Source organism: Oryx dammah, unplaced genomic scaffold, assembly GCF_014754425.2.
Source record: "Oryx dammah isolate SB20612 unplaced genomic scaffold, SCBI_Odam_1.1 HiC_scaffold_5, whole genome shotgun sequence".
Classification (NCBI taxonomy): domain Eukaryota; kingdom Metazoa; phylum Chordata; class Mammalia; order Artiodactyla; family Bovidae; genus Oryx; species Oryx dammah.
In genome coordinates, this window is record NW_024070189.1 from 13,881,868 (window position 1) to 13,946,820 (window position 64,953).

General features: G+C 40.9%; 1 protein-coding gene across 1 annotated transcript; it reads left to right on the forward strand.

Moving 5' to 3' along the window:
- The first annotated feature begins 2,521 nt into the window (after positions 1-2,521).
- LIX1 (limb and CNS expressed 1) lies at positions 2,522-58,404 on the forward strand. Its single transcript, XM_040239366.1, has 6 exons — positions 2,522-2,849; positions 25,881-26,044; positions 42,286-42,426; positions 45,484-45,579; positions 54,109-54,186; positions 56,529-58,404. Exons 1-6 carry the CDS (start codon positions 2,768-2,770, stop codon positions 56,814-56,816), a joined length of 849 nt encoding a protein of 282 aa, XP_040095300.1. The 5' UTR covers positions 2,522-2,767; the 3' UTR covers positions 56,817-58,404.
- Positions 58,405-64,953: the final 6,549 nt, after the last annotated feature.

Genomic DNA, 64,953 nt, shown 5'->3' on the forward strand with positions numbered 1-64,953 from the left:
ATGTGAGAGTTGGACTGTGAAGAAGGCTGAACGCCTAAGAATTGATGCTTTTGAAATGTGGTGTTGGAGAAGACTCTTGAGAGTCCCTTGGACTGCAAGGAGACCCAACCAGTCCATTCTGAAGGAGTTCAGCCCTGGGATTTCTTTGGAAGGAATGATGCTAAAGCTGAAACTCCAGTACTTTGGCCACCTGATGCAAAGAGTTGACTCATTGGAAAAGACTCTGATGCTGGGAGGGATTGGGGGCAGGAGGAGAAGGGGACAACAGAAAATGAGATGGCTGGATGGCGTCACTGACTCGATGGAAGTGAATCTGAGTGAACTCCGGGAGTTGGTGATGGACAGGGAGGCCTGGCGTGTTGCAATTCATGGGGTCGCAAAGAGTCGGACACGACTGAGTGACTGAACTGAACTGAACTGAACTGAACTGAAGCAGATGTTCGGGCTTCTCAGGTGGCTCAGTGGTAAAGAATCCATGGATCCCTGGGTCAGGAAGATCCTCTGAAGAGGGGAGTGGCCACCCACTCCGGTATTTTTGCTGGGAAATCCCATAAGCAGAGGAGCCTGGCAGCCTACACTCACTGGGTGGCAAAGCCTCAGACACACTTAGCAACTGAAAAACAGCAGCAAACAGATTCTCATAGTTTACCTTTTTAGAAAAATCTTTGGAGGTTGAGACAGGTTTTAATAAAGGCTTACCCTTCCTTCTAGTTAGCATTAATGGTACCTTTGATTTCACCCTATGAATATGTGTCCCTTTTTATTGATGAAGGGATACAAAGTTGACTATGGAAACAAAAGTGATCTTTATGAAAACAATCTAGCTTTTAGGAAATAAATCTATGACTTTCCAGAAGTTTAGAAAATGTATGTTAATATTTGTGCTCATTTGCAATGTAACCATAGAGTCACAGATGTTGGGTCTAAAAGAGAGCGTCTGGCACAAACCCCTAATTTTTTAGATGAGGATTCCAAGTCCCAAGCAGATGAGTGACTTTCTGAAAGTTACACAGATAACAAAAATCAAATCCCAGATCATACTAATGCCAAATTCAGTGTTCCTTCCTCCACCTTACACATCTAAAGTACTACTGGAATTAAATTTAATCCCATAAAAAGTCCATTATTGATTAAAATCCCAGCATTAATCGTTTCTAATTTTTCTGCTTTTAGATTATCAGTCTTCTTTGAGAATGCTGTACTTTTTGTTGTTGTTGTTGTTGTTTTTCTTCCAATGGGAATGTTTCCAATTCAGTTATCATACTGAAAATATTATGCATTCATTTATACTTCATGTCCAATCAGTATATAATAGTTTTTAATCTACAAGCCATCCAGTTTCTCTTAAATTATAAACTAGATGGCAAGGACATTGATGATTTCATATTACAGCGCATGTAAAGTACACCTGTGTCTTAACGTGAAGTGTGATTCTTTCAACTGATTTTCTTTATACTATCTTTGCACTCTGGGGCAGCCCTTGTGGGATATACATATTCCTGTGGGCATTTACTAAGTGACAGTCCTTATAATAGGCATTACTATTCTAGCCTCATTCCTTCTGTTTCCTTTTATTAAGCCCACCCCTTCTACCAACTAGCTGAAGAAACTGATCACATTGAAAACATTTTATATAGTCTTTAAAGGACTGCATTCAGTTAATCATATGGTACAACATGATTATGGAATCTGGAAATTGGAAAACAATTTCTTGTGCCTACCCTGGAATAATACTTTAAATAAAAGTAAAGAAGTCCTCAATAATCCTTCAACTAACGTGGGTTACAGCCACTGAAATCAATTCTTTTATATCTGGTGTAAAACCTTGTTACTGCAGTGGAATTCTATGACATGTCTCCTGTGAAAAGACTATTTAATATTGTTGTGAGCAGTGTAGGACCTCAATAGAAAAAGCAGCTTTGTTTTCTTCAGATGTTTTTGTAACCACCTATATTCTTTGAAACATATATTTTTACTTCTCCTGGAATTTTTAGTATAAAAAGTTATCATGAAGAGAAGTGAATGATATCAGAATTCATTAAAATCAATCTTGGGAATGATTTGCCTTGAAGGATAAAGAGGGAAACAATGTTCCCAGGCAAAGCCAAAAGACAGACTATGAAATTTTACTTGTCACTGCCCATCAAAAGTGACTATAATTTGGGTGGATGAAAAAATTAAACACTTGGCTCCCAAAGAGATGCTTCTGAATTCAAACTGAAAGCATGATCTAGAGCCTGGCTACATCCACAGTCTTTATAGCACTTTTACCAAAGAAGAGTTTAGATTATATGGATTCTAAGCTGGAAATTCCTTTGCTACTAAGGAAACTTTCTTGAGAAATCATCTTCCTGATTCTATGTACCCGAAGACAGCACATCAGAAGATGAATGACCAAAAGAAATACCGAAGTCAGAAAACTGCACACCATTCAGGCAAAATCTGGTTGGAGAGGAAGGCTGTTCGCATGATTAGTGAGCTTCCCCAGCTAGCCTGTAGGTGGGTGTGTTTAACAGAAGGAAGCAATGGGAACCCGCCTGTCAGCCAGCCTTTAGAGCTAATTAGCTCAGCATACAACAAAGATAAGTGAGCCTGGGAGGAGGGCCCCCTGAGGGGTCTTTAGATTCTGGGAAATGTCTGATTGGCAGATGTTAAAAGAGATTCTTTGGTAATCCTGTGCATCAATGAGCTGCACAAATTCAGACCAGGACTACAAGAATCCAGGCATGAGGGCACTGTGCAGCAGGCTCGCACAGGCAGACACAAGATGGACAGAACCTTGGAATCCCTGAGACACATCATTGCCCAAGTCTTGCCTCACAGAGACCCGGCTCTGGTCTTCAAAGACTGTAAGTACTGCAGGGGAAAAAAGTTTTTTTAGACTGTTTTAGAAAATAATCCTAAATGTCTAGTCACATCTTATTTAAGTATGTTTTCTCCTAAATCTCTGTAGTCGTGTGCTGTGGTCTAAGTGGTATTTAACTTGTTCCTGACTTCAGTCAGGAGAATGATTTCATTTCACCTACGAGTATCAGTCGCTGGGTTACTTTTTTCAATGATACATCTTGCTAACAGTTTAGAAGTCTGTCCTAAAGTCTAAGACTCGCCTCAGACTTGATGAACTTTTCCAGATGCTCTTTAAAATAAATTAAAGCTGATTGGTACTAGGATTAAAACAAAAAATAACTTGAAGACGATAATAAGATATATCCCCTTTTAAACCTGTTTAGTCCTCTGTGCCATGTATTAGTTTTGTTAAAAATGTACTGTGTTTGAACTGTTTTGTTGCAAACAAAAGTTAACAATAAATCACCGCTGAGCTCTTAAATTTTGATAACAAATGATAACACTTTAGTTAAAAGGCCAATAAAATGTCTTCCCACCTCTACAGCAACATGTTCCCCCTACACACACACACACACACACACACACACACACACACACACACAAAACAAACAACTATGCAGGGCAGAGTTATTTCAAAATCTTTTTTTAATGATTATGAAAAGTAATTCAATCAAGATTTCCAATTCTGGCAATACTATTAAACCATTTGTCATGTAACTGTTTCTGGAACCAATTTGACTTCCTGCTGCTGCAAGACAGACTATCTTCGCCTTGTATCTTATCTACAGTGGGGTTCATATTACAAAGGGCTTCTGAAACAGAACTTTGCTATGGAGCTGCCCAAAAGGTAAAATACATATGGAATTTTTTTTTTTTTAACTTCAATAAGTTACAGCTTTCTTCTTTGGGAATCTCATATGTTTGTCTCCATCAAAACATCAATGGTTTGGATTTTTGCTTTCTGATTGCTGAATAATGTTCGTTTCCAGATGTCCTTTTAGTTTATATTTCTCATATGTGTGATGCAGAAATGTTAGGCAATTTTATTCTATAAAATATTCTTCCTAGAAATTAAATTGTAACCAATTTGCCCTCTAAGGCATAAAGTGAGAAATCTGCTCTTTTTTCTTTCTTCCTTTATTTCTCTCTTGTTCTCTTGGTTTCTAATTTTCTTGCTTTCTTTTAAATACTGTTTTCAAGCATGTGTCAATAGCTGTGTTAGAACTGACAAAAATCTCTCCCCAACCCCTCCCGTCTAGCCTGGAATCTATTCAGGTTTGGCATGTTTTTTAAGTGAAGAGGCAAGGAAAGACTGCATATCTCCAACCATAGCACTGAATTCACTAGTGAAGGGTGAAAGGGCTCTCGACTTAAGACTTTGGATAAATTGTAGAGGACCAGGGATCTTGCGCTGAGGGTTTGGATAGTGGAAACAGTAAAAAGAAATAGAGGTAAAATGTTTCACTGAGTTCATTGTGAATTTAAGAAACTTCATCTGAAATTATATGGACCACTTTCTGAATCCAACTAAATCCCAGCAGCTGTTTACGGTTTACCAGAGAAAGTAAGATAGAAAAGGGTTAAAATAAAAAGTAACTTATGCCCTGTCATCTAGGCCTTTGTGGAAACTCTTTTATGCGGCAAAGAAAAGAAGTGTCACACATTTTGTTTATTAACACGGAACTTAAATTTAATCAGAGAGTATTGCCTGCTTACCCTAGAATGGGCTTACACTCTGCGACTGCTTGCAAGGCTTAATAGGCGTGAATTTTAACTACTGAGCCTCTCCCTTCAGGTGTTTCTAATCTGAAAAATGACTAAATGAAAGTAAGCCAAATGGCAGATTTCTGTGCCAGGGATTTTTTTATGTTATCGAAACATCCAACCACTCACCATCCTCGTGGAATAAATGGGAACAGGTTCACGTACTTGCTGAGGCAGACTTCACAAGGGCCTATGCCGTGCCTTGGCAACCTACCATGCATATGCCAGGGTTTAGCACATGGACTCATTTTCTTTGGCACAGCCGTAAGTTGCTACCACCGCACGCCTGCTTTACCCGGCCTGTAAAAAGTCACCATCAACCTTGACCAGCAGGTTCTAAGCAGCCTCCTCTCCTCTAGTCACTCCTGGCTCCTTATCCCCCGACCCCAGACCAGCCGTTTTTTTTGCCAAAAGGGAAGAACTGAGCACCTCAGCACATCACTGCCAACTCCATAAGAAAAATTACTACCTTGCTTTCCTGCAAGATGAAAGGCCAGTTCAATGATGTTTGAAACCATACACAGTTGAACAAAGGAACATAGGAAAATAATAACATTCTGTATTTTTCTAAATTTCTCTTCTGTAAATGCAAAGGTAGTTTTTTTTTTTTTTATCCTTTTATTCTTCTGAAACGTAGAATATAAGAGAGGTACATTTGATTAATTTGTTTCCCTCACTTGGCTTTCAATTTGTGTAAAAACAAGCAATAGTAAATTGAATTTTCTCTTCAAGTTGGTCAGGAAAAGTACCCAGAGAGTTTTCTGGTCTGAGACCAATGCACATGGGGATAGTTATATTCATTTAAAGAAATAAAATATGAATGCTTTTCTCAGCCAACGAGGTCTTCCACGTGGCATTTTGTATTGCATTAAATCTCTAGTTTATTTTAGGCAAGGTGTTCATCTGACAAAACTTGTAATTTGTTTATTTTCTTTCCTGAAAGGAAATGAATTTCATGACATTTTCCCCTTTTTCTCTATTTCGAGTTTCAAATGAAAAATAATGGAAAGAAATTTTAAATGAGGTGGGCTCTAGGTTTGTAATTTGTTCATCTAAGCTGACATGGGACTGTTCTCCACTGCCTGAATGTCTCCACTTTGTAACAGGTATCTCTAGGAGTCTGTACTGCCCAACAGAATCTCTTTGCAGAGGAAGTAAGCCATATGTCCATGTTGCCTTCCATTCTTGGCTTTGTGCAGCATCCAATTTCTTTTCTTGTGTCATGCGTCACAACCTAAGATGAACTATCCTAAAAGCAGCCTTTGTCAGCTTTCTTGAGTTTGTGTGTAAGCTTACTATCTGTTGGCCATAGTTTAACAGATTCTCACATGATTGCCCAAAGGAAGTCACCACCCCCTGATTTCAAGATGTCTTCATTTTCAGATCCTATCCTGTTAACTCTTCCAATTGCAAGAGCATCATAAGCTTATCTGCCATCTTTGGGATCTTTCTTCATGCATCATTAGTAATGCGGGGATGTCAAGTCTTCATCCTATGATTAAGACACTATGCTAAGAATGTTTATTCTTCACAGCATGTCAATAATGTAGGTACTATTGTGATTTATAGTGAGAGAAGTGAAGTTGCTGGAGCTTAAGGTGACCTGCTCAAGGCCACACCTAATGAAATGATACAGCCAGGATTCAAATTCTATATTCCAACTTCTCACCTTTAACTGAAACAAGACATTGGCTCTCGCAAGAGTTATGTTGCTACACCATTTGTGCGGTCATGGCAGTGTCTGTCGGGAAAACAGAGGTGGGACTGAAATGGACCTTTCTGGGTATTTGGAGAGAGTCCATTAAATAAGCTTATCTGAGTGGCAGTGTAATAGGGGAGTGAGAGGGGAAGGGAATTTTTTGAAGAGAGAGAACAGTTTGCCGAAAGGCAGATCAGGCAATACAAGAACGACGCATCAGGGCAGGTGGCGACAAGGCTGAAAAGGCAGGTGGAATCACACTCCAGCGTAGGCAACAGGGAGCTGTTGGAGTTAACAGTGATCCTAGATTAGTTCTGAAAGCATGGGGCATTATGTTGTATTGGGGAAAAGATTGTATTGACATCTGTTGAAGGTACATTTCCTGATATTAAGTTGGGAAGAATTGCAGCTTTTTTACAGCAAGAATCCTTTTGCCCATTCAGGCAAGAGACAAGAGTTATAAATGTAAACATGCCTATAGGGAGAAACCACTTTCACTAAATAAAGCCAAAATTATGACAAACTTTCTCAAACAGATAGTTACAAACTATCTTAGTTGTCACCGAAACCCTGAGAATGTGTTGGTTTCTAGCACTGATTTATAAAGTAATGTGTTAGATTTCACTAATGTTCCCCAAAATTTTGCAATGAAAACAAATTAGGTGGAACCTTTACTAAACATTGCACAATGAGAAGAAAAATTTGTCACATATTTGAAGTCTGTTAACTCTTCCATTTGAGGAGACAACTTTTCTGTATGAAAGCTTATATTTATCCCAGTTAGGTGAATACTTCAAAAAGTACATTTTTACCCTTTGGAAAAATTGGACCAGACTGTAGACCTATTAAAAATGTCTTAGTAATCGTGATTCTGGCTGTATAGAATGCAAGAGAGGAAAAATTCTCAAGAGTCAAGTATTTTCCCCGCCCCATGCTTTTTAGCATAGTTATCGGAAATCTATAAATTTGATGATACATTTATGGTTTCTGCATTTCACGTAAAGGAATGGAGTAGGAAGTGAGAGATGAAGGCCCTTGTGCAGTAAAATCCCTCCACGTATTGCGTTGCATTCCACCACAGAAAGTGTGCTGGAAAGAGCATGGTTAAAACACAAAAAACAAAAACCTCTACTTCTTGCTAGCTCATTTTGGATTAATGACTACATCTTAATTACAATAATTTGAACTCTGATAATTTTAGCATCTAAACTGTGAATGCCTGTTCTACTAGAGAAGCCTATTCAAATGTTAGTTTTACTTTATTGTAGGATACAACTGTTTTTATTTTGACTTATTTCAAGAGAAAAATGCAGATTTCGGTTCAGCTATCTGTGGCATAAGCACTGTTCTCTTCTCCTCTTTTCAGTAAAGATACATTTGGCAGAGTTTAACTACTAATAGTGCCAGAGGAAAATTTTTCAAAATGGAAAAAAAGGAAGAGGCTTCTTGATCACTTAATGGCAACATCTGTCTTAATACATTTATTTCTTAATATATAAATAAGATTTAACAAATCAAAAAGAATATTGATTGACACCAATCCTGGGATCAAGTCTGGTGCTTCTCCATGGTCTGCCGTCTCATCCCACCATAGGCTTCTTTTTTTTACCAGTTAAGATTTGTTAGCCTGAGCTCAACTTTAACAACTTCTGAAACTCATGTGTTAAGTTACAGCCCATAATACGATACAGCTGCACAAGGGTGAGTTTCTAAGTTATGATTTTTCTGTTTAAATGATACGGTTTTACTGATTATGTGCTACAGATTGATTTAAGAAATGTAAGACAACTTTAGAAGCCTTTCATAAAAGAATCTTCTTTATTGAATACATTTCATGTTGACATTTTAACCCCAAAGGCTCTTATTCCTTTTCTTCCATGTTCAAATGCTCACATCAGTTTAATCTGTCAAGGTAGGTAAAACTCCTATTTTAAAAGAAAAAGAGGGTAAAAACAGTCCTACTGAAAGTTTAATAATGACAAAATAGGCAATTCTTACAGCCCCTGTCGTTTTCTGCATTCTCTCTCTGGTGTCCTTGGAATCCTGTTTGCATTATGGTTTCGCTTTGTTTTTCCCTTCCTCTGCAATGATAATCAGTTGATCCCTATTTTGATCCCTTCCCATTACACAGCTGTGGGAACCCATCATTTAGTCACCGCTCCTTTGGCACTTATGGGCTGCATAGTGTAGTTTACATTTTTCGCACAGGGCTCTGCCCCATGAGTTATAGTTTTGCTGGCATGTTTTTTTCCACATCTCAGTTGCAAGGCCCAGGAGGGCAAAGCCATAGCTTGACCTCTATGTAGCCACCAGAGGCATCCCTCACAGGGCCAAGCACCTAGCAGGTGTATAGCAGACTTTTTTAGTCGCTGATTCGCTGGTTTTCTCCCTCTCAAAAAGGAGGAAGACTTTTTCTGTTGTCAAGTGAAATATGCCGAGATAAATGGTACTGGGACTTACTAAGCCATCATCCATTGACACCTTAATCACAGCCTAATTGCACACAGCGTTCAGTGGACAGCTCTGTGAGACAGGAGGGCGCATCTTCTTCTTCAGAAGAAGGGGTTCTGAAAATAAACACAGCCACCTCAGACGACTTCCCCAGAGCGCTGCCTCAGGTTGACCTTGGTATTCTGATATCACTCAGTCAGGTCCAACTCTTTGTGACCCCATGGACTGTAGCACGCCAGGGTCCTCTTTCCATGAGATTCTCCAGCCAAGAGTACTGGAGTGGGTAGCCATTTCCTTCTCCAGCGGATCTTCCCAACCCAGGAATCAAACCCAGGTCTCCTGCATTACAGGCAGATTCTTTACCATCTGAGCCACCCGGGAAGCCCCTGGCCTTGGTAGAGCAGCCCAAATTATCCCATACACCACACTGGCAAAGTGACTCAGATCGCCAGTTCTTATTTTCCTTCTCTCAGTCTACTCTCAACTCTGAATCACCAGAGGCTGTGTACATCAAGCCCTTTAGGGCTGAACTCTGTCTGTGCCTTGTACAAAAACCCAGTTAAATAGCTGTGGCAGGGTCACGGATAGCTTTCTTATAATGACTATACCGGGGGAAAGTTCGTGACATACCTAAAGCCGCGTTTGCACAGATTTGACCATTTTAACTAAACAGAACTGGTCAGCAAAGCAACAGTGTTTGCTCTTTTGTTTGTTTTTTGTTTTCTTGGATCTTTGGTTGTTATCTAAAGTCAATAGTCCTACAAAGTCTCTTCTCTTTTTTAAAAAGATTGGCATATCATTGCTTTACAGTGTTGTGTTAGGTGCTGCTGTGCAACCAAGCGAATCAGCTATGAGTATTCACATAGCCCCACGCACCCCCACCTATCTGGGTCACCGCAGAGCACCCAGCTGAGCTCCCTGTGCTGTACTGCAGATCTCCAGCAGCTAGCTGTTTCACACATGGTCGTCTGTTTATGTCAAGCCTGATCTACCAATCCATCCATCCTCCGCTCCCTTTCCTTCTCCTGCTGTGTCCACAGACCTGTTCTCTACGGCCGTGTCTCTGTTCCTGCCCCGGAACGAGGTCCCTCTGTTCTGTTTTCCTAGATCCCACATACATGCGTTAATATAGGATATTTGTTTTTCTCTTTCTGACTTACAGTGCAAATGCAATGCCCAGTGGTACGTGGGAAAGATATATATTTCCTAGTTGCTTAAGCAGATTACATCAGGTTTTTAGTCTGTGTAGCTTTTGTGATTGGATGACATCATCTGAACCATAATATACATGAAAACCACACTTGGGAGTTCAAGTGCTGCCTTTTAATGGTGGTATATTTAATGACCTTTTATTTTGTCTTTGTGATTCCATCTTGTTCCTTGATATTCTCTCTCTTAAAAAGTTACCTTGTACTTCCAAAGTTTTTTTTTTTTTTTTTTTTTTTTAAGTTTCATTTAACACAAGGAGCCTGGCCTGGTGCTCTGGAGCTCTGGAGCTCCTAGAGCTAGGAGGCAGAAGGGAGGGGATATAGATATAATTATGACTGATTCATGTTGTTGTATGTCAGAAACCAACACAACATTGTAAAGCACTTATCCTCCAATAAAAAAGTATTATTTAAATTTCTCCCCCAAATGATTTCTAGCTCGTCAATTTTAAATTCTAAAGGTGAAAATTAAAGCAAAAACAATGTAATTGGTTTTTTTTTTTTTTTGGAGAGTCTTCCAAGATGTTAATTTTGTAAAGCAACCCAAAGGACTTAATTCCCTCAGAAAACGTGTTCAGGATGGAGAACAGGGACCCGATCAGAAGAAAAGAAAAAGGAAACAAAAGAAGAAATATGATCAGCTGCCCAACTGCTGCAGGAGCTAGGCACTGACTCTGGAGAATAACTAAAAGAAAGCTACTAATGCTGGGAACAAAGCAAGACTCTAGGCTATCTCATATCTGTGTGTGGTTGTGGCTACCTTTGCAAGAGTGTCTACAGAAAAGAAGACGTGGCCCAAGTTTCTTACATGTTGTACACAACACATAAGCGGTGTCAGCAAGATTCCGTTAGCCTGATCAGAACTTGTCAGAGCCTGAGAATGGTTATAAATGTTTAGACAGCTGGCTCTGTTCGTTACTGTCCTGGTGTTTGCCAAGCCAAGCACAAGACCTAAAGGAACCCAATTTTGCATGAATGTCAAATTGGTAAGATGCCTTGAGCTTGCTCCTTAAATTATTTGGGAATCCTTTTCCTGTTTCTCCTCAACAAAACTAGGGGATCACATTTACAAAAGCAAGGTATATGTGATTGAATTGCTAGAACAGAAAATGCTGTTCATTTTATTTAAAAATATCACCTGCTAAGAGTAATTTATAGTTAAAGATTATATTAAATCATTACATATCATAAATCCATCTGTTTGGAGGCAGAGAATCAATTTGAAACTATGTTTCTCATCTTGAAAGCCTCTAACTGGTTTATCCTAAAATGGTAGCCTTTCCAATTTGTCTTAGTTTTTGGCAAAGGAAATTTTTACCCAGCTAGAATTTTTGCTCATGTAAGGCATAAAGAAATAGGCTCCTTTTTTCTGATAGATTTATGACAAGCTTTTAAGATCCCTTATTGCTGACAAATGACTGTCTTTCCAGTCAGGACTTACCTCATATTAGGTAATTGAACTGGGCAATGAACTATAATGTTTCTACTTTCCCGAAGCATAAGAGTTATTAACATTAATTTGAAATAAGTGTTAGTCCCTTTCTGTAGTTTTTCCTAAGAGCAGGTCTGTTACCATTAGCATTCATTAGAAAGTGAAAAATTGGACAAACATCCGTGTTTCCAGATTTTGAGACATGTAGTATTTCTTCCCTTTATTTTTTGGCTATTATGAAGCTTTGACTTTACCAGTGAATGATATTAAAAGAGTTTTCTCATTTCCATCTCTGAATTCTTCACGTATCTTAGACACAAATTAAATAGCCCAACGTGTACAATTAGAGAATTTTCAGACATGAGACTATTTTCGGAATGTTTGATGATACGGTTTCCAATCTAGGAACAGTCAGTTTCAAAGATGCAATGTGCAAGCACATAATCATGCCCTTTCCTTTCTTTCTTCACCTTCTCCAACCACAAATAACAGCTAGCCCTCTAGTGTTTACTATGCGTGAAGCTCTATTCTGAGCATTTTCCATTTTAAGCTTTACAGCAACCCTGTAAATACTGCCTTTTACACACAGAATAGGGGCACTTGGTGGGTATCTCGGCACTGGAGAGACCGGATTCAGACCCAGGCATTCTGACTCCAGTTCAGTTCAGTTCAGTCATTAAGTCATGTCTGACTCTTTGCAACCCCATGAACCACAGCACTCCAGGCCTCCCTGTCCATCACCAACTCCCGGAGTCCACCCAAACCCATGTCCATCTCATCCTCTGTTGTCCTCTTCTCCTCCTGCCCCCAATCTTTCCCAGCATCAGAGTCTTTTCACATGAGTCAACTCTTCATATCAGGTGGCCAAAGTATTGGAATTTCAGAGTCAACATCAATCCTTCCAGTGAACACCCAGGACTGATCTCCTTTAGGATGGACTGGCTCCAGAGTCCTAGCTTTTAACTACCTACATACACTACCTGCCTATGGATAAAATGGGGAGAGCCAAGATGCAGTACACATTTCATTGAGTTTGAACCAAAACCTGTACTTGAGGACTCTCCTATAACAAACTCTATAATCCATGGCACATTTACATCTTCTAAATCTCAGAATTCCCATATGAAAACATAGGTCATGTGTCCCTGTTGGCATCTCCATCATGCCCAATCTATGGAAATGACAAGATTTAAGTTTTTAGGATTCATGGACCTAACATTCCAGGTTTCTATGCAATAACACTGAAGAAGCTGAAGTTGAATGGTTCTTTGAAGACCTACAAGACCTTTTAGAACTAATACCCAAAAAAGATATCCTTTTCATTATAGGGGAATGGAATGCAAAAGTAGGAAGTCAAGAAACACCTACGGTAACAGGCAAATTTGGCCTTGGAATACAGAATGAAGCAGGGCAAAGACTAATAGAGTTTTGCCAAGAGAACGCACTGGTCACAGCAAACACCCTCTTCCAACAACACAAAAGACTCTACACATGGACATCACCAGATGGTCAACACCAAAATCAGATTGATTATATTATTTCCAGCCAAAGATGGAGAAGCCCTATACAGTCAGCAAAAACAAGACCAGGAGCTGACTGTGGCTCAGATCATGAACTCCTTATTGCCAAATTCAGACTTAAATTGAAGAAAGTACAGAAAACCACTAGACCATTCAGGTATGACCTAAATCAAAACCCTTATGATTAAACAGTGGAAGTGAGAAATAGGTTTCAGGGACTAGATCTGATAGACAGAGTGCCTGATGAACTATGGATGGAGGTTTGTGGCATTGTGCAGGAGACAGGGATCAAGACCATCCCCATGGAAAAGAAATGCAAAATAGCAAAATGGCTGTCTGGGGAGGCCTTACAAATAGCTGTGAAAAGAAGGGAAGTGAAAAGCAAAGGAGAAAAGGAAAGATATAAGCATCTGAATGCAAAGTTCCAAAGAATAGCAAGGAGAGACAAGAAAGCCTTCCTCAGCGATCAATGCAAAGAAATAGAGGAAAACAACAGAATGGGAAAGACTAGAGATCTCTTCAAGAAAATTAGAGATACCAAGGGAACATTTCATGTAAAGATGGGCTCGATGAAGGACAGAAATGGTCTGGACCTAACAGAAGCAGAAGATATTAAGAGGAGGTGGCAAGAATACACAGAAGAACTGTACAAAAAAGATCTTCATCACTAAGATAATCATGATGGTGTGATCACTCACCTAGAGCCAGACATCCTGGAATGTGAAGTCAAATGGGCCTTAGAAAACATCACTATGAACAAAGCTAGTGGAGGTGATGGAATTCCAGTTGAGCTCTTTCAAATCCTGAAAGACGATGCTGTGAAAGTGCTGCACTCAATATGCCAGCAAATCTGGAAAACTCAGCAGTGGCCACAGGACTGGAAAAGGTCAGTTTTCATTCCAATCCCAAAGAAAGGCAATGCCAAAGAATGCTCAAACTGCTGCACAATTGCAATCGTCTGTTACTCTAGTAAAGCCTCTTAATGAAAGTGAAAGAAGACAGTGAAAAAGTTGGCTTAAAGCTCAACATTCAGAAAATGAAGATCATGGCATCTGGTCCCATCACTTCATGGGAAATAGATGGAGAAACAGTGGAAACAGTGTCAGACTTTATTTGGGGGGGCTCCAAAATCACTGCAGATGGTGATTGCAGCCATGAAATTAAATGACACTTACTCCTTGGAAGGAAAGTTATGACTAACCTAGATAGCATATTCAAAAGCAGAGACATTACTTTGCCAACAAAGGTCCATCTAGTCAAGGCTATGGTTTTTCCAGTGGTCACATATGGATGTGAGAGTTGGACTGTGAAGAAAGCTAAGCGCCAAAGAATTGATGCATTTGAACTGTGGTGCTGGAAAAGACTCTTGAGAGTCCCTTGGACTGCAAGGAGATCCAACCAGTCCATTCTAAAGGAGATCAGTCCTGGGTGTTCTTTGGAAGGAATGATGCTAAAGCTGAAACTCCAGTACTTTGGCCACCTCATGCGAAGAGTTGACTCATTGGAAAAGACTCTGATGCTGGGAGGGATTAGGGGCAGGAGGAGAAGGGGATGACTGAGGATGAGATGGCTGGATGGCATCACCAACTCAAAGGACGTGAGTTTAAAAGTGAACTCTAGGAGTTGGTGATGGACAGGAGGCCTGGTGTGCTGCGATTCATGGGGTCACAAAGAGTCGGACACGACTGAGTGACTGAATTGAACTGAACACATGCTAGTAAAGTAATGCTCAAAATTCTCCAAGCCAGGCTTCAGCAGTACGTGAACCATGAACTTCCAGATGTTCAAGTTGGATTTAGAAAAGGCAGAGGAACCAGAGATCAAATTGCCAACATCTGCTGGATCATGTAAAAAGCAAGAGAGTTCCAGAAAAACATCTATTTCTGTTTTATTGACTATGCCAAAGCCTTTGACTGTGGATCACAAAAAACTCTGGAAAATTCTGAAAGAGATAGGAATACCAGACCACCTGACCTGCCTTGTGAGAAACCTATATGCAGGTCAGGAAGCAAGAGTTAGAACTGGACATGGAACAACAGACTGGTTCCAAATAGGAAAGGAGTACATCAGGGCTGTATATTGTCACCCTGCTTATTTAAATTCCATGCAGAGTACATCATGAGAAACGCTGGACTGCAAGAAACACAAGCTGGAATCAAGATTGCCAGGAGAAATATCAATAACCTCAGATATGCAGATGACACCACCCTTATGGCAGAAAGTGAAGAGGAACTAAAAAGCCTCTTGATGAAAGTGAAAGTGGAGAGTGAAAAAGTTGCCCTAAAGCTCAACATTCAGAAAACGAAGATCATGGCATCTGGTCCCATCACTTCATGGGAAATAGATGGGGAAACAGTGGAAACAGGGTCAGACTTTATTTTTTGGGACTTCAAAATCACTGCAGATGGTAATTGCAGCCATGAAATTAAAAGACACTTACTCCTTGGAAGGAAAGTTATGACCAACCTAGATAGCATATTCAAAAGCAGAGACATTACTTTGCCAACAAAGGTCCATCTAGTCAAGGCTATGGTTTTCCCAGTGGTCATGTATGGATGTGAGAGTTGGACTGTGAAGAAAGCTGAGCACCATAGAATTGATGCTTTTGAACTGTGGTGTTGGAGAAGACTCTTGAGAGTCCCTTGGACTGCAAGGATATCCAACCAGTCCATTCTAAAGGAGATCAGCCCTGGGATTTCTTTGGAAGGAATGATGCTAAAGCTGAAACTCTAGTACTTTGGCCACCTCATGTGAAGAGTTGACTCATTGGAAAAGACTCTGATGGTGGGAGGGATTGGGGAAGGAGGAGAAGGGGACGACAGAGGATGAGATGGCTGGATGGCATCGCTGACTTGACGGACATGAGTTTGAGTGAAATCCGGGAGCTGGTAATGGACAGGGAGGCCTGGTGTGCTGCTATTCATGGGGTCACAGAGTCAGACATGACTGAGTGACTGAACTGAACTGAACTGAAGTTTTTAGGATAAAAACCCTCTGAGAGGCTTCATGCTCCTTCCTTCCAGGTTGCCAAAGGAGCAGTCTTCTTCCTCCATCTCCTACCCACTCCTTGTAGATTTTTCTGCCCAAGCTCCTACCAGAGAAACATTTTTCCTGGGCTCACCCAGATGCATAAGAGCAATCACACATTTTTTCATGCGTTTGTGCCCTTGTTTTTCATGAATGGAGCCTCTACAGACAGCACAGCACCTCAAAGACAAAGGAAAAGGAAATCTGTGCCCCTGCTTTTCTCACCCACTTGCATAAGGCTTGAGCACTGGAACAATATAATTAATTTCCAGTTACTAAAAGAAGCAAAGTCCCCTTGCCCTGTTGCTTATCAAATTGTACCCCCTTCTTCATGGCATACTTTCCTATCGCTCCCACACACAATTCCTCCACTGAAGCATTACTGTTTTCCCTACTCTTTTTGTCAAATGCCACTCTCACTTTTGGGGGCAGCATAGTTTCTACCCCCTTCCCCATCCTGGTCTAAATCTCATTTTTCTGAGGAGGTTCAGCTTAGGCTCTCTTCGTCTGCATAATTTTTTCTGTCCTTTTCAGTCAACATTTATCTACTTTTCTCCATAAATGTACTTAGTTCAGTTCAGTTCAGTCGTGTCTGACTCTTTGCAACCCCATGGACTGCAGCACACCAGGCCTCCCTGTCCATCACCAACTCTCAAAGTTTACCCAAACCCATGTCCATCGAGTCCAGTGATGCCATCCAACCATCTCATCCTCTGTCGTCCCCTTCTCCTCCTGCCTTTAATCTTCCCCAGCATCAGGGTCTTTTCAAATGAGTCAGTTCTTCGCATCAGGTAGCCAAAGTATTGAAGTTTCAGCTTCAACATCAGTCCTGCCAATGAATATTCAGGACTGATTTCCTTTTGGATGGACTGGGTGGATCTCCTTGCAGTCCAAGGGACTCTCAAGAGTCTTCTCCAACACCACAGTTCAAAAGCATCAATTCTTCAGTGCTCAGCTTTCTTTATAGTCCAACTTAGTTATTGTGCCATAAATTTTAGAGCTCTAAATATTACCTTAAAATCATTCTGTTACACAATGTAGCAGTCTAATATTTTGTTAACAAATTATATTATGAATTCATTATTTCAGCAATCAAACTGTAAATCTTTATGTGCAAAGGCCTATTTTGACTTTTTTTTTTTTCCTTTTTGACTCTATGCCATCAAGGTCAGGGTCCTCAGATAGACCAGGGCCTCATTGCTGGTTAATTGTGCGTTCTGTTCCACTGATCCCAGAGAGACTACTTTCAAATCCTTTTCAACACTATGCTCCAAAAAAAAAGTTAAAAAAAAAAAAAAAAAAAAAACACTATGCTCCAGGCAGTCAACATAAATGGAGAACTGATACTTTAAGACAAAATTACTTAGATCTCTGTTCAGCATACCCATAAGCTCTAGTTATCATGAAAGTAAAACCCTAGCTGGCAAGCAACTAGCAATCACCCTTACCCAGGCTTTATCTTCCTGCACCTACTCAGCCATCTCCAGCTGAGACATGGCTACCACCAACACACCCATGCTGTGTGGGCACCATGGTGGTTCATATAAGAAATCTCCTATTCTAGAAGAAAGTCTTAATCTCTCCATGAATTGTACTGTAAAAGTACTCCAAGAGTACTTTCACCTCTCTTCTGTGTGTTCATTCCATTGCACGGTTCAGATGTGGAGTATTGTTTAGAGTCCAGATGAATTCAGCAACTGCTTCTAGATGAACAGGCCTGTGCTAGATACCAAGGAGGATACAGAGAAGAATGAACCAGAGTCCCTGTCCTCTGGAATCACAATCTGCTGTGAGGTAAATAACATACAGCTCTTCTCTATAAGATGAATTGTTATCCCAAGGCATTTCATTCCTCTGGCCAGAAGTAAGCCCAACCAAGTCTGACTTGATAAATTTAGCCAGGAGCACCACATCCATTTTATTAGCATGGCTTATAGGAGATTAAGTGCTAAGACACAGGGCCACTGATGGAATAAGAGCACAAGAAAGGCCATTCATGTGGGCTGGAATCAGGCAGTAAGGCATGATGGAGGAGGTGGCATTTCCTCTGAAATTTGAGAGTAAATTGGATGGCTAGAGAGGAAGGCAGAAACAACACTCAGGGTAGGAAGGAGGACTGAACCAAAGCACAGGGGAAAAAAGCATGCAGTATGTGTTCAAGCGCAAGTGAAGTCGCTGCCTTTGCTGAAGCTAATTGAGGCTTTCTGCTGGAAAGGGTCAAAGGCTGGCCTGTTAAGGTGTCCACACTGTTGGATGTCTTTATTGGTCAACTGCCTTCTATGAAGCTTTAATGCTGAACTTTATAATCAGAAAGAAAGCTGGAGGAAGAGGGGAACCTCACTTAATGAAAGACTTGCTTAGAGATCTTGTCACTCCTCTGGAGACTCGTGTTCAAATTTCAAAACACAGTGAGAAAGAAAGTACCCACAATAATGCCTATCAACTGCATAGCAAATTGTCTTCTTATTGATAGAAAATTATTCAAAACCACTGAAGAGCTTGGTTTTAGTCAGCTTGGGCTGCTGGAACAAAATACCACAGACTGGGTGGCTTAAACAACAGAAATGTAATAGTATTTCTCACAGATCCAAGATAAAGTTGCTGGCAGAATCAGTGTTTTGGTGAGAGACCTCTTCCTGGTTTACAAATGGCAGCCTTCTTGCTGTGTCCTCACAAGGCTAAGAGAGGAAACTGTGTTGTCTCCTTCTGCTCTTATAAAGATACCAGTCCCATCGTGAGGCTCTAACCCTCATCAGTTCAGTTCACTTCAGTCACTTAGTCATGTCTGACTTTGCAACCCCATGGACTGCAGCACACCAGGCCTCCAGGTCCATCACCAACTCCTGGAGCTCACTCAGACTCATGTCCATTGAGTCAGTGATGCCATCCAACCATCTCATCCTCTGTCATCCCCTTCTCCTCCTGCCCTCCATCTTTTCCAGTGTCAGAGTCTTTTCAAATGAGTCAGCTCTTTGCATCAGGTGGCCAAAGTATTGGAGTTTCAGCTTCAACATCAGTCCTTCCAATGAACATTCAGGACTGATCTCCTTTAGGATGGACTGGTTGTATCTCCTTGCAGTCCAAGGCACTCTCAAGAGTCTCCTCCAACACCACAGTTCAAAAGCATCAATTCTGCACTCAGCTTTCTTTATAGTCCAACTCTCATATCCATACATGACTACTGGAAAAACCAAAGCCTTGGCAAAGTAATGTCTCTGCTTTTTAATATGCTGCCTAGGTTTGTCATAACTTTCCTTCCAAGGAGTAAGTGTCTTTTAGTTTCGTGGCTACAGTCACCATCTGCAGTGATTTTGGAGCCCAAAAATATTGTCTGTCACTGTTTCCACTGTTTCTCCATCTATTTGCCATGAAGATCTTTGCAACCCCCTGGCATTCTCCAGGCCAGAATACTGGAGTGGGTAGCCTTTCCCTTCTCCAGGGGATCTTCCCAACCCAAGGATTGAACCCAGGTTTCCCGCATTGCAAGCGGATTCTTTTTCAGCTGAGCCACAAGGGAAACCCAAGAATACTGGATTGAGTAGCCTATCCCTTCTCCAGGGCATCTTCCAGACCCAGGAATCGAACCAGGATCTCCTGCATTACAGGTGTATTCTTTACCAACTGAGCTATTAGTTTACATCTAACCTCATAAGGTTACATCTAACCCTCATAAGGACTTCCCTTGTGGCTCAGATGGTAAAGCGTCTACCTACAATGTGGGAGACCCAGGTTTGATCCCTGGGTCGGGAAGATCCACTGGAGAAGGCAATGGCACCCCACTCCAGTACTCTTGCCTGGAAAATCCCATGGATGGAAGAGCATGGTATGCTACAGTCCATGGGGTCGCAAAGAGTCGGACACGACTGAGCGACTTCACCTCACTTCAACCCTCATAACCTCATCTAAACCTGACTATCTCCCTGTGTTCCCAAATTCTAATAACATCAAATTGTGAGTTAGGGCTTCAGCATATGAATGTGTGAGAGACACAAATATTTAGTCCAGAACAGGGTCTATTACATGTGTCTGAGAAAGCAACGTGGAGCAATGGAGAGTGATTAAGAAGTCTGATGTGTAAAGTCAACTCAGGGGTTATTTGGTTTTTTTCTTTTTTTAACTCTCAGGTGTTATAATCTGATAGAAGTCACAAAAAGGAACTGGATTTCATGTTATCATTCCTAGGATCTCCCCAACAATTCTCTCTCCTTCCACTTCCTGTCATACCCCCAGCCTCAGCCATTTGATATTCTATTTCTGTATAGTAAGTTTTCCAGTTAAACATCAGTAGCCTTATCAAAGGCAAGACCTATGGATGGCCTATGAGTGTTAAACCCTGAAGTTGGAAGGTCACTCAATTTGTTTTGACTCCAGCATCAGCCAGGTTGTTACCCCTCTGATTTCTCTGCATCTCCAGCTCAGGATTCACTGCCTCTCTCCTGTCTGGTGTCTAGACTCCCCATGAATGATTAGTGTATCTTGTCCTAGCTTATAAATAAAAGCCTTTTTCCTTTAGTGTCCATTCTAACAATGTAGAAACTCTTCAAAAATAATTTCACTAAACTTTGGGAGAAATAATGCATAGCCAAAAAAATATGTGTTCCAGACTATAGCCCCCTGACCCTCAGGGAGAAGGCTCAATCAGGCAGCGAGACTTGACCTTGACTTGTGTTCATGCCCCTCTTCCCAGGAAACTGGCTCCAAGGCCTTCCTCAGTCTTTTGTCATTTGCTGTTGTTCCTCTGCGGTCTCTTCTTTAGTCATTTTTCCTTGAAAGGAGGGACTGGAATGTGAGACTTAATCACAGCCCCTTCGGAAGCCCATGACTGTTGGGTATTTACAGTGTTGCTTTTAGCCAGAGCAGAGTATTGGCTGAAGGTTGATCAGGACACCTGTTGACAGGACACAGACTGACATTCACTGTGACAGTTCCAAGCTGGCAATGTGTCACATCACGTGCGTGGAGAAACACAAAGATTAACCCTTTGCTTTGTTTGGCTGCCAAAGACAAGCATCAGAAAAATGGTCCATAGAAAGTGGTAGGTAAAGTAATTCTTGTGCAGAGTCCCCTACACCTTCCCTGCCAACAGCTTCACAAAGGCAGCACATCTTGCGTAACTTTAATGGCATCAGCTCTTCAACCAACATTTATTATGCTTCTAAAATCCTCCTGATAAGTGTAGACACCCATGAAAACAACTTAAATTCCATTTTAATTAGGAGTGGCTCAGAATGAGCAAAGAGTGAGACTATACATCCAGACCAAATGAAGTTAAAAATCCCAAGGCTGAGAGTTAATAGCTGTGTGACTGGACTGTACCCTGAGCATCTTTTAACTTCTTATCTCTAAGTTGTGGATGATAATACCTATTTCTAGAAGGTGTTGTAAGAGTTAAATGAGAAAATGCCAAATACCTGGCATATAATAGGCACGTGATAAGGGAGACAAGAAAAGCAACTTCTTCCTACCCTACCCAGGGCTTCTCCAACTTTAATGTGTGTTGGATTGCCTGAGAATCTTGTTTAAAATGTAGACTCTGGTTCAGTAGGCCTGGGGTGGGGCCTGAGACCCTGCATTTCTAACAAGTCCCCACATAGTATCCATGCTATCTCAGAGAACTGCAGTTTAGAGATAGGGAAGGGTTTAGAGATTATTTTAGGTTTGTTTTCATTTTTAAGAAGCTATTGCTGGAGGTAGATCTTTAAAAAAAAAAAAAAATGAGTAGGTGCCAGCCAGGAAGATGACAGAGAATGGAAAGGCATTCAAGAGGGTGGATAGAAGTAAGGGGCTTGCTAGTAGCATAAAAAGCATGAGAGAGGGGGGCCTGGGATTTGATTTGAGGCAAGAAGTGTGGAATGAGAAAGAGAATCAAGACATAGGGCCTTCTATGACTTGTCCAGGAGTTATTTGCTCTGCAGGTAATGAGGGACTCACAGAAGGATTTTAAGATGGGAGTGATGTAATTAACCATAAGGTTCTGAAAGATTACCTGGCAACAGCTGAGGATGGGTTAGATGGGAGGGTGGCTGGAGTCAGGAGGGTATATATGGTGAGATGTGAACCCATGAAGCAATGGCAGTATCAACTGAGAGGAAGCAGTGATCAGAGACATCGGGATATGGAAGTGACAGAACTCTAGCCCTTATTAGGTCTGGAAAGAGGAAATTAAGTTGAAAGTTCCTGTCAGTTTTCTGATTTGTGTGACTGGGTAGATGATAATATCACTTTTTAAGTGGCTCAGGAAAAGAGTTTTTGGAAAAGAAAATGGGTTGAGTTTGAGCAACATGTTGAATTTAAACAACAAACAAATGGAAAGATCTACTAACAAAAGCTGAAGTTACAGGAGAATGTAACCATTGGCGTATATTATGGTAGATGGATGAATAGAAATAGGCTCTGTTATTCAAGAGCAACAGAGTGAAGCAAGAAAAGACGAAGACAAACAAGACTCTCACGCAAAACACCGTGAAGGGTGAGCAGAGGAAGAGAGACCCATAAAAACGACTCAGAAGAAATGATAGAAACAGGGAGAATACAGTCAAAAAAAGGCTAGGGATATGAAAGTTTCTAGAAGAAATTTATCAGCTGTGTCAAATACAGTTAGAGGTCAAATAAATATGGACTGAGAGTTAGAATTAGTGATATTTGCCAGAGTTGTTTCAGAAGCTTAATGTAGCAGAACGCCAGATTCTGGTGGGTTAAAAATGAATGGAAGATAGAGAAGCAGAGGGAGTAATACAGAATATTCTTTCCAGCAGCTTGGGCTATATTGAGAAAATTTGAATAGCTAGTAACCAAAAGTAGTCCCAAGGTCGAGTACTTCTTTTGATTGATTATGCATTTATTGTTGTCTTGGGCATACATATGGCTGCTGAGAAGCAGTGAGGAGAAGAAACATTTAAAAATAGAAGGGCAAGAGAATGACTATTAGAACAATGCTCAGTAGAAGAAACACAAATTCATGTGAGACTGAGGGAAATAAGGTGGACCTGAGCACACGCACAGATGGGTCCCTACATGTAAGGAGAGATATTGCATGCTTGGCGGCCTAAGTTTGTAACATGAAAGTCAGGGTCATGGCTGGTCCGTGAAGGTGCAGCTGCAGCTGGAGTCTAAACTGTGCCATGAGGCCTTTCCTCAAATTTGGGTGGTTTTCTTCAGCATACATGACCCTTTGCTAGCGTTCTCTTTGACGCTGTCTGTGAACTTTGTTGTTACTACCTCAAAACAATGAAGAAGCGTGTGCTTCATAAATAAAGCATCTTCAGATATGCTGATGTTGGAAATTCCAAACAAGCTGGCCCTCTTCCCTCTGCACTCCATTCATCTGGTTTTCCAGTTGACAAGAGGAGATAGAGATAGAAAGATGAGTTGTGTGTGTGCATGTACATATGTTGCACTTTTCATATGACATACACAAGACCATCAAAGAAATCCTTCAAAGTTGCAGAATAAAAGATCTGAAAACTGCTACTTTTATTCCTCCATAAATTTTACTTAGTATGTACTTTGAACTCTAATCCACACAGTTTCACATGCCAAAATTCTTGTGTTCATTTTACCTAGATAAGTATGAGTCTTCATCTTCTTACTCTAGGTCTTAGATGAACATCATTCAGCAATGAACTAACTTAAAATAGCAGCCTTATGGCCCTTGCTGACTATCAGAGCAACAGACTGCTGGTTTTGGTTTTAGGCTTCAAGACATCACTGCTTTAATCTTCAAGACATCACTGCTTTAATCTTCAAGACATCACTGCTGAATTCTGGAGATCACCTACAAGTAGAAAGATGGATCAGCTGGCTCAAAAAATACTTGTTTTCCTGGACATGGGAGGGAGTGGAAGTTAGGGAGCAGAAACACAATTTAGGAAATAAAAGTTCTATTCTGAGTGACGTCAACTGGTAGAAAATATCACTTCAAATATTTTTGAATGAATGAAAAATGACTGTAATTACTAAGCTCACCTTGACCAATCAGCCTACATTTTATTGGTTAATTCAATTATCTCCCCTGACAGTCTTATATTTCCCGGTTTATTTCCCAAAATACATCTTAAATACTAAAAACTGCAGTTTTTAAATATACACAGACATCCAATTCCTTAGGCATCTCGATAATTTTCCTGAACTATGCCCTGTAAAGCTGGAAGCTGATCAGTGACCTAAGAATGAAGTAAAAGAGCCAGGTGCTCTATTCAACAGCTTAGAAGGTGGTTGTGAAATATTTTTGCCTCCAGATTAAACTGTGACTCTCCTGATTTCCTGCAAAATAGCAAAGCCCTACATTTTGAAGCACATATATTCAGAAATATATCAGGAGGATGTCAAAGGGCCTAGACACCATACTACACAAAGAATGTTTGAAAGAAAAAAAGCTCTTTAATCTAGAACTTGAGGAAACCTGAGAGCTTTCTACGTTAGTATGCTTTCATATACAAGTGAGAGATACCAATTCAAAATGGCTTAAGGAAAAAGCAGTTGTGTTGGTTCAGGAGCTCAAACTATGACATGAGAACTTAGTCTTTCTTTCCCTGTCTCTTGGTTCTGCCCTTCTCTGTGCCGGCTTACTTTTCAGCCGTGATTTCCTCCTTACTTGGAAAGCACCACACTTGTCTCCCATACCCCCAACAATCTAATGAAAAAGGAGAATCCAGTCTTCCACTATTCCCAACAAAAATTATTGACCCTAAGTGACTTGACTTTGAGGTAATATCCATCCTTCAGCCCTGGAGAAGCCATGATTGAAAGAAAGGTGGTTCATTAAAGAAAGCTTTTAGGCTATTCCTACAAAGAGGACAAGCAAATGCCAGGTAGGCAAAAACAACATATTTCCTATGCCACCTTCCAGTATGTAGTGGGTTTTCTTGTGAAGATGGGGATTAACTTCTCTGAGGTCAGAGTCCCAGAAATGAGAAATAGCCCACTTGCAGGAACATTATAGGAATGCAGATTTCAGCTCATTCCCCAAAAGGACCGATGTACAGTTAAAACCATTAGCATTTGAGATGGCCCACCTTAAGATGTGCCGAGTACCAGGTCCTTCCACATGTTCAGAATCAGGGCAGATGAGCAGCTGTCAGGGGAGCTGTGTAAGGAATTCGGGCATCGAGCAGAGTTTCGCCAGCGTGACCTATAGGGTCTCCTTTGCCTCTACAATTCTATTATCCTTGTTAATTTCCACAATTCAATTTGCAGTAGAGGATAAACAAACCAACCTAATTTGATCTGGAACTTCTGCAGGCTATCACAGGTCATTTAATCCAAAACACATGGCTGTAGCCATTACTATGTTTTCTGAAGTCATCTAACAGACGTGGTCCTTAACAAGGTTTCCATGTTATTAGTTTCACTTACAGTCCCCCCCCCGCCACCGGCCGGGCTCATGCGTATGACACAATTGCTTTCATTCTCCTTTAGATTAGGGTGGAGAGGAGCATGAAAGAGTTTTCTTCTTTCTGCTTTTCTCCTCTTAAATCTTAAAATAGGTGAGTTCCAATGAAAGTTTCATTGCCTGTATTTTTACCTTTGAATTTAGCTTTCCCTTTGCAGGTCTAAGGATCTATGAGAAATGGGATTCACGGATAATCATAGCTCTGGATAGAATTTTTAAGGAAAATTTTCAAAGAAGGAAGAGATTTTTAAATTTGATATCAAAAATTAAATTATAATTTTAACAGGCTGCAATGTCATTAGAATTATGGCGCCAAACCCCTTCAGCCATGCTCATGAAAAATTAAACACTTTTGTGTTAAATAGTATTTGCCTCTTTCACAACGGAAAGCACCCCACCCCCACCCCACCAGAACATACACATGCTCTGTTTTCCTTACACTGGAAATGACATGTTACACGATCCAACCCACAAATAAAATATTGTTTTTGCCAGGGTATGTCCACCCTTAATTACTGATTATTTTTCTTGTCTTTTTCAGTGAATGTTGTGTCAATGTTACAGGAATTTTGGGAAAGCAAGCAGCAGCAGAAGGCTGCATTCTCGAGTGAAGGTGTGGTGGTCTACGAGTCTCTGCCATCTCCTGGGCCACCCTACGTGAGTTATGTGACCCTCCCAGGGGGAAGCTGTTTTGGCAATTTTCAGGTAAGAAACCATAAACTGATCAGTGAAAACTGATGGAGATAACACAGAGTAAACCTTTTTATAAAATGGTAACATCGTTAAGTTTTCTTGGTTGTAATGAAAAAAAGTTGTGCCATATTCCATACATAAGAGAAAAATTGGTCAGAGGTTCTGGCTTTTAAATTGAGTAGTTTTTAATTAGGGTGCTATCCCCTTGCTTTGTGGAAAATGAATTTTATAGCATTTTATTTGCCTGATAGCTGCTGCCTTTTCCCTCAAACATTTTGGAATAAGCCTTAAATAACAAAGGAACTTGGGCAAAGTTCTTCCATCAGGGCCTTTCCATCAGTAGAAAGTCTTCATGTTCATGAAATTTGTAATCAAATAGTAATGAATCCACTACACACCAGAGCATGAACCTACAGCAAAGGTTGAGAGTCACAGGGCTGGGTTCAGGCTGGGTTCAGGCACCTGTGCTAATCCCAAATTCTGCTCTGAATACCTGTAGACCTTGGGGAAATGTTTATCTATTTCCCTGATTTTGAGATAGGGAATAATACCCATGGGGTTTGTTGGGAGTCATATGAGATATACATGCAATGTGTTTATCTGGTTATAGAGGTATTCCAAGTATTGTTCTGATCTTCAGTATAAAGATTCTTCCAGTTGGTTAATTCTTTATTATGTTTATGAAAGGGGTATAAATGATGATACATTTCTAGTTGTACCCCTAGATTGTTTGTACAAACAATCAGCATCTGACTATCTAGTGTGTGCAACAAATACTCATTGAGTGACTAGGAGATATCAAGCACTGGGCCAAGTAATGAGGATATATGGTCCATACTTTGAGGAAAGAAACGTACAAAAAAGTTATAGTAATTACATCATTACATTCGAGGGTCAATGAAGGCACAAAGGTAAGAACTTCTCAGTTTACCAATCACCTTTGTACATAGCCCTTTGGTGTAGTAAACTTTCTTAATTTTCAATAGCTGGCAAAAATGCCTCAATTACAGTTTGTGGACAATGTGAAACTCAGAAGAACTCAATTTTCCCTCTTAGCTTTGACAACTAAGAAGTTCAGAGGCAAGATTTCAGTGTATCTCTTTGTAGTATAAATCTATAAAACTTTGCATCATGTAATTTTTAGGACTAATCTCATACTTGATATTATTTATATCTCCCTTTACCCTCCCTTTGAACTTGGTGTGCCTCACTCATTTTATTTCATCCTGCTACCATGTCTCTGTTTGATATTATTTCAAATCCTTTGTGGAGTGAAGGGAAGATGTAGCTTAATAAGTAGACCCACAACCCTATGTCTGCCTAGGGAAAATCAAAAAAGGATTCACAAGAAGCAATCACAAATGGAGATGTGCAGTCAAGGGTGTCTTTGCCAATTGGTGAAGGCAAGATGACATTCTCAGCCTAGCAAACAGAGTGTACACAGGCATGGAATGAGAGAACCACAGCATTTTCAGAATATGAGGAGCCTAAGTGTGTCTGTGGCAGTGAAATTGTAGAAGATGGTTAGGCTCTCACATCAAGCTGTAAGTGTCTTCAAGCTTTGCAATGAAGAATAGGTTTTATTCTATATAAAATCAAAACCCTTGAAATATTCTGAGCAGGTGCAAGATATATTCAAGCATGTTTCAGAAGACTTACTCTGACAGGAGCATGGGGTAATTTTAAAGAACTGCTTTCAAAACTTCGGACACTGCCAGCCAGTGGGGTCTTGCCTTCTTCTGCCCTGAGCTGTGGTCAGCAGTAAATTTTTACCTCTGACTAGTGAAAGTGAATTGCCTGATGAGGATGATTTGAAAGTGGTCTAGAAGCTTTAGAACAGAACTTGATGTAACCCTAGACACTTAGGCATGAATGAGGGACAGGGGAGGAGAAAGAAAGGCAGCAACTGAGGAGAGGATTCTCTAATCCCTGTGAGTCTGCAGGTCCATCGCTGAGCATTCAAGGTAAAGGCTGCCCATTCATACAGAGCTTGCATCAGACTTCCATTCAGGGGAGGCCTCCTAAGAAAACAGACCTACTCAGCCACAGAGCAAGGTCTTGCCAGCTGCTTAAATAATTTGGGTTTTTTTGTTGTTGTTGTCCGTGAATGTCAAAGATCTAAAGATCACCAAACATCTGAAGAAAAGCAAAAGAAAAAAGGCAAACAAATAAAAGAACAGAAACAATTCAAACAGCAGAGTACCTAAAAGAGTGTTACAAACAGTTTCTTCAGAAAATTATGAAAAGATAAGTTTCCCTAAAATAGCTATGAAAAAAGATGCAAGCAGGAAACAGGAAATTTAAAATGCGATCACAAGATTGGAACAATAAAATAAAAAAGTGAGTAAATAGATGAGTAGACATAGATCACAGACAAACTGATAAAGGATAACAAAGAAAACTAAATAACAAAGTAAATTTTCCGGAACTTAGAGCAAAAAGACAAAGAGATGGAAAAAAGACAAGACAGGAAACGTGGGACTAATCCTGGAGGTAAACATTAATCTAATAAGCGTTCTAGAAAGAGACAAAGGAAATAAGGGGACGAAATAAATACTAAGAGATAAATACAAAGAAGAATTTGTATTAATACAAATAAATACAAAGAAAATTTCTTTGAGTTAAAGCAGCACAGATTTTCATATTAAAATGGTCTACCATCTTCCAAGCAAGTTCATAACAAAAGTTACACAGCTCTGTGACGGTATGAGACTTAGGGACCGCATTCTGTTCATGGATCAAAGGACTTTCGTCATTGATCTCACTCTCTGCAGGGATTTTGTTTCGTTTTAAGGCAGATTGGATTTATATGCAGGATACCTTTGGAGGATCTGATATGAAATAGGGCCAAAACTGGCAAACCCGGTCAACAAAATCAAAAACTATATCTTTGAAAAGATAAATAAGAAAGACATAGTTATGAAGTTCTATCACCGCCTTCTCTTCATGTCTAAACCCTGCCTGCCTTCCCAGACTTTACTCAGATAGCATGTTCTCCGTGAACTTTCCCTGAATCTTCCTATTAGAAGTCTCTACCTCCTCTGATTTTCCAAAGCAGTTATCCTTGTTTCTCTTCTAGTATTTAATGTTTTTTACCTTACGCTACTTATGGGGCTTCCCTGTAGGCTCAGCGGTAGAGAATCTGCCTACAGTGCAGGAGACTTGAGTTCAATCCCTGGGTCCGGAAGATCCCCTGGAGAAGGAAATGGCAACCCACTCCAGTGTTCTTGCCTGGAAAATCCCATGGACAGAGGAGCCTGGTGGGTTACAACCTATAGGGACACAAAGGAGTGGAATATAGCTTAGTGACTAAACAGCAACAACAGCTACTTACGCACGTGTTCGGTCTCTATAATATAGCATAAGTGCCTCAGGGACAGAGTCTCTACCCTTATATCGCTAAAATGTCAAGTACTGTGTTTTGCATATAGTAAGTGCCTAATAAATGTTATTGAAAAGGAAAAAAGTGATAGTTGCTCAGTCATGTCTGACTCCTTGCAACCTCATGAACTGTAGACCAACCAGGCTCCCCTGTCCATGGAATTGTCCAGACAAGTATACTGGAGTGGGTAGCCATTCCCTTCTCCAAGGGGTCTTCCCAACCCAGAAATCAAATTCAGGTCTCTTGCATTGCAGGCAGATTCTTTACCATTTGAACCACCAGGGAAGTTGAATGAATAGCTAAATGATGAATAACAAATCAAAAAAATCCATGAAGTTTATATTTGTCCTTTTTTAGAATATTATCACTATTGACTGATATACAAAACAGTATATACTATTATATACAACATAATACATCAACTAAGGTATTTTACCTAACTCTGCATGGTGGTGGGCTAGGAAGGAAAAATCAGTAACATTAAAGTCAGCTGATATTATTGTGTTCCTATCTGTGATTAGTTTGTAAAGTGGATTAATTTTAACTTATTGGTTTAAAAAAAATCTTCTAATTCTCTCTGAATTTCATTTATGCAAGGTAACTTTTCCTCCACCCACAATCTCACATAACCAATATTTGGCCATACTCACACCCAGGGATGTGTTATGTTTGTTCATATGTAATAACTACATTTATTATAATGTACTTAGAATATAACACATTTGACAGATCTGTGAATGGATCTAGAGGATGTAAGTCTAAGAAATTTTAATGTTTTGTTTTTGTATTTGCTGCCTTGAGAACTATGAATTTCCCAATCATCCCATAAATTTCTATCCCAAATGGTAAGACTTTCCATATGTAGTAAATTTACCATCCTCCTTGTGGTCTCTAAAAAATAGGAAACAAAGTTTTTAAAACTGAACTCTTCAGCAAGGTGGCCTCTTGGTGATTTCTCTGATCATTTCAGGGTTTCCTTTTCCTTATGTTTAAACCATCATATTTTAATGTTCTCAGGAGGATTGTTAACATCCTTGCTTTAAAAGATCCAGAATTTCCTGAATCAAATATGTTTTGAAAATGTGCTTGGGTGATTGGCTGCCAAATCTTAACCCATTTGGCCCCCAAAAATGTGATTTGAGAAAGGAAAACCAGGAAGGAAAAAAGAGAAAAAGAAAATTTCTCCAAAAGCAATGTCCTTACACTTTTCTTGGTTCTTCAGAAACCATCTTAAATGCTATTTTCACCATATAACATTTCATCATATTTTTGCCAGCAGTTGGTCTGTGAGAGCCTACATTCTCATTCCTACAATGCCTCTCACGTAATCAAATGTCACCCTTGTGCATTGCAAATCATTTCACGATGGATTATTAACGCCAAGACCGTGTGCTGGGACATGGAGAAATCATTATGCCAGCAGTAGCCTTCTTACTGAGCCATGGACATCACCTCCAATGGTGCCAAGTAATTGAAAATACTTGAAGTGGAGTATGGGACTGGATTGCAGGATTAATCCTTCTGGTTCATGAAAGCTCTAAGAGATTACGCCCATTCATTCTTTAGAAAAAAGGTATTCAGACTGAGCTTAGTCTTCTGATTAATCAAAGGAAAGCAGTCAAAAGGCTCTGGTGGACACAAACCACTGGTTTTATGAAAAGAAACCTCCCACTGAAGTAAACGGGAGGCTTGTGTCCAAGAAGACTAATTGAAGAATTTTCAGTTAGTTTTGATGCCACAACCCCCTAAAAAACAGCCAGAGGGAGATAAATCAACCATAAATCTGCCTTTTAACCATGCCTTCATAAACTACTTTGGTATAGAAAAAGAGAAGTGAAAATATGATTTGTTTTTGAATTTCTAAACAATAAATAAAACAATCTATTGTTACTAAACTATTTTTCTTTTAGAAAGTTATACTGAAACACATTAGTGCTTATTGTCTTTTATAAAAGAAACTATCTTCTAAGACTGCAGGCATTAAGTATGAATTCATGCATTTTGAATGTATTCTCTCCATGCCATTTTTGTCTAGGCAGTTAATCCTTCCCTAGCCACATATCATGACCATGAAAACTTGCAATAATTTCCACTTTTTACAATAAGAGCAACACAAGAGCCATCAGCTCAACGTCTGGCTCCCCTCTTGATGAACTCAGAAGGAAAGCCACTCATTGTTTCAGCAGCTGTTTTTGTTTCCAAATCCAAAAGGGGGAACTTAATTGAGTATTTTCTCTTATTTTATATTTTGATTAAAAGTTTTGTGATTCAAGTTTTTGTTTTCCAGCCAGTGACATAGTCTTCCCTATAGTCTGCTAGAATGATTTGGGTTAATGCATTTTATTCTTATTTGGAATAAAAAGTAAAAATTCTTTTGAGTATAATACTACACCATTACACCATGTGATTATTTATGTATATGAGTTTTGATTGTATAAAAAATGTATCCCCTGGCTAAAACACTGATGTGATAGTTTAATTTATTTGACGTTTAGGACGCTAATTCACTGCAGTACCATACTTTTTTTTCACCTATTTTGTGGTACTTGGGCTTTTTGTATTGTGCCAAGCACCATATAAAATTGAGACATTTAATATTTCCATAAAAATATGTTGATTGATTTTTTTCTTTTCTTTTCATTTTCAACCAATATATGGCATTATGTAACAAGGTCACAGTTGGGAGAAGTAAGTGGGAAAACACTCAGAGCAAATGAGCTTCTTCCAAAGCACTGTCTGTGAGAGACCTTCCATTTTTATGCCAGTTGGTTTTCACACCAAAGCCTTTGCCTGGAAAGACTACTTTTCTACAGCCCGTCACCTGGAAAAACTACTTTTCCAAGGTACATACTACCTAAGAGAAGGATAGGTATGTTTCATTTGTTTTAGTTATTTTTAGGCCTATAGTATCTCTAGCCCACACCCCTCCCCAAAAGTATATATGTTCAAATTAAGGCTCATAAGTTGCATGATTCTCTTTTTTGTTTTAAAGTATTAAATCACAATGAACTAAGTTTATAAAATTAAGTTTTTCCCAAGAGAGAAGGACTAGGAGAAAATTTGATTAATTCATAGTCATGGCTAAATGGAATTGTAATGTTCTCTTTTTACTGATTATTAAATAAGGCCTAGCCTTAACATTCCATGCTTAATTCCATGTGAACAGAGCACCTAAAAGCACACGTCTACATCATCAGAACTAGGATTCAAGTCCTCCCCTGACTCTAGAACATTATTCCATACCACCACCCATAAAGAAGGCAGAGCGCCAGAGAGTTGATGCTTTCAAACTGATGCTGGAGAAGACTCGCGAGAGTCTCTTGGACAGGAAGGAGATCAAACCAGTCAATCCCTAAAGGAAATCAACCCTGAATATTCATTGGAAGGGCTGATGCTGAAGCTTCAGTACTTTGGCCATGTGATGTGAAGAGCTGACTCATTGGAAAAAAAAAAAAACCCTGATGCTGGGAAAGATTGAGGGCAGAGGAGAAGACGGCAACAGAGAATGAGATGGTTGGGTGACATCAGTGACTGAATAAACATGAGTTTGGGCAAACTCTGGGAGATAGGGAAGAACAGGAAGCCTGGCATGCCGCAGTCCATGGGGTCACAAAGAGTTGGACATGGCAGCAACTGAACAGCAACATTTTTAAGGCAATAAACGCACTTTACTATCAGATATAAAACATATTTTAGACTTTCATAAGTTGCATGATTCTCCTTTTTGTTTTAAAGTGTTAAATCACAATGAACTAAGTTTACAAAATTAAGTTTTTCCCAAGAGAGAAGGTCTAGGAGAAAATTTGATTAATTCATAGTCATGGCTAAATGGAATTGTAATGTTCTCTTTTTACTGATTATTAAATAAGGCCTTGCCTTAACATTCCATGCTCCAAAGAAAGATTTAGTTCCTGCCATAAAATTGAGACTACTGCCTTGCACTAATGCTGTTTTAATGTCTATTACTGTTTGAAATCAGCCATGACCTTTTCTCTGTCCCTAGATTTGTATACCTTGACGCAGACGCACGACATGCTATGCAATGTAACTTAACTTCTAAAGGAGGTACTCCTGGTAGAAATCTCCACAGGAAAGCATCCTGTTTGGCAACTAATGAGACTCAAAGATAGGAAGATTAGTTAAAACCCCTTCCCATTTGAAACTCATATGTCAGCTAATGATCCAGGCTTTAATGGCTTGCCTGTGAAACTGGAAGTGAGTATTGTTTTAATGAGACCTGGTTATCACCCAGAACTCTTTGCTGACTTTTCATCGAGCAAAGTAAACAGAGATAGTCACATATTGCTGTTCCTAAAAGAACCTCCACATATAGTGAAAGATAATGCTTGGGGAAAGGTTCCAGGTAAATAGACTTGGGACAATCTCCAGAGGGGTTCCCCAGCCTTTGCTGTTAAACTTCAGGAAGATGCTCACGGTCTTAGGAGTTGCTGAGTGAGGAAGACAGGCTGACTCCACCTTTCCCCACCCCATCCCTGCATCTCTCTCCACACAGTCAGAGCCAAGTCCTCCTACATCAAAGCAACTGTAAAAATAAACCAAAACTTTGAGCCCTGATCAATCCATCTTGTCTTCACCTTAACTTGAAAAAAGAGAATAAGAAAAAAAGAAAAAAGGGAAAAGAAAAAAAACCTCCAGGAGCCAAGCACAACATGGTTTTGTAATAGTTGCCAGGGACCTGGGTGTAGGTATGTGTGTAGAATAGCATTTGCAGCAGAGGTAAAGGAGGAGGAGGCCAGGTGGTTTATATTATAAAAATAACATTCTGACCCACCATGTGCATGAAACGTTTCTTTCAGTTGACAGGAACTAGGTGAGTTTTCCCTGAAAATTGGACTCGCAGACCAGCCCCTCCCCCACGCCTAGCAAAGACCTCCCCCCCCCCCGGCCCCCGCCCCCATTCCCAGCACACACAGAGTTCCAAATTGTTCCCAATGTATTTACAGCCAGCCTGACCTACGGGGAAAGAGACACCATATTAACTTGGGTGATTGAGTCTTAACGGTTGCCCTTTTTCTCATCACCATCTGGGAAGGGGAAAAAAAAAAGCTAATATATCTACAATTAGATAAATTGGAACACATGCACATGTTCATGCTTAGACCAGGGCAGCCTAGGTCTTAAAGAACTGAGAGGGGGACAATTAGCATCAGGGCCTGGTTTGTGTGGCATTCTGTGTGCTGATGGCTTGCTGTCAGGATGGAACCGAGGTGTTGGTGACACTGCCCAGAGCTGGCAGGTCGTACACACACACTCTGCAAGTCACTTGCTGAGACTTGGACTCTGAGTCACACCAGCAAATGCCCCCCACCACCCGAATGACAGGCTTGACAACCTAAAGAATCTGGGCAAGAATTCTCACCTCGCACAGAGTCCGTTTATTTGGTTTTGCCACCTGTAAAGTCCCAGCTTGGGAGAGCCCCTTGGGTCCAACATGCTATTGAGCAAACGCCACTAAATAACACTGACCTGCTCTTGGCCCCAGAGAAGACGGCGTCTTCAGCTTTGAGTCACATGTGGACACAGTCTGTCAAATGTATAATACATGACGGGTCTTTTTCAAAAAACCTGCTCCTTACCAACCACTTTGCAGCTCCTCAGCTACCACTGGTAGGCACAGAATAAAGTGTACCTAACTTGATTTGGGATCTGCACACTTTTATTTTTCTGGATGTCTTTAAAATGCAAATGTGAAAAATTCTAAAAAGTCTATTGTTTAAGATGGAGAAAAGTCACTTATATTGATATCTTTTCACAGACTTTCTTTTGAAAGCCCTATAGTTGGGGGTGTATGGATAGAAAAATATTAGTATCCAGAAATAGTCACTCAATACATGTTCTAATACAAAGCATGGGAAAAACTGTTAATAAAATGAGGAATACTAGCAAAGTTAATATTCAGAGTATAAACTGTGTCATCCTGGCTGAAAAATGTTTCTGTGAGTAGTAATGCACTTATAATAATTTCAATTTTTATTGTTATCAATAATTAACAATAAAACTAATATCTTATTGGGCATTTATATGTTTACAATATGTACATGACTGCTAAAATTTTATTTCAATGAATTTCAGAAATTTCGGTACATCCTAAAAAATGGACGAACTACCATTTTATTTCAGGACAGCCCACTGACCCACAAATAAATCTTGGTTTAATTTTTCTGTTGTATAGTATGACACATGGAAAATTATCAGGAAGAAATAAGAACTGCTGAGTAAAAAGGAATATTGAGACTTCAGTTAAGTTAGAAGTGCCTATATACTTCCTAAAGGCTTAATTTTAGAAGAACAGTCATAAATGATTTTTTTTTCAACCTGAGTCCTGCTGTCCCTAACTTTTGTGTAAAAGTAATTTCTCCAGTAAGAAATAAGGCTGTTTCATGTTAGCAGAGGTGGATGTACTATTGTGATATTGAGATTCATAATGACATATATATTTGGTTTGGCTTCTGCCCAACAGCCCCTGATACCCCTAGGATTTCCTAAGTGATAAGAGTGATAAAGTTATCTTTTAGTATTCATTACAAATAAAGGGTTATACCACACCTGAGTTTATGTTAATGAAGTGGCTTTTGGGGAAGCTCCTAGTGATGGGGCCTGGTTGCTAGGAGAATAAGCCATATGATGAGAAGTTTAGAATTTTCAGCCCCAACCTCTGATCTGATAAGGGAAAGGAGCTAAAGATTGATTTATGCACCCACCAGTGGCCAAAGATTTCATCAATCACGCTTATATTATGAAGACTCCATACAAGTGCTAAATGGTGGGATTCAGAGAGCTTCTAGGTTGGTGGTGCTGGGAGAAGGCGTGGAAGCACGGAGTCCTTCCACACACACCTCTCTCTATGCATCTTTCTCTGACTGTTTCTGAGTTGTATCCTTTTATAACAAATCAATAATCTATAACTAATTTTTATGAGTTCTCTGAACTGTTCTAGCAAATGATGGATGCTGAGGAAGGACTTGTAGGAATCTGTCATTTTTAGCAGTTTGGTCAGAAACACAGAGGACAGCCTGGACTTGTGTGATTGGTGTCTGAAGTGGGGTCATCTGGTAGGACAGAGCCATCTATGGAATCTGACGCTATCTCCAGGTGGACAGTTTCAGAATTGAGTTAAACTGTAGCATACCCAACCTAGACAGCATATTAAAAAGCAGAGACATCACTTTGTCAACAAAGGTCCATCTAGTCAAGGCTATGGTTTTTCCAGTGGTCATGTATGGATGTGAGATTTGGACCGAAGAATTGATGCTTTTGAACTGTGGTGTTGGAGAAGACTCTTGAGGGTCCCTTGGACTGCAAGAAGATCCAACCAGTCCATCCTAAAGGAGACCAGTCCTGGGTGAAAATTGGAAGGACTGATGTTGAAGCTGAAACTCCAATACTTTGGCCACCTGATGCGAAGAGCTGACTCATTGGAAAAGACCCTGATGCTGGGAAAGATTGAGGGCAGGCAGAGAAGGGGACGACAGAGGATGAGATGGTTGGATGGCATCACCGACTCAATGGACATGAGTTTGGGTGGACTCCAGGAGTTGGTGATGGACAGGGAGGCCTGGCGTACTGTGGTTCATGGGGTCTCAGAGTCGGACGCAACTGAGCAACTGAACTAAACTGAACTGTAGCATACCCAGCTGGCATACGAGAATTAGTTGGTGTGAAGGGGAAACCCCCACATGTGGTGGTGACCAGAGGCTGTTCTCCCTCTTGACCATGAAGCCAGTGAGACTTCTGCTGCATAGGTTACTTCAAACTCACAGGCCAGTTTTTAAAATGTGTGATTTCTTATTGCTTTTCTCATACAAAATCCCTCAAACTGGGTAAGCTTCAGGTCCCACACAAAACCTGGTCCTGCCTCTGCTGATTAGAAATGAGACACGGAAGGGACAGAAGCTAGAGCAACATTCCTCTAAGGATAGTCCTGGATCCACCTGCCTCAGAATCACCTGGCAAGCTTGTTAAAATGCAGACCCGCACTGTGGTCCATCTGAAGAGACTCTGACCGGGAATGTGCCCGTTATCAAGTTCCCCAGACGATCTTACCATGAAAACTAAAGGTTTCGAATTTTTGGTTTGGACTGCTGGCTGAGGCTTAGCAATGGTCTTTATCACATACCCTGTGGGCTCCTAGTACCTTGTCAATGATCTCACATCCAAAATAAAATAAAGAGCCAGAAGGAGCTGGTCTTGGGAGAATTTCTCATCTGGTGGAGCTGGAGAAGTTTAATCTAAATGACTTTTTGCTCTTGAAGGGTTACCAAATATATCTTAAAGTTGTTGAGGTAAAACCCTTAAAATTTGTGTGGTAAAACTCTCAAGTCTCTTGGCTCCATTCTTAACCAAGGGAACAATTCCAGACAGCACAAGAAAATTCTAACAGGGGCTGATAGTTGATCTCCTGTTCTAATCACAGCTGGTCTTTCTCCATTTTCCTTATCCCTACAGTCCAGGTGAATAAAAGAACCAAAAGGACATAGGAGAGAAGATGATATTAATATAACTGTTAGCACATGCCTTCATCACGGGGGACGGTTTCTTGAGACACTGCACTGCTTCTCCCTTGGCCTTTTCTTTTTAAAGAAGTTGAGTTCATCATGTGGGAGTGGGAGGAGATATTCTTGGAATCTTATGTCAAAACAAGCCACGGAGTACCAAGTATTTAGCTTGGGCTAAAGTATGACTACCCTGGTGGCTCAGATGGTAAAGCATCTGCCTACAATGCAGGAGACCTGGGTTCGATCCCTGGGTTGGGAAGATCTCCTGGAGAAGGAAATGGCAACCCATTCCAGTACTCTTGCTTGGAAAATCCCATGGACAGAGGAGCCTGGTAGGCTACAGTCCATGGGGTCACAAAGAGTCAGACGGAACTGAGCTACTTCACTCACTCACTCAAAGTACTATCTATACTGATTTGGGGAATGCTGGGAGACTTTAGCCAAATTATATCTCTTCTCTATTCCAAGGTGGGTGACCATTTCTGTGACAAGCAGAATAGTGTTGTGGTTAAAAATCTGGGCTTTCAAGTCTGACAGACAGGGGATTTAATCCTGCTTTGATAATTTTTTAAGTTGTATGACTTTGGGCTATATAACCTCTGTTTTCTCAAGGGAAAAGTAAGGATCACAATAAAATAAACCTTACAGGATTGTGGTGATAACTAAATGTGACAATCGACATAAAATACTTAGCTTGTGCATGCGTGCCAAGTCACTTTAGTCGTGTTCAACTCTTTGGGACTCTGTGAACTATAGCCTGCCAGGCTCCTCTGTCCATGAGATTTCCTAGGCAAGAATATTGGAGTGGGTTGCCGTTTCTTCCTCCAGGGAATCTTCCAGACCCAGGGATCAAGCCCACGTCTCTTATGTCTCCTGCATTGGTAGGTGGGTTCTTTACCACTAGCACCGCCTGGAACAGCTTAGCTCAGCACGCAGCAACAAGGATTACTATTAGTGAGCTCTGCCTCAAAGAAATGGCACCCCACTCCAGTATTCTTGCCTGGAAAATCCCATGGACAGAGGAGCCTGGCAGACTACAGTCCATGGGATTGCAAAGAGTAGGACACGACTGAGCAACTAAGACAGACAGACCTCAAGGGTGGGCTGAAGAAGTTCCCAATTACCTGATGGGAGCAAAGCTTCTGTGTTAGCTATCTGTGGCTGGGTAACAGATTGCCACAGAACTTCTCATTGTCTCATTCTTTCTGAGGATCAGGGATTTGGAAGCCACTTAGTTGAGTAGTTCTGGCCCAGGGTCTCCCAGAGGTTGCAGTCAAGCCTGGAGCCACAGACATCTAAAGGCTTGATGGGGTCTGGAGGATCAGCTTCCAATCACCCTCAGAAGGCTCTTGGCAGTAGGAATTAGTTAGACCCTTAGCATGTGCACCTTTCAGTTGGACTACTCACAACACAGCAGCTGACTCTTCCTAGAGAGAAAGCAAGTGTGACCAGGAAGGACCACAGTGCCTTTTATAACCTAATATCAAATGTGACGTACCATAGCTTCTGCCATATTCTGTTGGTTACACAGACCAACCCTGTACAGTATGGGAGGGAACTGTACAAGTGTGGGGTTTTCTCAGAGGCTGGCTACCCCCACCTTTAAATAGTTTTCCTGAGCAATGCCACAGATGCTCTTTTTTTTTTTTTTTGCTTTAATTTTAGAGCTGAGAGGCTTTGAAATGATTACAGTTGTTTATAATCTACCGGCAAATGAAAGGCATCCAAGCATCAAGATAAATGTCTGAGTGGGGTCTTCTAGCCACTTGGAAGACATGTGGTTCCACATGCTAAAGAAATCCACAGCTGACTTTAGTAAGATCTTGACTATTAAATATTCCAGCCCTGCACTTTCACGAAGTGCAAAGGACAGAAGTTGTCTCTCTGTGTTAACAAGTAAGAATGGTTAGCGGATAGGTCATGGTTTACAAATCTGTATTTATGATTGAGGTCTGGCTGACAAACAACAAGAATAAACCATACAACCTGGGGAGTCCAGTTCCAGCAGGAAGTTGCTTTGAAATAACATCATACTTCATTCACTCCCCAAATGATGTCTTTGACGACCAGTTTGGACACATCAATAAAACGTCCTGTCACTTACCATATTTTATTTTCTTGCAGCATTTCCCACTGTTTGATGGTAACTCTCACAGTGCCTGTTCTTACAGCAGAATCCACACTTTGATTTAGATTTGCCAAGTAGATTGATTTTGGCCAAATTTCTTGTCCAAACACAGGTCCTTACAGTTTGAGAGTTCCCACTAAAAGATTGCTAAAGAAAAATATGCAGTTTTACTGGCTCGGATTTGTAGCTCCAAAATTTAAAAGAAACCGGCTGGTTAACATTATAGACATTTTGAAATACTTGTCTTTCAGAAATGCAAAGAACAATAGCAAGGAAAGCCTTTGATCGCTCAGAATTTATTTTATTTTATTTTATGTACTTATTAATTGGTACACTTTCTCCCCCATTTTAACCAAAGACTCTGTACATTGAAACAATAAAATAAGTAAAGACATGTGTCTTCTTTAAAAATCTCGATACTGGTTAAGTCTCAGAGTCCTTTTCCATGCTTTCTGGGTAAAGGCTTTTTCTGTTCTCTCAGCCCTGCAGCACTTTGATCTCAGAAGCAGTGCCATTTGGTTGTAAATGTATGTGGCGCCTTTGATCTAGTACTTAGCTGGTCTTATTTAAAATAGATAGCTTCTTTTATCTAAGTCGTGTTTACTAGGTCTCGCTCTATGAAAGATGGTTTAAATTGCTATTATTTAGATAGAAAGTTATATGAAGTTTCGTAAGAGTGCCCAGATCTGAATCTAATTCTCTAAATTTTAAAACCCCAACGGCATTATTATATGTTTCATACAGCAAATTCTTATTAAAATGAGCTGCTTTTACAGATGTCAGGTAATATTTGCAAAAACTCTGTTTGCTTTTTAGCAGGGAACTGATTTTCCAAAGAATAATAAACATATTCTACACTCAGGCAAAACTAGTACTCTCAGAGCGCCTGAACTAAAAGGCCAATTTTCCCCTCTGTAATTCACATATTAGTATATTTTTCTGTTACTGGATTATGAATACAATAAAGAGTATATTGAAATGGGACTTTTTAAAATTAATAAGGATAAGTGTAAATCTTAAATTCTCTTCTTTAAGAGGATTTCTTAAAAACTTTGTCAGTCGCTTTAGTGATGGGTGCTTTCAATTTCCTAGGCTATATTCAATTATTCATTCAACAAACTATGTTGCAGGTGCAAAGACAGAGACTTGATTAAGTCAAAGACTCCAGCCTTAGGTTGCTCACAGCCTGGGGTTGGGCGGCAGAGCGCTAGTAGACAATTACACTTCAGTGTGGTGTGTGCCTTTTGTGGATGCTGGTCCTCCCAGCCTGCAATTGGAGTGGTCAGGGAAAGTTTCCTGGAAGAGGTGGTACCCAAGCTTTAGTGAAAGACTACTGACTCAGAATTCAGTATCCTATAAATTTCCAGCCAAATCCATAATTACAAAGACACCTCTCCCAGTCTCCACACCCCTGGTTTAATGCAGGTGGCCTAAACCTTGAGAGAGGTCTAAAGCTTAAAGGGCTTTGGTGCCTGAAGCTACCTGGAAGGCTTATAGATTGCCATCCAACACTAAAGAGAAAAAGCCCAAACCATCTTTCACAGAAGCCACTTGGTCCTAACCTGAAGGTTAAAACAACATAAGCCTGAGGTACTCTCATAGAGTGTTACCACCTTCTGGGTATTTTCGTGCTTTCTCTATATTAATGAATTGAGCCTATCCTCAACCCTACGACCCAGGGACCACTGTTATTCCCATTTAGAGGGGAGGAAATTGAAGCATAGAAAGACAAGTTTGTCCCTGGTTTTTCAACTAGTAAGTTCCAGAGTTGGAATCAGAACCCAAGGAGTCGGACTCCAGAATATACGTTTTTAATTACTGTGTTAAACGTGTCTCCCATTTTCCTTCGTTCCTTACTTTCTTTTCTCTGAAATAAAGATTTGAGGAGGGCCCTGGTAATGAGTGCAATCACCGAGCACAGAACAGTTGCCATTATTACTTTTGTTATTATTTATTAACAGAGTGTGAAAGCCTCTCATACATAGTAGGCATTCAGTGACTGTGAAATAAGGCTAAAACATTTGAAGACTAACCAAGACATTTGCATGGGCTCCGGGGCTGCAAGGAAGTCTGCATGGTCATCAAGGGGATTAGCAATGGCTATGGAAGAATAGAAGCAGACAGTGAATGTATAAATAGAAATAAATGTCCAGAGACCCATTGAGTTGGGGCGAAATGATGAGATGCCAGATTCTTTAATGACTCCTTTTCTCCTTCCCTTCTTAAGTGCTGCTTAAGTAGAGCTGAGGCCAGACGGGATGCAGCTAAAGTGGCCCTAATCAACTCCCTCTTCAACGAGCTGCCCTCTCGCCGAATCACCAAGGAATTCATTATGGAGAGTGTGCAGGAAGCAGTTGCCTCCACCAGTGTGAGTACCCACCAGGGAAGGGGGAGCTGGCTATACTGAGAGTACTGAGGCCTTTGAATCTTGGGAGATGCTAATGTGTACAAGTTCTTTAAGAACTGTGCAGGTTTGTTTTTTTTCCCCCCCCCCATTAAATCATTAATTTTCAGCAAAAAGAGCACTTAGATTGAAAATCATGATATTGGGGCTGTCTCCCTATCCATGTCTCAGCAAGATTCTTTATCCTTCCTGGATCACAATTAATCAAGCTGTCTATCAAAGTGGATCGAATTATCCATCTTGATTTGTTTATTTGGGTGTTTGCTGTTTGAGGAGCACTGATTCTTTTAGGGCCTGAGGATGCATGCAGTTGAATACCGCTTTAACCTAGACATAAAGAAGTTCAGTTTTTCCCAAACTTGACTAATCATAAAAATTTTCTGAAGCGCTTGTTAAAAGTGCCAATTCCCCAGCCAGCATGAGGTCCTGCAGTCTGTGTTTTTAAGGAAATACTAACTGCTTGAAGTGAAGTGAAATGAAAGTCACTCAGTTGTGTGTGACTCTTGGCAACCCCATGGACTCTACAGTCCATGGAATTCTCCAGGCCAGAATACTGGAGTGGGTAGCCTTTCCCTTCTCCGGGGAATCTTTCCAACCCAGGGATCGAACCCAGGTCTCCCACATTGCAGGTAGATTCTTTACCAGCTGAGCCACAAGGGAAACCCACTAACTGCTTAGCTATGAGAAAAGCTGTATGCCTAATATTTGTCAGATGTTAGAGTTATCACACTTAATGTCGATTATTTTATTCCGAGAGCTCTGAAAATTTCTGTAATAGATGTAATTAAACGCAAAGTGCTTTGAGAGCCAAACTATGTCTTAGCAATTTAGACAGCATATTTTCTCGCCAATCTAGGAGTAGATTATTTGCCCCATGAATTATTTGGTGGTCCTGATCCTTGTACCTCCAAACTATAAATCATTTTCACCACGGAGGAAGCCTTGGGTCTCACCTGGGGCAGGCGTCTCCCTATATATCCTTAAAGTGCAGAAACCAAAGGGCATTACCAAAGAGATAAGCTACCTCCTGCTTCGCCTTTAGCATGGATCAACCCTATCTGAGACTTTCATTCCCTGATTCCCTTAACCTGACTGTGCAAGTCAAGGTTCTGTCATTCTGGAGAAGCTACTGATAAGGAAGATGATATTATCCCACCAGCTGTGACCTTTTTTGCTGCCTTCCCCCCTCTTAAATGCTCTTATCACACAGAGAAGCGATGAAGGGGGAGAGCAGCAGGGACTGAGAGTGGTTGTCCTGGCAGAGAGACTTCAGGGAGCTCTGGTCTATCTCTGCTCTAAGGATGAAAGGAAGCCTTTATTTTTCTGCCCTGTAAATTTCAAGTGCCTTTGAGGAAGAGAAGTTAGGAAAATGATGCCTGATTTATATGTGTGGAATTTACTCAGGAGCAGGGAGGGGTCCTCAGTGTAAATGTAATTTATCATTTTTTTCATGGAAATTTCTAAGGAAGGAGAATATATATGGTTCCTAGGCTTCTGGATGGATTTCCTCTGGGATATTTAAAAAGCCAACATAAATATTTCGGCAGCAGTGTGTTAATGTTATTGCATTCAAAAGCTATAAATTTGCGGCTATCTGATGCTGGCAGTTGTTTGTTCAGTCTTACAAAGCCATTGCCCACCTTCCCAGGAATCCAAGGCCATGGGATATTGAAGGGCAGGCCCCAGTGCCATTCCAGAGCTCATGTTAGCTTTTTTATTGCCGCTCCCCATAACCAAATACTGAAGGGAAGTTTCATTTTCCCCCATCACCCACCCACCTTGTTTCTTAAAGATTAAGTGGTCCAGAATTGAAAAAATATAAACCAAAATCCATGTCTCCAGGTTGAACACCAGCCTATTATGAAAAGCTCCCATTGAGAATCACGGTGGTCAAACATCAACATGAATCAGCCACAGGTGTACATATGTCCCCTCTCTCTTGAACCTTCAAAGAAAAAATATATATAAATTTTTTAAAAAAAGAATCATGGTGGTAAAATATGAATTGTCCATACAACTGGAAAATTGTTTCCCTGTTAATTACATAATTTGCTTGGTGATCATAAGAATCTTATGAAGCAAGTCAGCATTTCAAGATTTCAATAATGGATGAAAACAGCCTCGAAGGGCAACCATTCATTCAGTTCAGTTCAGTCGCTCAGTCATGTCCGACTCTTTGCGACCCCATGAACCACAGCATGCCAGGCCTCCCCGTCCATCACCAACTGCCAGAGTCTACCCAAACCCATGTCCATTGAGTTGGTGATGCCATCCAACCATCTCATCCTCTGTCATCCCCTTCTCCTCCTGCCCTCAATCTTTCCCAGCCTCAGGGTCTTTTCCAATGAGTCAGCTCTTCACATGAGGTGGCCAAAGTATTGGAGTTGCAGCTTCAACATCATTCCTTCCAATGAACACCCAGGACTGATCCCCTTTAGAATGGACTGGTTGAATCTCCTTGAAGTGCAAGGGACTCTCAAGAGTCTTCTCCAACACCACAGTTCAAAAACATCAATTCTTCAGCACTCAGCCCTCTTTATAGTCCAACTCTCACATCCATACATGACCACTGGAAAAACCATAGCCTTAATTAGATGGACCTTTGTTGACAAAGTGATGTCTCTGCTTTTTAATATGCTGTCTACGTTGGTCATAACTTTCCTTCCCAGGAGTAGGAGTCTTTTAATTTCATGGCTGCTCATTAGGGTGGCATTAATGCCACTACCAACAAAAACTCTATAGAGATGTGGGAATTTCTGCTTTAGTATAATTATTCTTTTTGAGTATATAATCAGTTAACATTGTAATGAAAAGCTAGATTCAAATTGACTTCAAAATCCTCTTCACTTAGAGATGGTGAGATTAAGGCTTTTATCCCCAATCAGCTGGAGATGGTTGTAAGGTGCACACCTGAAGGGTTAGAACCACAGGAGTTTCACCGTGGGGCCAGGATTCATTCATGACCCCCAAAGAAGAGGAGGAAAAATCCGTGATGCTTTCCTTTTCTGCTTCCTTCCCAAGGGCACTTTGGATGATGCAGACGACCCAAGCACCAGCATCGGAGCCTATCACTACATGCTGGAGTCAAACATGGGGAAGACCATGCTAGAGTTTCAGGTATCCGCCACATCTTTACTTTGCTACACAGCCCCTAGAAGCCTGGGGGAATGCCAGTCTTATCACAAACAGCTCTTTATTTTGGTCATTTTAATTTAACCCTCTTAGAATCCAGCACTATAACTCTCTTTTAGCAGCACTGCAGTAGGCTAAAACAAACAAGTCAACAAGGCACAATCTTTGCTTCTTCAAAGAAAGTAGAAGACTTAAGCTAAGAAACAAGTAGGGAACATTACCATCTTATGACCCTAATAACACTTTACCAGCTTTTCAGTATAAAGCTCCCCTTTAAATCAAACAGCTTGAAATACTGTTCATGACTGATTCTTAATTTTCAGAAGTTATAGATGAAGGTGACTGCATGTATATTAACAATTTCCCCATCTGTTATGATATTTTTGGTAAACAAGATCTGCCATCTCCTATCATTAAGTAAATAAAAAAATTTAGCAAGCTCTAGCTGTTTTCATTCCCCTGCTGACAAGCAATGACAGAGCTAAGGAACTATATCACCTGCTATCTGTAAATTAATTATATTAGTAGTAAGAAGAAGAATAGCTTACACTCATTGGATGCTTACCTTGTCTGGCACTGTGCTAAGCATTTATCAAGTCTTACCATAATTTAACCTTTACAATAAACGTATGAGTATTTATTATACCCATATCATCATTGAAGGAAGTATGACATACAGCTTAGTAAATGGCACAGCCTGGGTTCAGACCCAGGCAGTCTGATTTCTGAGTTCATATTTTGACTATTATCCTATATTGGGCTCGACAGACAAAAATTCAATAGTGGTTGAGAATGAAAAGTATGCTCTCTAAAAAATTAAATTTGAATACAGTTGACCATCCATATACATCAATGCTACTAAGAATCAATATGCAGTGTTATAATAAGGAGACTTTACTTCCAAGATTTCTATTATTTTAGGTTAGATTCCAAGAAGAAATCAGAATATAAAGTTTTATGGACAAAAATGTTCATCGTGGTATAATTTACAGTGGTAAAGCCAGCTTTCAAATACCATCTTTGGTACCTTTCAAATTCTTTTCCTGATTACAGTGCCACAGCCACTTACTTCTCAGCTGGATATGTCCGTCCTGCCCATTTTAAAATTCATTAATTTCACTCACCACTCTCTTGTTTGATTGAAGCAAAAATGCTCTTTTCTCATCCTTTCCTAGGAAGATCTCAGTCATCCAGATTTCTCCTTAAGCAGTTGTGGTCTCACTGACCTTTGATGTTGCTTGTCTTGGTTTGCAAAAGACCTTGAAGCTCACCTTCTGGTGTAGACAGCGGCTTGCAGCAGCCAGTGGTTCTCAGCCCTGGCTGGGGAGTGGGTTCGGCTGCTCACCTCTGAATCTGTTTCCTCATTTGTACATAAATCAGGAAGAATAATAGTAGCAATAATAGCAGTGCTACCTCACTGTGCTATTGTGGAGATTAAACAAGACTGCATAGGGAGTTCAGAATGGCTCCTGGCATATGGTAAATTCTCAGTAAAAAAATGACAACTGATAGACATATATTTCTGAAGAAGGACTGCTTTACTTGAAATGCCAGAGGCTCCCGGATGGACTCCTCTGACAGCTTTATCTAACCTTAAGTCTCCAGAAGAGGACAAAGTAGCTTCCCAGCAATAAAAGCTTCAGGGCCCTGGGTCTCCTGCATTGCAGGCAGATTCTTTGCCAGCTGAGCTATGGGGGAAGCCCTGCTATAGAATACAAGAGTGAAACTGGCAAGAGTCATTTTTGATATCCCATAACAATCTAAAGTCAAACAGAGAAAACATAAAAAGGGGAGCGCATGACGCAAGAGAAGGAACACAAACTAAAAAAAACCATACAGATCCAAGAGCCAAGCCTGTTCTACTGCTCGTCACCTGTGAACTCAGCCATTCTGAGACTCAGGTTTCTCATCTACAAAATAAGAATTATGATGTCCATTGTGTAGACTTTTTGTGGGACTTATAGAATGTGACATTTATAAAGCATTTAGCACAATGATGCCCTAAGAAAGAAATCATTTATTTTAATTTCTCCTCTCTCCCTGACAGAAGAATATTGTACTTTTTTTTTTCTTACAGAATGAATGTTGCCTGGCCAAGAACATGGTAGCTTGTATAGGATTTAGTAACTATTTTCAGAACAATTAAAAATGATTTTTTTTAATGCAGTGGGTTAGTCTGCCAAATATAGGGAAGGCAAAAAAATTTTTTTTAATTTTTAAATTCTGTCCAAGTACTATGAAAGGCTGTACTCAACCACCTTTTAGTAATACTTTTTTTTTTAATTGCCTTACTATGGGCTGGCTGCATGTTTTCTGTGTGGTCTGCGTAGTAAGGTATTTAAGAATGTGAAATAATAATTTGACTCATATTGTGGAAATGCTTCATAAATTCTCATAAAGGATGCTGGGTGCTGGATGAGAGACAGAAGTAGAGGAAGACGTGAAAGCAGGAAAAATCCAAACTCCCTCCTCCCGGTAGTGATGCTGGCAACCCACAGGGAGGGCCATGAAGTACATCCCTCTTCCTTCCTCCAGCCCCAGGCTGCCTGCTGGTTTCCTACACATTCCTCCATGGCCTGGGTTAAATGCATCAACTTGTTTCTGCTCATAATGGGAATTGACCACAGGCCTGGGCTGTTTGCAGTCCACTCAGCAATTCATTCCCCCCGGTGGGTAATAGATGTGTGTTTGTATCTAGCTACGGATGACTATACAGCCTAAAGACAAGACTGGAGTCTCCTGACTGCCCTCGGGCTTTCCAGGGGGGCCATTAAGCAGGCAGAGCTCAGAAGAAACCTGATAGGTTTCTGCTTACCTTCACTTCGTGGGCGGGAGGCTGGGGTGCCTGTTTAAGGTAGCCTTGCCTCTCTCTGTAGAGAAAACTGCCTCCTGTTTGCAGGGGTGGGATGGCGGAGGCTCTAGCCACTGGGTCTTGTCAAGGTCAGATTCAAGGCAGACTTTGACTGAAGCTGGTTAATATATTTATTCTGAAGCCTAATGCAATCCAAAGATGAGCTGTTTATTTACATCTTTGCTAAATTCTCCAGGTTGCCTTTTAAAACCTCATCCCATAAACAAATTTCCTCTTAAATCCATTCTCTTGGGTGGGGAGATGGTGCCCACCTGCTTTTCAAGTTCTCCATTTACACTGTTTGTTTTTCTTATTCCTGATGAATCACAGAACCAAGCCAGTCTCCCAGAAAGAGTTCCAGAGAGAAGCGGTGTTCATTTTCTCCCTGCGAGTAGCTGGGAGGCCACACATTGTTTCTCATAGGAGGCAACACCAGGAAGCTCTGTGAGGACAGACCCCAGTCGCTGTTGGTTTAGATTTAATGAATGACAACATGAACCAGGAAAGCTGTAGAATGAAAGCTACAACTTGCAATGTTCCTGAAGAGAAAGAAAACACAGGACTCGATTCACCATTTGATTTCGGATTTACTTATAGGGGCTCCCTGTGGCTCAGACAGTAAAGAATCTGCCTGCAGTGCAGGAGACTCAGGTTCGATCTCTGGGTCAGGAAGATCCCCTGGAGAAGGAAGTAGCTTTCTACTCCAGGATTCTAGCCTGGAGAATTCCATGGATAGAGGAGCCTGGTGGGCTACAGTCTCTGGGGTCACAATGAGTCAGACACAACTGAGCAACTAGTACTTGGTAAAGGGAACTGGCTACATAATTTATGGGGCCTGGTGCAAAATGAAAGTTTAAGCCTTTTGTTCAAAAATTGCTATGAATTTAAAGATAGCAAAGCACTAAACCAAGCTCAAAGCCTGTGTGACTGCACAGATCACAAGCTTGTGAAACTGCCCTAGTCCCTGAGACAAGATCCCCAGAACAGCCCAGTCTAGGGTAAGAAGAGTCAAGCATTCAACTGGGGTACAAAATTTGAAGGAGCGACAAAAATTTCAGTAATCAAGGCAAATGATATTATAATGCAATACATTTTAAACTCAAAATAAACGTGCAAAAATCTATGACAAATGAAACATCCAAATTTTAAATAAAGATAAGATTTTAAATAAAAGACCCTGAACTTGTACGACTCACCTTAAGTCTGGCTTCACTCACCTGGCCCTAGTCTCAACCTCACCTCTAGGCCAGCTTCTTGTTTATCTGTAAGCCCATGCAGGGAAGCCAGGCTTCTAGGTCAGCCTATGTTACAAACACAGCTCAAAGACTTCAGTGAGGAAGAAGCAGGACAGATAGCCCACCAAACAGACTTCATTCAAAATAATAGGGTTTCAACAAGTAGAAAACAAGGCTGAGAAGACCAGGCAGTGAGGAGTCATGGGAAAAATAGGAAGTGAGTCCTCACAGAAGCCCACAGCCACCCTCTCCTTGCCAGTCTTTCATAATGCAAGGATTTCCAATGGCATCAATGATAAGCACACAAGGATTTCCTGGGGTTGAGCCAGGGTTCACACAGCTTCAGGAAGATCTGAAGATAGCAAACTTGGTCAGTTCAGGTCAGTTCAGGTCAGTCTCTCAGTCGTGTCCAACCCTTTGTAACCCCATGGACTGCAGCACACCAGGCCTCCCACTCCATCACCAACTCCAAACCAATGTCCATTGAGTCGGTGATGCCATCCAACCATCCCATCCTCTATCGTCCCCTTCTTCTCCCGCCTTCAATCTTTCCCAGCATCAGGGTCTTTTCAAATGAGTCAGCTCTTCGCATCAGGTGGCCAAAGTATTGGAGTTGCAGCTTCAATATTAGTCCTTCCAATGAATACTCAGGACTGATTTCCCTTAGGATGGACTGGTTGGGTCTCCTTGCAGTCCAAGGGATTCTCAAGAGTCTTCTCCAACACCACAGTTCAAAAGCATCAATTCTGGTCATGTGACGGGAAATAAAGAAGTGGGACAGGGAGAACGTGGAAATATCTCAGTAGACTTCATATGATGATGGTAAGGTCTGTTATCTCCAGAGAGGAGGGCAAGCACTGCAGATCAGGACACAAAGTAAGAAGGTAGAAAAAAGGTTCTCTTTCCTGGGGGATTTAGGAACAAGAGCTTCAGGGAAGAAGAGGCAGTTGTGTTACTGCAGAGGAAACAACTGCTTGATGATAGGATAGAAATTTAGACAAACCAGAGCGGGTGAGGAGGATAATCCTTCTCCTGCAGGCGAAAACAGTCCAATCTCAGTGGGGAAGTTTGATGAGAGGGGTAGGTTGCCAAAGGATATGAGAAAGATTTCCAGTTCTGTTCACAGAATTGTGGGTTCCACAGTGTTAGGAGGGTTGCTGAGTGACACAACAGAAATTTATCTGGATGCGGGGCTTGGCTCATAAATAAGAATGAAAGCTTAGAGGACATTGGAGGAAAAATATATTATGAAGGTGACAGTTATCAGAGGATGGAATTAAGAGCTCTGTTAACAATAGGTTGCTTCTCAAACTGGGCCACACAGATGCAAGGACAATGCCAGGAGGGTTACTGAAGTCACAGAATAAACTCCATGCCTCTTTCTGGGTTGTCGACATTGCGTGAGGATTGCAGGATAAGGAAAGGAGTGGAGTGGCATTCATTTTCTGCTTTAAGGAAATGGACATATACAATAAAATGCAAAATTTAAGAGGAGTCTTACAATAAAACATTTGTGAATATTGTAAGTCCTGTAACACCATGGAGACTACTTCATATCAGAACCTAAAGAGCATTCCTATCCTTTTTTTATGTCTGCAAAGCACTGGGTGAGTAGGCCTGAGGGTATAGCAAGGAGAGCAACACAAGTTTGCCTTTCTCAGCCACTGGGGTTATCTTGATAAAAGGCACAGTGGTCAGAGCCAGTTTAAATTACGGATTTGGTTAGGGAACAAAAGATTCTCACTTTCCCAAAGTAGCACAGTGATGTGACAGAGTGGAAATCTAGATGGGGGCAGAGAGAAGTGGAGAGGAGTCGTAAGAGGGGTGAGTTCCCCTGGCACTGGATCCAGGACCCTGGGCAGACATGGGGTCAGAGTGTGGCTCAGCTGGCGTCCATGTCATATTTCAATTAATGGAAACACATGGTTTTGCCCTTACCAAGGCCTCTGTTTTGGGGCTTCCCTGATGGCTCAGACAGTATCTGCCTGCACTGTGGGAGACCCGAGTTTGATCCCTGGGTCAGGAACATCCCCTGGAGAAGGGAATGGCAACCCACTCCTGTGTTCTTGCCTGGAGAATTCAATGGACAGAGGAATGGCGGGCTACAGTCCATAGGGTCGCAAAGAGTCAGATACAACTGAGCGACTAACAATGTGTGTTCTTGGGGTGCTTACCATGTAGTAATACGTACCAAAGAGAAGAAAAGCATTACACTCTAAAGGCAATTTAAACATGAGAATAGTGCTATTCAGACAGGAAACATTTAGACATGAGAATATTTATTCTGATGATCTTATCTCTTTAAATTTTACCTCATAATTTTAAGGTAACTGTAATCTCAAACTGAGCTTATGTCTCCAGATTTCATAGTGAAAACGTTTTCCAGAGCAACCAGACATAAAGACAATAAAAGTCCACTTTTTTTTTTTTTTTTTTGAATGGGCATAAGACATCTGTTCAGATGTTAAGCTTTCATAATTTGTTTCATGACCAGGAAGTTCCTTAACTGTATTGTTATTTTCCAATAGGTATGTGGCTGTGGTTTATACTACCACTAATCCACTGTAGATGTTTCTCTGATCAAAAAAGAAAGAAAAAAAAAATGTAGGTAACTTCAATGGAAGACTGCTAATCCTAATCAGATTGGAAAAACAACATCTTCAGTATGTTGAATACATGTTAGCTTGCACTCAGTATGCAGGGAAAGGATGATGTTGACAGAAAGGCTAAATGCTGTGCTCAGCCCTGGCCGTTGGATGTGAAAACTGTGGGTGGCTTTAATGTCAATTCATCCTTATTGGTCATATTTTAAGGCATTTTCTTGACTGAATTTATAAACTCAGGGGTATTTTACAGTTTCTGTAGTTTCTCCATTATATGCTCCATACTTATTTTTTGGCCTGAATTTTTTAAAATTTAAATTATTTTAAAATGGTATACTGTCACATGGTTCAAAGCTCAAAAGGTACAAACAAGTGTCAGAGGAAAGTTTCGCTTCATTTTTCTCCCCAGAGGCGACTTATGTTCCCAGATTCTTTTGTATCTTGTCAGAAGTCTTCTAGGCATTTATAAGCAAATATTTATAGGCATCTTCTAATTCTTTTTTAATCAAATAGTAACACACAGTATACATGTTGGACACCTTGCTTTTAACAACACGTCACAGAGACTCTTTGCATTAGAACGAGGAGCCTTCTCACCCTTTGTGATTGCGTTGTATTTGGTAGGATGACTGTGTTGTAAGGGAGAAAGAATCATTTTCTTTTTATCCTTCTGAATTCTTAGCCGAGACTCCTGTAATGAAAGACAGATTAGGAAGAGAAAAACAGAAGTACACTTCACGTGTGTGTGAGAGATACCCAGGGAAAAATGAGGACCTCCACAAGGTAGCTTAGAATTCAGGATTAAATACCATCTTAATATGGAAGGGAGAAGGGGTGTAGGCCTCTCGGGAAAGTGCATGTGAGCCTGCTCAGCTGCTCAGTCATGTCTGAATCTGGGTCCTCTGCCCGTGGAATTCCCCAGGCAAGCATTCTTGAATGGGCAGCCATTTCCTCCTCCAGGGGATCTTCCCGACCCAGGGGTCGAACCTGTGTCTCTCAGGTCTCCTGCATTGGCAGGCAGATCCTTAACTGCTGAGCCACCAGGGAAGCCCCTCAGGAGAAAGGAGATAATCTTTAAGAAAGATGAATTGATCCTTAGAAGAATAGATAGGAGATATGATAGTGACAAAGTTTGGCTGAGCATGGAGTGGACTTCAGTTTCTACTTCTGTGATAAGAGTCAGTATACCCTGGTTGATGAAACTTCTGGAGAAGGGAGTTACAACAATTAAGTTCCTTTCGGAGGATCTGTCTTTTGGGAGATAAGGAGAGTTCAGAGAAAGCCTCTTCCTCTGTTTGCAATTTTTAAAGTAGTTACAGCTCAAAATAATCAATATACCAAAGTTGCATATTTGGGGGTGCTATATTCTGCTACACTTCAGGATTTAACCATTCCTTTTTGTAACCATTTCATTTAAGCATTCCTTTAAAAATGAACATTTAAAATATTGCCAGTCTCAGGCAATTTTCTTTAAAATGATGCAATGAATAGCCTTGCCTACACATTATTCGAAGATGTGCTGGTATATTTATATAACTTCCTGGGTGTAAAATTGTTACAGCATATGTGTTTACACTGTTGAGAGGTATTTGTCCATTATTTAATAGTTTGTGCCAAATATAGATAAAACAGAGGAGGGAAGGAAAAACGCTCCGGAAGCCTGCAACTGTGGTATTTGAAAAGTCTCAAAGTGTTCTGACAGTACTGTATATTCCATTTGCCTGATATAGTTGGGAGTTAGAGTTATGACCTCTTTGGCAATCACTGAGGCACTTTCTTTCACATTTCTGCTTTGAGACTAATGACAAGCATTTGGGTTTTATAGGAGCTGATGACCATTTTCCAACTATTGCACTGGAACGGAAGCCTCAAAGCCCTTCGTGAAACAAAATGTTCCCGACAGGTGAGATTTTTCCGATAAAAAGCAGGTTTGTGTTGTATGGCATCTTCCACTGAGGTTCCTTTATTTGAATTTTTCTCTGTTTAGTACCTTATTTATTAAAAGCAGAGGATATATATATATACTGTGCTTAGTCACTCCATTGTGTCCAACTCTTTGAGACCCTCTGGACTGTAGCCCACCAGGCTCTTCTGTCCATGGGGATTCTCCAGGCAAGAATACTGGAGTGGGTTGCCATGCCCTTCTCCAGGGCATCTTCCCAACCCAGGGATCAAACGCAGATCTCCCTCACTGCAGACAGATACTTCACTGTCTGAGCCACCAGGGAAGTATATGTATACTAACATGTAAATTTCTGTGCATCTATGTGCATATAACTATATGTGCAACATCTATAAGTGTGTATATATATATATATATCTGATATCTCTATCTGGTATATCTCTCTCTGATATATCCATCTAGATTTAGATCTAGATATATCAGTCCGGTTGCGTCAGGGACTGACCACATACACACGCTAAGAAGAATGTTGGCTGGCCATAGGACAGATTTAGATACCCGTACTGAACGCTAGAATGGAGGGATCACTAAGACAGACTTAGTTCCTGATGGAGGGATCACTAAGACAGACTTAGTTCCTAAGTCAGATACGCAACTACTCCATGCAGTGTGCCCCTCCCACTCTTCAAGGCAGAAAGAAATGGGAGTCTGCACTGCCTCCAGACCTCCTCACCAAGAACAGGTAGTTATTTGTAGCAGGAGGATTCTTCTCACCCCCACCAAACGTTCCCAGTGGACAACAGAACTGATTATAAAGGTGGGAGACATGGTGTTTCCATCACTTCAATTTTTTGTTTTTGTTTTCTATAAATTCAATTTTTTGCTTTTTCAATCACTTCAGTTTTGGGGTTTGGAAGTTTCTTCTTTATTTTTCAGAGACAGGGTTTCACTATTTCTTAGCTATCTATGAAAAGCATCCTGCCTCCTTTTTTGGTGGCAAAGGCAAACCCCCTCCCATGGTTCTCACGCTACTCAGTGGTTCTCACCCTACTATCACTTAAGATTTATTCTTCCTTTATCCCATTGGATTTTGAGGATAGTAGTTTATTTTTGAGAATTTGCTAACAGGAAGTTGTATGAGGAGCAAAGCCTCTACTCGTCGGCAAGATGAGGGCGGATGTAAAAGCTTTCCATGAACTGCTGCCCCAGGAGTTTTTAGTTGTTCTTTGCCTAGAAAGCCTGGCTTTCAAAATGTCAAAGATGGAAAAGAAATGAGTAGCTGACAATGAATGGCTTTGGCTATTTTTTTCTTTTCCTTTGATTTCATAAAAAGCCTTTGAAACATGCCGAGTTGGTTACAAACACTTTTCCGTGATTGTTTTTAATTTGTTAAGGTCATAAATAAATACCATATGTTCTTGAAAATAAAAATAAGCAACGCATCCACTCCACAAGGTCTTCTTAAAGAGTGTTCATCAAACTTATACATGACATTAAGTGTCCGGGCAAATTTTAAGCATGAGAATTGGAAGATAGTGATGAATTTTGCGTTGTTTGCAGAAAGTAAGAGACAATGCACATAGTTACCATTATGATATCCATGATGATAATACCTATATTCCATAATTTTTAGGGTCCTTCCCATAGTTACTGTGAGCCATTTAGTCTGTCATCTTCCTTATGCTAACAACACAGCAGTTAGGAAGCTGACTCTCCTGGTGTCTAAGTCTTGTCCTGACTCAAAGCTTCCTGTTTTCTGCAGTAAAAGTGAAAGTGAAGTCACTCAGTTGTGTCTGACTCTTTGCGAGCCCATGGACACCAGGCTCCTCCGTCCATAGGATTTTCTAGGCAAGAGTACTGGAGTAGAGTGCCATTGCAGTGGGTGTGACCAAGCCCAGGGCTTCCTGAATCCTTCTGCGCAGCTGTTTCCCTCTACCTTGCCAAAGGAGCTAATGTTGGGCAGAAGGGTTATACATAAAGGAGGGAAAGCTCATACTAATTGTTGTAAGAATGTAGTTTCAAAGGAACATAAATTTTCCAGTGAGGTTAGAGTTCTGTTCTGTGAACAATATTAGGTCATTCCTGGTGGCAGTGTTTTGATTCAACCTGGAGTAACCTTTACTTTGGTTACTTAAGTCATTTTGATCCTTTAAGAGGTGTGTCCTGGGGTTGGGCTTCAGTTCTCGAACATCAGAGAGGCTTGGTTGTCGGTAGAACCCCCACGGGTGTTTGTGTGCTGGGGTGGCGGGTGGAGGCCTAGGAAACGAAGTGTCAGAAGGCCACGAGCCCAGGTACTTCGGTTGCTCCTCACTGATGCTCTGACCTCGTCTCTTGGTTCCCAGGAAGTCATCTCTTACTATTCCCAGTACTCCCTGGATGAAAAGATGCGCAGCCACATGGCCCTAGACTGGATCATGAAGGAGCGGGAGTCGCCAGGAATCCTCTCTCAAGAGCTGCGAATGGCCCTGAGGGAGCTGGAGGAAGCCAGGAAAGCAGGACAAGAACTACGGTTTTACAAAGAAAAGAAAGAGATCCTGAGTTTAGCCCTGACGCAGATCTACAGTGATCCTGACGCTTCTTCACCCACTGATGATCAGCTGAGCCTCACGGCCCTTTGTGGCTATCACTAGCAAGACCAGGTCCCAGCTGCCCCCAAGGTGGGCAGAAGCCGGACTCTCCCATGAGGAAGCTCATGGAGAGGTTTGGTCATCAGAGGCTTTAGCACTTCTAGATGCTACGTGAAGGCGGTAGAAATTCTCCTCACTTATTCCATGTGCAGTATCTCAAGAGTAGTAGGACCCTTGTAGGATCCAATGTGCCCCTCAATGCAATTTCCCCATCGCATTCTCAATAGTTCCACCTCAGGCCAAAAGGATGAAGACGGCATTGTTTGGAAAATATTTCCCAGGCTTGGCTTCAACCTGAAGCCTGGCTGACAGGTGCCCTGCTGGATTATGTATATTGTTTCAAAGAAAGAACCAGTGTAGCAACTCCGAAAAGAACACCAGCCAGGACTAGGGAAAGTAGCATGATAGCAATTAAAAAATACTTGGGATTAAAAAAACAGTATGGATTATTTTTTAAAATTCCAGCGGTCAGAGTTTCTTCTTAAGCTTTGTCAACAGCAAGATCATTTACACTCCACTAGGTGTAACATAAAACTTCAGTGGGGATTTTATCTAGACACCCCACTATCAAAGATTTTGAAGTGGTAATGGCATGAAAATACTATATAAATGTAATGTGGCTTAAAATGTCATTGTCATAATTTTTTTTAAAAAAGCCCGCTCTCCCATATGGGAATAAATGTCACCCAGGATAGCATCCTCACTTATTTTCCTCAAGAAGAATTAATATCCAGTTTTTGTGAGTCCTCAATCAGTCATGTGCATTTTTAATTTGCAAACAGATGAAGTGCTTTATTTTTATGTCTGCCACCTCAGTCATATATCTATAATGGGGACAGTTAATGGCATTTCTAAGATTAAAACATTTTGAAAAATCATTACCACTTAACAGTACTTATACTTATATTTGATTTGTTTCTCCTAGAGAAAAGGAATTATTAATTGTCTTTGTTGTTGTTTAGGAACTTAAGCCACCAGTAGCTCAAACGTAATGTCACTTTTCCATTTAAATTACTGGACTCTTCTTTAAAGGAGGGATAAAATATGGCCATCTCTCCTTTAAAATGGCTTGGGTCAATCAACTGATTAGAAAACCAAAAGCAAATACAAACCATTTTTTATGGTTCTTTGTCACTCAAATTTAAGAATGGTAGCAGTGCCAGTTTTAAACACTTATAAATAGTTCCTTATTTTTAACATGGGATGGATTATCTTGCATTTACTCCAATGTCAAATTTAATAAAAACAGTTTTCTCAATTTTCAATAAGACTTCCTTTTCTTCCTATTTAGGCAAATGCACATTAACTTTCATCAAAGCTGAAACCATTGTAATTACACTAATGTTTACAAAAATGTGATAGTTGTAGCTTCATATCTAAATATCTACAATGCTAATTGTCACTCCTTGAATCCCCAAGAAACTGTATACTGAACATGTATTTTGGAAGTAGCCTTATTAATAAAAATTAACTTCACACATCATATTTCTCACCCCAGGGAAAAATTTAGCCATATACCTTCCCTACTCAAATGTCTTGTAGAGGTAATACTATATAATACATTTTATTTAAAATATTGTTTTAACAAAAAATATCACATCCCTCCCCACAATGAGGCTAAATGTCACCTAGAAGAAATTCCCAAATAGAAATTAGAATTAATATCTGTAAGTGAATACATTTTAAAGTTAAATCACTTCCTATTTAAAGCAATGTTTTCAAGAAGTCATTACTCTTTATCATTTCAGAAAAGCTATAGCTTCCCATGTTAAGCGTGATGAAAAGTAGGTACGTTTGTACTGCATTTGCAGTCTGTAACAATGACCACCTCAGGCCGACACTATCTAACTAGATGCAGGAACAGGAATCCACTAGAAAATATTAAATGTAGCCTCTGCCCGGCAATTAGAAAAACTGTACCCATTCCGTACACTGGAAGCAGAGGCTCTGGCTTGGCCGCTATCAACTTTTCCTGGCTGGTCAAAACTGCCCACTCTTCCCGCCACGGTGTGGGAGTTTCAGCAAAATAAGCAAAGGTCAGAATCTTTGCCACTGCCTTTAATGTTCATTTATCACAAATTAGTATCAGCTAAGACCTAATGTCTGTTGGTATATCACATAAGCATCTGTAATTCTGGCCTTGAGACTAGCAGGGTTGAAGAGCAAAGTAGACTATTATTTTTCATTCTCTATATCTTGTTCTCAATAACACACTGTGTTGAATGGGCCTGGAGTGGAGGATTCTCTACTTAAATAGATAAAACCCTGGGTTCTAACATTTTGTGTTTATAAATTCTTTGAGAATCTGATAGAAGCTATGGACCTTATCCTAGGAAAACCGAATGAAACAATTATATTCAAAACTACACAGACTGTTTCAGAGTGTATGTGAACCTCCCCCAAATCCATATATTGCTCTGGTGAAAGGACCCCCAGTTTAGAACTCTTAATTTTTGCATATCTACTTACAGTTTCTTAAACTTTTCAGCAGGGCTCCAACCTAACTCAGACATAGTCCCATGAACCTATCTCTGAGAGAAATGTCATCATCCTTAAATACAGAATTGCACTGATTTGTGACAAGAGATAGTTTAATTTTCACAAAACCCAAATACCCCAGATTGTTATGAAAAAAAAAAAACGCTTAAAGAAAATTAGTCACTTAACTTGTATGAACATAACAGAATATCACAGATTTAATAAAGTCATTGTTCCTCTAATGATCAGAATTTGGTTGTCCATTTGTTCAATACGTTTGCTGTTACATTCATTCACCTATTTCTAGAAAAGGAAAAGAATCAAGCCATAGATATTCTTGAAATGCTGTACCTACATCAATGATAAATCTGATCAGCTAGGTCTCAGGAAAACAAGAAAGAAAACATAAAACCTTAACACCTTTCAATTTCTTTAGAGAAAGTTTCTGATATCAGGAACATTGTTGTAGTTGACTTTATCTCTGAAATACTTTAGAGGGTTCTCAGTTATGTCATGCCATGCCTTTCTTTCTTGCTAAATGACAAAAGAAGCCAGATTAAGAATATTTTTATTACCCTTGACTATGTTTACAGGTAAAGACTATTTAAGACATTAGCTCTTGTATATCGCTGATTTTTGTTTTGTTTTACCTTGCAGAAATGCAAAACTCAAGATTTCTTCTATGGTGTCCACCATGTTAAAGGGTAAATATTAAGATTATTTTTAGCCAGGGCTCCAGGGAAATGAAAATTATTTTCCCTTCCCCAGTAGTTCTCAACTTTGGCTCACATTAGAAATATTCAAGGAGATTTAATAGATCCTAGCTATTCAGACTGGAGAAGACAACGGCAGCCCACTCCAGTACTCTTGCCTGGAAAATCTCATGGACGGAGGAACCTGGTGGGCTGCAGTCCATGGGGTCGTAAAGAGTCGGACACGACTGAGCGACTTCACTTTCACGTTTCACTTTCATGCGTTGGAGAAGGAAGTGGCAACCCACTCCAGTGTTCTTGCCTGGAGAATCCCAGGGACGGGGGAGCCTGGTGGGCTGCCGTCTATGGGGTCGCACAGAGTCGGACACGACTGAAGCCACACAGCAGCAGCAGCAGCAGCAGCTGTTCAGACTATCCGCAGATCAATGAAATCAGACTCTCTGGAACTGGGACCCAGCCATGGGTATTTTTTAGAGGTCCCAGGTAGTTCCAGTGTGCAATAAGGTTGAGAACCATGGTTCTACCCAGGAAGCTCTGGCTCAAAGGCCTGCGGCCTAACTAGTGGGAGCTATTACTTACCTTGGCACTGGCGCCAAATGGAAAACATTGAGCTCTTCTGATCTAGGTAGGGGCAAAACCTTTTGCTTGGGCAATAGGCTTTCCTGGAGCCAAAACTAAAGCAAGGGCAAATAGGTGTTCTCACACACACATACAGCTTATCTTAGCAGGAGAGCCAGATTCTGTTCCAATCCAGGATTTTTCTCAAATATGCCGCACAAACTACCTGTACCAGAATCATCCTTTAAAAATACAAGTTCCTGGTCCACACCCAGACCTGCTAACCAAATTCCAGGAGAGAGTCTGGATTATTTACCATTTCACCAGGTGTTTCTGATCACACTTCAGTTTGAAGAGCTACTTCTTTAGTAGGCAGCACAGCCTTGGCCTAACATCATCAGCCTCTTGGTGGAGAGTACAAAAAGGAATAAGGGAGGATAGGGGAGGTTGCCTCTTCACTCTCCTGGAGCTACAGAGAAGCAGAAGGGCTAGCTGCCTTTTCTCTCCCAAAAGAGTAGCTCCCACTCTTTTTATAACTTTGGCTCCAACATTTGGAATTAGCTTTAATCTCTTTACTGGAAACCGTGAAAATCTTCTATTAGCTTATGCTTAACATCATTTCTTTAAACCTCACCCAACCCTGGTAGCACATTCTCTCTTGGTGCAAAGTAAGTTGTGGGAAAGGGAAGCAGAAGTTCTTCCTGAGAGCTGTTGATTCTCTAGTGATCGTTGGTTCCCAAGTGAAAGTCCTGGATTGCTATCTATTTATAGGCAGTTCCCAATTTTAGCAGCAAACATGTTTCACAAGTCCATTTGTAATTCAGTTGTTCAGTCCTAACGATGCATTTTTCCACAGGAGCAAGGTCATAAATGATAGCAAGTTTCCCAGATGAGCCTATGTAAACAAATATATATAAGCAGTATGCATGCATGCTCAGTCGTGTCCGACTCCTTACGACCCCAGGGACTGTAGCCCACCAGGCTTCTCTGTCCATGGGATTTCCCAAGCAAGAACACTGGGGGACCTTCCCAAGCTAGAGGTCAAACCTGTGTCTCTTGTATCTCCTGCATCGGCAGGCAGATTCTTTACCAACTGTGCCACCTGGGAAACCCCATATAAACAGCAGGGTAACTTACAAATGGATCTATGGGACACAATATGGCTCTAGGTTGTAGGCAGGGGAGAGTAGAATAAGTGAGACAGCTGTGGGTCTCAGGCATGTTACTGAAGACCTCCCTAGGGCATATGTCTTCATCTCACACTGGTTCTCCAGAGAGTCCCTTTGTTTTCTCTTTGCTCCCCACCCCCACCCCAAGATTAGCTTGACAATACCCCACCCCTTGCCATCACTTGTTTCTTCTTCTGATCACAGCTTCTTCTACTTGCCGACTTACTGAAGAAGTGCTTTCCTTCCTGCCTATCCCACAAACACTTTGAAAATTTCTAACAACTGGCATCACTAGAAATAGGAACATTGGATGATCTAAAAATGGCAGCTACTAAGCCTCTGTGCAGGTCCTGCAGAGAAAGACACAGGCACTGGATGTGGGGCTTCACTCTCCCACCCCTACGCTTTCCCTACTTCCTTGGTCCTCAGTGGACACCCCCATGGCATTGCCCCATCCTGAGCACGGATGCCCCATAGCTAGCCAGTGATTCTGGGTAATCTGGCTCAAAAGTGCCAACTGGACGGATCAGTCCATCCCCCTCAAGAATGGGGAACCAAGAAACATGAAAGGAATTTGGCAGTTCGAGATGGGAGCTCAAATTGGAAGAGTCAGGTTGACGAGTGCTGGGCAAGTGGAAAAGATGAGGAAGATGGAATGATGCCTCAACAGAGGAAGCCGGTCAGTAGGACAAGAAGAAGATGGTCAGTGCAGACAGCAAAAAGAGGCGGAAACACAAGTTGAAGGTGAGACTATGAGGCCCGCGAGGAAACAGGAAGAGCGGCTGGCCCACACCCCCTGCACTAAATTCACTTCCTCTTTATCTGACTGGATCAACACTTTGCAACCAAAGAAATCTCACCTTACTAATTTCAGAGCAAAAGGACTCTAGATTTACCTGGACTTTTCCTCCTGAGAAGAGACCAAGAAAACTGACATGAGGCAAAACAATAGAAATAGAAGCAACTGAAATGCTGCTGAGGAAACTAGACTTAGGACTGGCAAGAGAGTTAGATTTCTGTCCACTCATTGCCCCTTCCACTCCAATGTAAGCTCTCACACCAGTCAGGAGTCCTTCCCAAATCTGCAACAAATTTACGTATTATGTGCTAACCCTCGTGTTTTTCCTCCCCTTCACAGAAATTCCTGTTTTCATGTTCCACAGGAACAGAGGGAAATAGAATTCTATGTTTACAGATAGAATTCATAATCTCAATTAAACATTGCCTCTTTAAAAATTAATCACCTTGTGAAACTAATAACATAATTTGACAATGCTCAAGAGTGCTGTCTTTGCCAAAGACATTTCTGTCACGACGCCTCTAAGTCCATGTAAGCAAAGGAATAAAATCAGTTTCTTTTGTCAGCGGAAAGCACCTTACCATCCTGAACAGACTAGTTTATTTCAGTATCTCAACTATTAGTCCTAATACTTAGCAGGTAGTAAGTATAGTTGAATCCAAATTTCTACTCGAGGAACACTGAGTGAATGTTTGTCATCATGCCTTGGTGCCTTCCTTACTCCTTGCTTGGTCAGTTAATTCCTTCATCAGACATGGCTTTGATCTACGGGATTAGTTAGTGATCACTCACTAATTAGTCAGGATTACCCAGTGCCTCAGCAGTAAAGGATCCACCTGCAAAGCAGGAGACACAGGTCCGATCCCTGAGTGCGGAAGACCCCCTGGAGGAGGGCATGGCAACCCACTGCAGTATTCTTGCCTGGTGAATCCCATGGACAGAGGAGCCTGGCAGACTACAGTCCATGGGGTCGCAAGGAGTTGGACACAACTGAAGAGACTTAGCATGCACACGTGCAGCAAGGCAAACCCAAAAAAACCCTACTAGCCAAAAGGGGAGTCCATTTGCTGAAAAGGGGGAGTTTATTGACACAAGTCCTGGGACAGTGTTTACACCAAGTACGTCTGGATCCCAGAGCATAAATCAGTACTTGATCTCTCACTGTACAGATGTGAGATGTGTACAAGTGTACTGTGCAGATGTGAACATGTGTGCACACTCATTTGTGTCACTACTCGTTTCTCAAATCTCCTTTCTTTTGTGTTGGCTCCATTTTAGCAAGGCTCTCTCCCCTTGGAGCAGCAAGATGGTTTCCTTCTCACACCAGAGCAGAGTGAGCCATTCTCTTCCCGGCAGTGGTGAATCCAGAACTGAGGGCCACAGTGGCGTTTCCATTGACTCATTCACCCAAGTCTCAGGTCCGCCCACCTGAACTAGTGAAAAAGCAGTCCTACCTCCATGACCTGGACCAGGTTGGGGAGCCATCGTCGCCTCAGGCAAATATGGGTTCAGATAGGAACACAGGGGAAAATGTGACCATTTCCCAGGCCACTTTTGAAACTGTTTCTCCTCAAGAGACTTCAGAGACAGAGTGAATAATAGAAGAAATGCCGCCTCTCCAACTACTGGTTGGGAAACAGGATTCTGGGTAGACCAGATGTTCACTCTGAATACATTTGTACCATTTCCAAAAATCAAATTCACCCTCAAAGGACAACTTTTGTCACCATTAAGGATGTTCAAAAGAACACTTTCCCCCTGGAGGGGAAATCTAAAAGTGTTTCCAGGCCAATCACAGCACTGCCATAAGCACACAGGCTCTCTGAGGACTGGCCTGAGGGAATGGTGCTCATCTGTATGCAAAGAGTTCTGCTGTGTGGAGAGGCCTAATCACTGGCATTACTCTGCAGTCACACTTCATATATCTTCAGTGCTGATGAATTGTTGCTATGCTGGGGAGTCAGGAAACTTCCTCTGGTCTATTTCTGGTGGGCCCTGGCTTTCATTATCAGTGGCTGCTAATGCTTTTAATAAAAAAGAAAACAGTGGATCCCAGCAATGAAAAACAGTTGTGGCAAAACTGGACAGCGCAATAGCCCAGAGGGTTTGCTTGCCCAACTCATGGTTGAGCACCGTGTGGCCTTAAGTACGGCTCCACTCTGACCTGGGAGTTATGACGCAGGTAGCCATAAAATGCTTTTGGAAACAATTCCTTCTGAGGCAATCTCTTGTGTATCTCTCAGATATTTCCATATTTCCGTGTAGTCATTAGCTAGAGGATGTCTGGAAGTAAATAGACAGTACTTTGTGTGAGCAGATTTTCATAGTGAAAATTCTGAAAATGCAGGTGACCCAGGGAAGTAACTGGTTGTCAGAATTGAAAAGTTAACAGGAGTGACTTCCCTGGTGGTCCAGGGGTTTAA

Coding starts and splice junctions, on each gene's coding strand:
- LIX1 (XM_040239366.1), top strand. CDS start 2,768: ATGGACAGAACCTTGGAATCCCTGAGACACATCATTGCCCAAGTCTTG. Junction 42,427..45,483: donor AAGCAGTTGCCTCCACCAGT/GTGAGTACCCAC, acceptor TTCCTTCCCAAG/GGCACTTTGGATGATGCAGA. Junction 54,187..56,528: donor AAACAAAATGTTCCCGACAG/GTGAGATTTTTC, acceptor CTTGGTTCCCAG/GAAGTCATCTCTTACTATTC.